Source organism: Podarcis vaucheri, assembly GCF_965113315.1.
Source record: "Podarcis vaucheri genome assembly, chromosome: 1".
Classification (NCBI taxonomy): Eukaryota; Metazoa; Chordata; class Lepidosauria; order Squamata; family Lacertidae; genus Podarcis; species Podarcis vaucheri.
In genome coordinates, this window is record NC_138759.1 from 90,141,481 (window position 1) to 90,202,428 (window position 60,948).

General features: G+C 44.8%; 1 protein-coding gene and 3 long non-coding RNA genes across 6 annotated transcripts in view; 1 reads left to right on the forward strand and 3 right to left on the reverse strand.

Moving 5' to 3' along the window:
- Window positions 1–2,422, reverse strand: part of LOC309541258 — a 12,888-nt gene extending 10,466 nt beyond the window's left edge. The window contains exon 1 of the long non-coding RNA XR_014223678.1: window positions 2,268–2,422. This is a non-coding gene — a long non-coding RNA (uncharacterized lncRNA). The remainder of the gene's footprint in view (window positions 1–2,267) is intronic.
- Window positions 2,423–13,110: 10,688 nt separating this feature from the next.
- Window positions 13,111–22,298, reverse strand: LOC309541284. The gene is made up of 3 exons (XR_014223688.1): window positions 21,872–22,298; window positions 15,170–15,289; window positions 13,111–13,421 (listed from the first exon to the last, which is right to left on the reverse strand). It is a non-coding gene; the product is annotated as an uncharacterized lncRNA (long non-coding RNA).
- On the forward strand, window positions 20,105–60,548 carry IGFBP5 (insulin like growth factor binding protein 5). Its single transcript, XM_082238702.1, has 4 exons — window positions 20,105–21,211; window positions 53,528–53,757; window positions 54,262–54,381; window positions 55,172–60,548. Exons 1-4 carry the CDS (start codon window positions 20,860–20,862, stop codon window positions 55,301–55,303), a joined length of 834 nt encoding a protein of 277 aa, XP_082094828.1. The 5' UTR covers window positions 20,105–20,859; the 3' UTR covers window positions 55,304–60,548.
- Window positions 25,744–30,337, reverse strand: LOC309541239. 3 transcript variants are annotated; one of them, XR_014223672.1, is made up of 3 exons: window positions 30,084–30,337; window positions 28,295–28,486; window positions 25,744–25,941 (listed from the first exon to the last, which is right to left on the reverse strand). It is a non-coding gene; the product is annotated as an uncharacterized lncRNA (long non-coding RNA). The 3 variants fall into 3 exon arrangements; XR_014223673.1 differs by having other exon boundaries at window positions 28,313–28,486; window positions 30,084–30,336; XR_014223674.1 differs by lacking the exon at window positions 30,084–30,337 and adding an exon at window positions 29,511–29,743 and having other exon boundaries at window positions 28,313–28,486.
- Window positions 60,549–60,948: the final 400 nt, after the last annotated feature.

The following is a 60,948-nucleotide window of genomic DNA, read 5'->3' on the forward strand; positions in this document are numbered from 1 at the left end:
TTTATGTATGCAACAACAGCAGCAAGAATATTGATTGCAAAGTATTGGAAGACACAAGATTTACCCACACTGGAAGAATGGCAGATGAAGGTGATGGACCACATGGAACTGGCAGAAATGACTGGCAGAATCCGAGATAAGGGAGAAGAGGTGGTGGAAGAAGACTGGAAGAAATTTAAAGACTATTTGCAGAAATACTGTAAAATTAAAGAATGTTAAAGGGATGTTGGATTGAAAATAAGCGGTATTGGTAAAAAGATTAACAAGAATATGTAAATACGGATTGACAATGGTTGAAAATATACAGTTATAATAGGTTAAGATATTGAGTAAAGATAAATGATAGAGGGTAAGGATTTGCTGAATTAACCATGTGAACTGGAATACAAAAAAGGGGGGTGCGAGGAGGTCAGGAAACAAGTAAATGAAATATAAGATATGAAAATATTGATTTCTTTTTAACTTTTTTTACTCTTTATGTATTTTGTCTTTGTATTTTTGTATCTCTTTTTCTTTTATTATTGTTATTCTTTTTTATTTTTTACTTTTAATTTTGTAACCTTTTATTGTCTGTAAAATTTCAATAAATATCATTTTTTTAAAAAAAGAACTTAATTCGTTTTGGAGGTCTGTTCTTAACCCGAAACTGTTCTTAACCTGAAGCTCTATGTGGCGCTCTATGTGGGGCTACCTTTGAAGGTGACCCGGAAACTACAACTAATCCAGAATGCAGCAGCCAGACTGGTGACTGGGAGCGGCCGCCGAGACCATATAACACCGGTCTTGAAAGACCTACATTGGCTCCCAGTACGTTTCCGAGCACAATTCAAAGTGTTGGTGCTGACCTTTAAAGCCCTAAACGGCCTCGGTCCAGTATACCTGAAGGAGCGTCTCCACCTCCATCGTTCTACCCGGACACTGAGGTCCAGCACCGAGGGCCTTCTGGCGGTTCCCTCACTGCGAGAAGCCAAGTTACAGGGAACCAGGCAGAGGGCCTTCTCAGTAGTGGCGCCCTCCCTGTGGAACGCCCTCCCACCAGATGTCAAAGAGAACAACAACTACCAGACTTTTAGAAGACATCTGAAGGCAGCCCTGTTTAGGGAAGCTTTTAATGTTTGATGTATCACAGTATTTGAATATTCTTTTGGAAGCCGCCCAGAGTGGCTGGGGAAACCCAGCCAAATGGGCGGGGTATAAATAATAAATAAATAAAAATAAAATAAATAAAACATCCCAGGAGCCTAAACAGAGAAGAGCCATGTGTGATGTTGCTTTAGGTATGTTCCTTTGGTTGGTTCAGAAATGCAGTTTTCTGGATGGTGCCTTCTTCCTTACTCCTTTACTGCTCACTTTTGATCCAGGTCTTTCCCATTCTTCCCGTTTGTCATTTCTCCCCATTCACTTTTATATATTCATCCATCCAGAAGTCAACTCTCTAGATTCCTCAACAAGTGCAAAGCACCAGACATGTACATTATTATCTTGCATAAAGCTGCAGATGTTTCACATCTGCCTCCACACTTGTTATCCTGCCAAATTGCCGAGTCTTCATGGCAGGTTTACAGTAAAGAAAGATTGTAGCTGTAAACAGTTTTATGACAGGTTGACGTTACAGGCTTATGGCTTCTTGCCTAAACTCTTGAAGACTCTATGACTCCACAAAGCTGGGCCATTGCTAACCCCATAAGCCCAGTACAGAAGGGGAGGGAGTGACGTTTGAACCTACCATATGACCACACAGGTCCTTCGCTTGCTGCAGACCTGCATGTTTAAGTGACGTTTACCAACAGATTCTGGATTTCCAGTTAACAAAACTCCTTGTGGATGCAGCGCTGACATATTTCCATGATGCATTCTTATGGCCAAAGGGGAACTTCAAATGTGGGACACACTGATTTCAGCTTGTGGGGGGAAAGTTTCCAGAACTGATGGGGTTATACACCTTGAAAGTGTGGAAATTAGACTCTAGTTCCCATTTACAGAGCTATGCAAAATGAAGAGACAGGGTCATTTAACCCTTTAATTACTTCCCCTTTGCCTCCTATAAAAATTATGCAAGACACTCTCTTTTAAAGTTTAAATATCAAATAACTTTTACTCAGTGTGCTTGCACGTGTTAGATTAAACATACAAGACAGAAAGGTGTTACTTATGTTACGAATACATATTACATAGAGTTGTATCCAGTGCTGTTTTTCTAGAAAAAGAGGTGCTGGAATTCACCATGAACGCCTCCCTTGTTCTCTTCTAATGGCAATGGCACTCACCTGAGAGGTGCCAGAACTGAGTTCTGGTGAGTTCCAGATGGAAAAAAAGGCCTGATTATATCTAAGACAAAAACTGTTACAGACCAACCAACTCTGAGGCAGGCAGCAGCACAGTAGAAGAGACATACTGCTCAGCTGCTCTAACACAAAAGACTGTTAATACCTGCTCTGACTGTACCAACGGACATAACTGCCTCTGGCAGGAGGTGTATGACATCATTGTGAGCATTAACCCTTTGATTAGTATTTTGAATGCTTTCATCCCATAAAGGAGGTGTCAGCTTGGACCTATCCAGAGATTTTCTCCAGTGGGAACTCACTAGAACTCAGTTCTGGCTCCTCTCAGATGGGCACCATTGCCATTCTAATAGCACTGGTCCTATCCATAAATTATTCTCCACGTGCAGGGCTAACGTGCAGGACCATACCCTTTTGGCCATGCATGCAATAATGTGACCGACCCTGTCATCCACATTGTGGACATGGATGCTTCCAAATGGGCAACCATACATTTTTACCGTACACATTTCTTTTGCCTAAAGTCTCACTTTCACTGGTTCCTGGAAAGATCATCCTTCCTTATAAAACTTGATGGACAGATGTTTATGCAGCTGGATTGACACAAGTATGCAGTAAGGAATGCTTATCAAGAGAAATTTCAGTCCATGCTGTGATAGCAACACCACTTCAGCAGGTTGACCACAAATATTCAAAAGCTGGCTTTTGTTATACCACTTTCCTTTCACCCTCTTTTTCTATACTTAATTTTGTCCGGTTAGTGGGCAGGGTGGAGGCCAAGATGCATATGAATCAGCTCAAAACTGATCCCTCCCCCAAATATATTTGTCATTATATGAGGAATATAGGCAAAAGGATAAATGGACACTGAATACACTCTGGCCTCAATTCACTGTCTGGAGATTTACTCTCCCTTTAGGATTTCCTCCCCCTCTCCCGCCCCAGGGAGGGGCAACAACCAGGGGAAAGAAAGGCATAACATCTTACAAGGACAGGAAGAAACATCGCAGACAGAATAATTGCCACACACAGGAAGAACAAGGATATCGTTTGAGTTCCGCACTTGTAGTAAAATCATTTAATGTGTCAACATGAATAGAAGTTATTAATATTGCAGTTGTTGTATAAGGGATTATTATTATGACTGGGATGTAATGGAAAATAGTAAGATTTTGGGACACAGAAATTAAGCAAATAATCAAGGCATTACATTTTCTTTGCTTCACTTCCTTTATCCATCAGAAGGAAAGAAGTAACAATGTGTGAGGTGACAAAGCAATTCTGGGCATTGCCCTGGAATATTCACTATTTACAGATGTCTGCACAAACAAGAAGGTTCCAATGACTTGTGACTTTCATAGCATACACCATGCCTTACAGGAGTCCTTCTTATCATGGCTTATCACTTGCTGGATCATCACCTTGTTGTGGTGAGTGGGCTTGCATGTCCCTTGTAAGCAAAGCCGTCCAGAATCTCGCACTCCCAGCAGGGTCACCCAAGGCATTAAGGTCAAAAGGAAGGAGCTAGACAAAGAGTGATCCAAGAAGTCCTCAGTGGCAGAACAAGTGGATGATAACAAGCAGTATGTTACAACGGCTGTGAAGGCGGATGAAGGCTGCAGCAGATAAGAATCTACCAGTTGTAGTGACTACTCATCCCATTGGAACAGAGCCTTACTGCGAAGACTGTGTGTTGGTCAGTGCGCACTGATCTACACATATAAAACAAATTCACGCACAGGCGTCTTCCAAAAACCCAACCCAAACTCAAACCCCAATACAATCTTACTCAGCTATGAGTGATCGCCAAAGAAGATCACAGCTTAGTCCTCATCCCCATAGCCCAAACTCATGTGATTCATCTCTCTCTCTCTGTTTCTTCCCCTCACGTTTGAAATATAATTGTGAGCTCCTTAGAGCAGAAGCCTCATGTTTGCTCATGTGACTATTTTTTTAAAAAAATGTTTTTACAGAACTAATGAAATAAGATATAGTAGAATACAGTTAATGTCATTCAAGTATATGGAACTATATGTATACCTAAGTGTGACACACACACACACACACACACACACACACACTTAATGGTTTTCATTTTCCCAAGTGCAACCAAACTGTTAGGACACTTTGCCTTAGAGGAATCAAAAGTTTGTGAAATTAAGCTTTCTTGATTTCATTGCTTTTATTGCATCATGTGGACTGTACTGTGTCCTTAATGTGGTGAGAGCTGCTTTGTAAATAAATATCATAAATATAATGTTGGGAGAGAGGGAGTTAAGTTTCAAATCACCAAAATGCTGTGAGTTGTTATTTTTAATCCCCAAAGCATTTTAAAATGGCAAGTGTGATTGATTCCACTTCAATCTCAGGTTAACAAATGCATTTCACATTGCCCTTGTTCCAGTCTTACATCCCTCCAGGATAGGCAGGTATTGAGGTTGTGAAGAAAGAATGAGCAATGTTGAGAAGCCAAAGGAGCCCACTGTATGAGCCAGAAGGTTCTTTATTCATTTACCAGTGGCTCAATCAGTAACTCATTGTCAATCCTGGTGTTTCTGCAGTTCTCCTCCTCTCATATCCCATTCTCCTGTAGCTAGACCAGAAACCACCCGGATCCATGCCCATGCCCAGTCCCTTGTATTTTCACTGCATTGCAAAGCAAATAATTGCACAGCAGCTACAGGATTCAAGACTGCACAGCAGCTGCTCAGCGTGTTTCCATGAGACAACGCTGGATTTATACTTCTCTCCCCCCCCCCTCCCTTTTACTGGAATTCTTTGTTGTTTGCTGATGATGATGGCTTTCATTTGCTTTTATTAGCTGCAGGTGTTTTCTGTTCTTCAGCTGCAAGCGCTTTCCCTTTTTCCCTGCCAATTCCAACCCCGGTTTGTGCCTTGGTCACCTTTTGGAATATGATGTGGAGAATGATGGAGATTTTTGCGGCTTCAGCAGATGCACTCAACCTGCCTGGCTTTTGCCTCTCCCAGCCCCTCCCCACCAGTTGAAAACATAAGGAGCACTTCTGCCTGGGCTTGGAGAGCAATCAAGAGAGAACTAATTAATGGTGGGAAAAGGAGGTGGAGATTAGGGATGGGACTCTGCACTATGACTCTGCTTGTTTAGCGCTCGTGGTTCTTGTCCCATCATCTAAGTTTATTAATCTGCTTTAGCAGTATGGGCTTGGTCCACAGCAGGTATGTTGACTGCAAACTTGACCTTGCTGCTGAGCGATCCAAAAATGTCAGGCTTTAGCTCAAAAATATAGTGACTGATTTTGACTCTAATGCAACCCCAGGGCACACTAGAATGGCACAGAGGCAAATGGTGTGTGTTTTTAAATTTTCATTCTATATTGTATATTCTATAATATGATATTGAGTTGCTTTAAGGCTGTTAATATCTCCTCTACAAAATGAATTGTATTGTTTTATTGTCACCCCCACACTATCATCTATCTATCTATCTATCTATCTATCTATCATCTATCTATCTATCATCTATCTATTTAATGTTATTGATTTGTTAACAATCACAAAAGTGAAAACCAAACAAAAAGAAAGAAAACAAAGAATCAAAAATTTAAACCATAAAGCATCACAACCTGGAAGGACAAAGGTACAGTGCAGTTCCAAAGGGATAAGAAAGTATTATATTATATCATAAAAAGATTTCCTTTACAAATAATAAAGATTTATAAAATTTAAAGTATTCTCCACCCGTGAGTTCCATCATTATAGAAAATAAAGATTCTATACAGAATCCTTAAAAGAGCCAGATATCTGCATATACTGATAGCACCAAGTGACCATGTGACTCAATATTTGTATATTATTTTTATTCCCTGCCTCTCCAGTCCCCTTCACCTCAACCAGCCACCTCACCAGCAGATCCTTCCTTTGCCTACTGGGCACAGACATCAGAACAAAGAGCATTCATTCTTCCTCAATTTTGCCTTTTCTTCTTTGATAGGATTACATGGCAAATCAACCCCACCCACTGCCCCTACCCCATCTCTCCTGCTCAGACAATTTGCTTATCTCATTTATTTTCTGCCTTTAACAATGCATGCTGCTGATTGCTGACAGTCACATCAGCAGTGGAGAGATCTGCATTTAAAAAATGTCAGAGTAATGCCAGTGCAAGGCACAGGATAATAAATCATCACCTAAATGTAACGGGCTGAGCACAGACAGTCCTAATACACATTTAATCACATCGTATTGTACAGGAACAGCAGAAACCATCAGTGAGTCAAGAGGAGTTACAAGCTTAAACCTGGAGATTGAGAACAGTGACAAGAATTTGGGGGTGAAAAGTTTATCAAACAAATCTATGTCAAAAATTGCTCACAAGTTCTCACATGTGAGACAAGTGACCAGTTTATGCACAAACATACAAGGTCCATGGAAGCTCAGTCTTATACTCACTTTTAATGAACTTTGTTACCATCCCTAGTGGAGATACATATAAGCACAAAACGAGTTCCCCCTTAGATGGGGTCTCTCTCTCTCTCTCTCTCTCTCTCTCTCTCTGTGTGTGTGTGTGTGCGTGTGTGTGTCTTTTTTAGCGAAGTGCCTTGAAAAGGAGACAGGATTGCAACACAGTGGCAGAGAACTTTGCATCCCAAATTCAATCTCCAGTATCCTGAAGTAGGGCTGGAAAAGGCCCCCTTCTGAAAATATGGAGAGCCACTGCTGATCAGTGTAAACTGGATGCCTCCCCGTCCCCCACCCAAATCTGTCAAGTGAGCAGAGCCACCCACCCATTAGTCATCTGACATCATAATATCGAGTGAGATCGTTTTTTACATACGGGGTTGAAATCAAACTGTGTAGGCAAATGCACAGCCCACAAAACACCTTTCAAAGCACTCCACAATACCCAATAATCCAGATACTTGCTGTTTCTTACAAAGCACTAGCAAGGGACTTAATAAGTTGACCATTCGGGTCCTGCAAAGTCCATTGCAAAGCAGTCTGTAAGATGTGACAATCAGCCGATTGCTGAGTGTTACAAAGCCTTTGGTAGAAAGGTTTGCAAGCACAGATCAGCCGATTGGCAGAGCCTACAAATTCCTTTCTGCTGAGTCAGGTCTTTGCCTGCCCCATACCTGACATCATATATTATGTCTGGTGTAAAGCAGGTGGGCGTGGCTAAGCTGAAATGGCCTCTCTGGCCAAATGGGGAGGCCTGGTGGGCCTAATTGGGCCAATGGGCCAGTAGCTCTTCATTCCTGGTGGAGATGATAATAACCTAATTCAGAGTTGGGGAACCTGTGGTCTGGAAAAGAGACTGAGAAGAGAGATATGACAGGCATCTTCAAAGTTCTGAAGGACTTGGAGGAAGCTTCTCCTGCTCTGGAGGGTAGGGCTTAAACCAAAATTACAAGAAAGGAGATTCTTACTAAACATTGGGAGGAACTCTGAGTAAACCTTAGTTGTCTACCACCCTTTGTGTTTAAGCATGCTTTGATTCCCTTGCACAGTAAAGACAACACTGTGACGTAATATTGGGAATAGGTGTGTTGAACAATAGATCTAGTAAAGATGGTGGCATTGTCTCCAAGAAAAGATGGGTATTCTCTTTCCTCAGTGAAGCATACGGTTACTTTCTCACATTCTACCAACAGAGCACTGGGTCAGAAGAATCCCAGTTTCCTATCTTTTGTTCTGAGAATGAGTTAAAAGAGAAATAAAATAACTCCCACTGGTTTGCTTGTTTTCTTTACTTGCGTGAGTGTCCAAACTCCACAGTGAACAGTGGGTGAAGTGATCCCATGGTGGAAGTAAGCACAAACATCAGTGTGTACACATTGATCGAATATTGGAGGAATCTAATTATGCATGTAGCAATAAAGCTGACACCTCTCAGGAGACACATTAAGTAACCCAAGCACTGTTGCTGTCTTCATCACAGCTTGCTCTGCTGCGTTTGCTTGTAGCCATGCAGAACACAGCTTTGTGGAGACCTAATTGGATTTACCATAGTGCAGGGAGGTTGAAGGAGAACTGGGCTGCAGCTGCAGCAGTTGTGAATCCACTATGCCCCCTAGCTCTCAGCATCACCATTGCACTAAGAAAGTCCTATTCATGCTCCAGTGTTGCAAAGGGAAGGCTTGCAGAAGGTAGATATTTTCAAGTTTGCTTCAAGCATATAATAAGAAGAGGGGGGAACAGTGAAAGGCACTGTCCTTTCTAGAATGCAAGAATGCTTTATGCTCTTTTAAACAGCAAGCAAAATGTGTATGGTCAGGGAAATTGCATGCTGCTTTTTCAACCAGGGTGTAAAGAGGATTATTGGAGACATCTTTGCAATTGTTTAATTGATCCCATATCTAAATTGTAGAACTATCTCTCTCTTTTTTTTCCCCTCTGCAAAGAACAGGCTCATTCCTGATGATAGTTTTAGGAGATGTTTGTACCAATCCTGCAGGTTGGTACCTACATAAGGGCACAATATGTGGGCCCAGAGCTCCAAAGAAGCAGAAGTAGCTCCCCTCACTCAGGATGCATTTTAGAACAAGTGTGCAGATCAAAGGGTTATCCCTGCACACCTGGAGCACCATGCACATATCAGAAAATCTCTTCAGCTTTGCATCACAGCCCATATAAATTGCTCTGTGCTTCTGTGCAATTCAAAGAATGCATTTTAAGACCTTTCTAGACAATCAATAAATGCAAAGGTGTTAACCATCTGTATGTCTAGAGGTCTTTCCCTCTGAGCTATGTTTCTGTTGCATTGACACTCCAGTTTCCCAGGACTGGATGCGTAATATTTGCATACCTGGGAAATGCAGCTCTTCCCTGAGTTACTATCCCATGCTATTGGCAGCAAGACTCTCACCTCCCCACATTCCCATCCCGTTACTCCTCCTAGAACAGGACTAGCTATTCACTCTTAATCAGATGGCTTAGCCTGAAGCATTTTCAGAGATCTGGACACAGCGTTGCAGAGCAGTCGTTGCCAACAGCACACATTCATTTGTGTGTATAAATCCCATTATAATCTCTGGTCAAACCAGTTTTTGTGGCGCTTGAAGCAATAACCAGAAAGTCAAAAGTAGCCCCTAAGAAGCATGGCTGTCTGCCTTGCAATAGACATGTGTACACTGTGGTAAGACATTATTCACATATTGACGCAAGCCTCAAGTTAACCCTTTCAGGTGGGCCATATAAAACAATGCAAAGCTACCTTTCATTTTCAGCCATGCTCCAATCTGCTGTTGTCCCTGTTAGATTCTCATTTAGGAGTTCAACTGGACTAGGCCAGAAGCTGCTTGTTGATCTGGTTCAAATATCTTCACCAATCCCTTGACTTGCAAGAGACATGGGGAAGTGGCTGCAATCAGGGAAATTATATAATTTCCTCACCCTTTCCATGACTCTTGTAAAGTTATAAACAACTGCTAATGCTGGATCACAGCAATCAGTGTAGTGATAAGGAGGAAATTGCTCCCATTGCTTCATATAAATAACTGTCTGCATACACTTCTGATGACCTTCAAAACAATAAATGATTTGTGTTCCTTAGTTTGCAGGTGGCGGGGTCACATTAATTTGATATCCTTTAAATATGACCTGGACCAGATGACCTTTATATTTTGGCTACATCTCTCACAACATGCATTCACTGGTAAGAACAAGAGGGGCCGTCGTGATGCTCTACAGATGTTGCTAGACTCCAACTCCCATCAGCCACTGCCAGCATGGCCACTGGTCAGGGATACTAGCCAACACACTGCCTTCCAGCTGTTGCTCATCTCTGGGTAAAAGGAGGATGCTCTATATATGAAACACCTTAAAACATTCATTAAGCATCCCAAAAGGAAAGAAATTAAATACCATTTTGCTTGCTTTCTTTTTGCCCATTCATCAAGCTTAGCTAACTGATTCCAGTTGGCCAAGCCATTTTCTTATTTATTTTCTCCTATCCTCATCCCCTCTTTCACCAGCACACACTGGCATTCTGCTCTGGCATTTCAGGGTGGAGAAATATAAATCCCCAGGGAACTTTAATCCTTGCCATTCTTTCTAATTGCACGAAAACTTATTCTTTCTTTTTCTTTGAGCTTGTAAAATTTAAGTTTCCTTAGCAAAACCTTTTAAAATATGGATTTATTATTATTTTTTCCCTTTACCAAGCTAACTGGACAGAATCCTTTCCAGATAAAGCCAGTTCTTTATCCGTGAGTCATCCATTGGCCTGTCTGGGTGCCCCACAATGAGTGTGATGTGTCCAGTGGCAGCAGAGTACACAAACCAGGCCAAACAGTCTAGAAGACATATGCTCTAGCCCTTCATCTCAAGTTTGGAAAGCTGACACTTTCATGCATTACAGTCTGGAGTTAGTTGTGGAGCCCAGAGCAGATGAGGTGTACTGAACATCAGCCATTTACCCATAGCTACAGCAATGAACAGACCATCTGTGGTACAGAGTATGCTGAATGTGATATCAAATGCAGAATCTCATACCTTGTCCCAGGAACCTCACGAATCTACCTTTTTATGGTCACAAGAGGAATAAATTGTAGTCAAGAGGAAAATAATGGTGAACGGAGGCCACATTCTCATGTCACTATAGCCTTGTGTTGCTGGCTTATCGCTGTATATCAGGAAAGAGCAGCGTACTGATGGTTGCAGCCTGCTTACTCCAGATTTGTTCCTTCCACAGAGTGAATGGGGGAAGCAAAATGAGAAGCAGCAATTAAACATGGCTTGTTGTGACATCCCAGCCTAGGATCCTGGGTTGTTTCTCCCTAACAAGCCCAGGTCACCATGGTTTGTTGCTGGCTTATGGATCCTGGCTTGTTTGGCAAGCACAAGCCCTCCTTTGGAGATCACAGCAAGCTGAGCTTAATTGTGGCTTTCTAGCTTGTTTCTTCTGCTCAGGAAGGTCAAAGTGGAAACTATGGGACTGTGTACACCAGCACCCTGGACCAGCAGCCTTGGGTTTCATTACTTGTGTATGCAGCCCATATTAGCAGTTTCAACTTTCTATAAACTGGAAACAGTCAATGGGCAATAGGTGCTTCAACAAACAGGATATCTCTCACTTCCTTCCCAGTTCCTAGATAGATAGATAGATAGAGATAGATAGATAGATAGATAAATAGATAGTGAGAGAGTGAGTTCAGAGCTGTATTTAGGTACACAGCATCTGGACTTATGACCTAGGTGGTGGAGCTCAGGCATCTGGGTGGAAGAATGGGCTCGCAGTTAGGATTTCAAAATTGAACCGATTTAAAATGAGACAAATTCTGGATTGGTCTGTAGCCCTCTGCACTGTGCACCCTTTCCACCGCCACGTCAACATTCCCTCTGGTCCCTTGCAGAGAGAGTCCTGCCTCCCTTGCTCATGCTTGTCAAGGTGGCAAGCAAGGTTAAGAATTGTGGAAGCATCTAGGCTGCACTTGAAGCCTGTGGCTAATTTGAACGCAAACTCCATATGCTCTCCCCTGGGAAATTAGATAGAGATAGAGAGGGGCGCAGGGAATATAACAAAAGTAGGAGCCAAGGTTGCCTTTGGATTGTATCCAGAGGTGGCTTTGCCTTAGTGGAAAGTGCTTCTGCTTATACAAGTCAGGGCACACACACACCTCCTTCTTTTTAGCATTCACTGATCCATGAGTCATCCATTAGCCTTTCTGGATACCTGACATAACTGTGATGTGTCAAGTGGCGCCAGAATACACATGTCAAGCTAAACTGCTTGGAAGATATATGCTCTACCCCTACTGCTGCCCTCCATGCCATATCCATGCTATTCTGGAGGGAGACACACACAGCCCAGCCTCAGCAGAGTGACCATGTGTCCTTCCCACTTTATGGAGAACAGTCTTCAGTTTGGAAGGTGGGCTGGTCCAAATCTGGTATAAAGAACTCTCAGAGAGGGAGAGGCAGGACCTTTCAGACCAAATGATGGCAACAATGACAGTGGCATCTCCATGGTTTCTGAGCCATGGGGTGACTCACCCCATCCCTGCTGGCGTTCAGCTGCTTGGGTGGGCTAAGGAGGGGAGGGTCTCATAACACAAAAGTGGGTCATTGTCAGTGTGGCCCTGTGTCCTCCTTTGGAAAGCAGTCCTCCATTTTGAAAGGCTATCTGGTCAAAGTCTGGTTTAAAGATAAAAGTGCAGGGGCCTTGAAGTTCCCCATCCACAAATGGTACTTAGACAGAGGACTGAGCAGGCTTGTGGGTCACCCAGCCACAGTCTTCCCCCACTATGGTGAGAAGTGGGGCATTTCTATTTATAGCATGGTGATGTTGTTGTTTTTTAAAATATATATATATACTGCTTAATACTTTTTTTAAAAAATCTCTGTGGTTTACATAAAAACAATAAAAACACAACATTCAGTACAATTTCCTATATACCTGTCAGGGAACTGACATCGGAGCCAGAGGCGGAGGGAAGGCTCCCAAGTGATGCTGGAGAGGGACCCAGCAGGGAGAGAGGCAGCTCATCAGCTGGGGAAGGAAATCAGTGCAACACCAGGGATAAAGGGGGGCAGATGGGGGAATCGACGAGAGGGCTCCAGGACTCCTCACCGGACACCAGCGGGGAGAGCACGGGTCCTCCGCTACCCACACCCTCCCTGCGCAGAAGACTTCCGCGCAGGAAGAGTAGGAGGAGACTTGGCGTCAAACAGCTTTTATGCTGGAAAAGGTTTAAGAAACGCCCACTGACGGATTCTGCTAGCGACTGAGGCAGCCACGAAGTGAAGGGTTGTCCAGACAGAAAAGGTTTAACAAGGCAACATAGCCAGGAGTGGCGGCAACGTACGCACGAGCAACCCCTATATTCATTACAATACCCAACCAAAAACGACATTAAAAACAAAATCCAACATTATATTGCAAATTAAACTAAAGCAAAAAATAAAAATCCATTAAAATTAAGAGTCAGAGTCCGGGGGGGGAGAGTTTTTCAGAGGTATTTAAATGTCATTACTGCCTCTGCCTCACAAGTTACAACGGTGGAGGCATCCCCAAAGGTGGGTGCTATTGCTGAGAAGGTCTGCTTCTGCACTGTCCTTGGCTGGTCCTGCTGGGACAACCTGTGAGGCCTCCTGGGAAGAGTTTAGATCAGCTTGTTCTGTACTGGGAAACAGCCTGCTGGGCATCTTGGTCTGAAACTGTATACAGATTTAAATATAAACAAAAACATTGATCTTCACTTGGTAGCTAATAGGCAGCCACTGTACCTCTTTAGAGGGAGGTGATGTTTAAGTGACCACCCAAAGCTCAGGAGCAGCTTTTGCAGCAGGGGGGAGGGGGCTAACTGCAAAATATTGGGTGCCCTAAATTGCATCTGATTTGGCTGCTGTCTGCTAAGACCAAGCTGCCATGGCATACAGTGATTATATGAATGTAAGTGCCTATCGTACAACAAGAACAAACAAACAAAAAACCCACCCATCATCTTTTATTTTTGAAAACCTTATGGGCAACGTTTCTATTAAAAGAAATGCTTGAAGCAGCGTGCAATTAAAACAAACTATTAAAAGACAACAGTGCACTAGCATGGTATATATAGTCATATTAGAAGCCAGCTGCAGCAGAACGCCAATTTAAAACATACTGGCTATCCACAACATGGGCATTTCATCTATCTGCCTATGTCATCAAAATATTTCTGTTCTAAATTCTCACTTAAAATGTGATCATATTAGCTAGCAGAAGCCAAACATTCAAATCACAGAAGTAGAATATACCAATCAGAAATATAATAAATGAAAACACAGAAATATAAAGCAGCAAACAACCTCTGAAAGCCATCTATCTGCTGCCTCCTTCAAAGGCAGTTGCAGAAACAAGATAATTGGCACTTTTGCCTAGAGAAAAAGAAGAAGAGAATGTGGCCCCCTTTGCAGAGAGAATCCCATGTATTTATGGAGAATATTTGTTGGCTGCCAAATTAACCAAGACCTCTGAGTGGTTCATGGTACATTATGGTTTATTTATATACCTCTTTTTGGACCAATGGCCACTGAAGAGTGAAAAAGGATGGAGGAGAAATTAGACTAACTTCACATTTATAGGCAAACTCACCTAATTTGTGCTTATCAAAACAATATGCGAACACAGGGACTTTATCTGGTGAATAAAGATTCTTAGTGAAGGCACCAAGTGGGTATCATTGGGAAAGGCATTCCATTATGAGGGGGCCACCACCAAAAAAGTCTTCTCCTTAGTAACCACCTGCTTTACACCTGGAGAAGGGCCTCATCTCATGGTCTATACCGATGGACGGGCAATCTTTCAGGTATCCTACCCCCAAGCCAGTATGGAAAAATCCTTATTATGAGTGGGAGAACCTAGAACAGGTACGACACCTGATGGTGATCTCAGCAGATTAGAGTATTCATATTCAAGCAGACTATCCTGTAGGCATCCTGAAATGCACCCAGAAAGCAAATGGAATTCAGTGATGTTCTTAATCACAGACATATTGTGTTCATTGAGATAAGCCGCAGGTAGCTATCTGGTTGCTATCACACTGGATGAGCTGTAGTTTCTGAACACTTTTCAAAGAGAGTCCCATGGAAAGCCTACTGTCTGTTATGGATGCATGGATGTTGGCAAATGATCATCCTTCTGCAGGTATGGGCTCAACTGGAACACTTACCAAAGTGGATTGTGGATCATGGTGCTTCTGATCATGGGTGGCACCTGAGAATCTAGGAGCAGAGCCAAAAGGAACGCCTAGGCTGCCCACCTGATCTCTAGAGGAAGCGGAGTGCACTTCCACCTAGGACACGCCAAGCACCAACTCCAGAGTAAACTGCAGCAACAACACCTCAATCTTCTATGGAATGCATTTCAGTTTCGTAGCCCTCACCCTGCCTATTACTGATCATTTCCAGAACATCTATTTCCTCACCTTGATTAGATGGAGAGGGTGCTGAGGATCATTGATGAGCTTCCCTCAGTGGTTGGATATAAATCTCAAACAGCATGGGAGGCAAAGTGAAACCATGTGGGCACAGCCACATAGCAATTGCTGTCAGGTGAAGCAAAAAAAATTCAGCATTGCATTCTGAAAAATCGCCTAGGTACTAGAAACAGAACCAACACAAAATGGTGCCTTTGGTTCTAAGCCCAGACAACCATCCCAGAAAGCTGTCCACAGATGCCATGGACAGTGCTGTTGAAAGAGGGAGCATGAAGAGTGTCACATTCCCCATGCCTTTCTGCTGCCTTAGGTCATTCACCGGGTGTCAGGGACTGTGCTGAGGAGGGCTGCACTGAGGAGGAATGGTGGGAGCTTCCCCCTCCCCCTGCTCCTGCTCCTGATCAGGATCCTGAATCTTCGCAGGAGGACAGTATAGATTTGGGCTAGTGGTTTGCAGAGGACATAGTTCAGAAGGCAGAAGCTGGGAAGTACTGGATGGAGAAGAGAAGAAGAACTGGGAGAGAGTTAACAGACTCACTTTCTCTAGAAAGTGTTCATCCACTGAGCCCAACATCAAGAAGAGCAGATAAGGTGGCAACACAGAAAGCACAGTGGTTGTAGATCAGGTTGCAAAATGCGGAAGTGACGTGGGTGACTAGGGAGGAAGTGGGTGGAACCCTTAATTGGGAGCACCTTCATTCCTAGGAAATGGATTCTTTGTTCTCTCACTGTGATCGTTAAAGTTTCTAACCGGTAAGAGGACTCCTTTCCCTTTGTTCTGCATATTTACTGCCAAAGCAGGGTGGAAACCAATTCCCTGAAGCCTGACACTGGGGCAACCAAGACGGTCCTTCAAGCTGGTTGGAACCCAGGCTGAAATGTATCCAGATGCTCAGGGTCATCCAGGAGGTTCTGAATCTGGACCACACCAGAGGCTCCTGTAACTTACCCGAGGAAGAAATTTGGAAACAAAGTGGTAGCTGGATAGTTCCTCTCCGTTGCTCCCCCCTCCCTTTTGGAAATGGCATGAGAGAGAACTTAAGACAATCATTTAGCAGCTGGTACGAAGAGAATACAAGCAATGCCAGAAAAATAAGATCCTTGTTAGGAGTAAATTCTATTACAGCTAACAGAAGCTAATTGGTTGCAAACCAGTTTCTGGTTTCTGCTGTTTTAAAGCAAAACTGCTTCTTTGCTACTGGTGAGAGAAGCAAATTTGACAAAGAGAGCAGATGGGCACTGATGGGCTCGTTTCCATCATTAGTGGTGAGCAGGATCACTTAGCCACAAATTGTACTCAAGTCTATTTCTTCCAGTCCATCTCAATTTCACCTGTGTGATATTCCCAAGTCTGTTCTATCGTGTGTGTGTGTGTGTGTGTGTGTGTGTGTGTGTGTGTGTTTAAAAAAAGCTCTGTATGAGAAGTCAGACTGAAATATATATTTAGAGTTGTACATAAACACACACATATATAGTGGTACCTTGGTTTAAGAACAGCTTGGTTTATGAACAACTTGGATTAAGAAAGCTGCAAACCCAGAAGTAGGTGTTTTGGTCTGTGAACTTTGCCTTGGAATAAGAACATGTTTTGCTTCCTGTTGAGTGTGTTCCATTTGTAAATTGAGTCCCCCGCTGCTATGGGAAAGCACGCCTTGGTTTAAGAATGCTTTGGTTTAAGAACGGACTTCTGGAACAGGTTAAGTTCATAAACCAAGGTACCACTGTATAATTCAAAATAATATGCATTTTAAAACATATTTTATCTCAATGCACACATTTCTGAATGTATTCTATCCTAAGATGCAGCTTTTAGGGCAAGAGTCATGACACAAAATTTGGAGAAGCATGAAATCCAAGGAGTAGTTACATTCCAATCCATTTATTAGAAGTGCAAATTAAGGTCACTTTGTTTTAAAAACATGGGTCAAGTCAATTGCAAAAGCCTAGGACCAAGGCAGGACTGCCAACTTTTAAAACGGCCCCTGCTCCTGTGCCTTTCTCAAGCAGCTTGATTTGCAGACATTAGTAAATGGTCATGTTATGCCATGAAACGTTTCTTTTGCTGGTTTCTGCATTAGAGACACAAGAGCAGACCGGGCTGGTCCTTCCTAGTGCCAGGTAAAGGGAAGGCTTTTTCAAATCTCTACTCATCCAGGAACTCTTTTGCTGGCTTTGAAAAAGTTACAGTCAGCCACATCTGCAAATAATGGAATATGAATAATCTTCCAGGATTTTATGAGGATAAATGAAGCTTCAAGTCCAAACACACTTCCCGAGAAGTAGGCTCTGTTGGTCACATCCACAACATACATCTAAAGCACATGGCTTCCGTCAAAGAATCCAGGAAGCTGCAGTTTGTTAAGAATGCTGGGAACGAGAGCTCTGTGAGGATTGAGCTACAGTTCCCAGGATCCTTTGCGGGAAACAGTGTGATTTAAGTGTGCATTAAGTATGCTTTCAACGTATGGTGTAGATCTGCCCACAAGTGGGGCATACTTCTGAGGAGACAGAACCTGGTGCGCAGCAGAACTACTAGTGGAGCATGTGTAGAGGCACGTATTGCATACTATAAATTAGGGGGTGAAATTAAGGGTTGTAAAATAAGCTCTGTAGGAGATTTGTTAGTGAGAACTAACCCAGCCAATGTCCAGGGTGGAGGGTGCATTTTGCCCCCAATACAGTTCCCATACACAAACATTGCAATGCATCCTTGGAGAAAGTTGTATCTGTTGGATTTCCACCTGTCACACAGTGGCTAAAGACTCACCAGTGGAGAAAAAAGGCTGTGAATCCCATATTTAAGTTAACCATCAACGGGGAGAGTATTCAATGAGCTTCTGCAAATTTCCCAGCATTCAGATTCTTTACTTAAAAGAGTATTTCGTGATGCTGACAGCTCTTGGACATTTGAGAAACAGATCTCTCTAGGGTCTCTCTCTCTCTCTGTCTGTCTGTCTCTGGACTCCAATCATCCCTCTGTTTGGTGTCAAGAAAGAAAATGTAAGACATTAAGTAGCCAGCACTAAAAACATTCAAGCAACGCCAGAAAGGGGTTAATATTTTTTTCAAGAAGCAGGCCCAAGGACTTATCATAGATAAGGGTGCATTCTAGTGGCAAAAGCAATGCAATGCAGGCATTTTCAGCAGTCAGGAGAACTGAAATCCACCTGGAAGAGGAAGAGGAGAGGCCTGGCCGCTCCTTGAGAATCTCCAATGAAAATTGACGGGTTGCTCTCAGTCATAGCCCCCTCTCCCACCCACCCTACCCTTTGTTGGAAGGAAACACCGACTTCTTAGTGGTTACTATATGCAGAAGGGGAAATTTCAGAACGTCAGACTGTGGTTCCATATCTCCTGTGTTTTCTTCAGAAGCCATGTTTGCGTTTGAGCCTACTGGGAAGGGTGGTGGTAGACATGCCCATCCCAGCTACTGGCATCTTGACAGTTTGTGGCCTTTCAGCGCCCATGAAAATAAGAGAAGGTCATTGGTTCTATAACACACAAGAGAAAAAAACCTTTTCTTTCCAGACATGTTTTTTTAAAATGTGTTTCAAGGTAACAGGTCAGAAGAGCACTGGGAAAGGTAGAAGAAATAAGGATGCTTATTTGATGTGGCTCTTTGATGTGGCAAAAGCCCTCTGATGATGCAGCTAACTTTGTTTCTGGTTTCTGTTTAGGTTCCCTGCTTTTGCTGGTTTGTTTGGCTTTGCTCATGCTCTGGGTTTGCTTAAGCAATTGGTATTTGAAAGGTAAGGAGCTTTTGTCAGACACACACACACACACACACACATACACGCTGGCGGAGAGCCTCGCTGAACAAACCAAGCGCTGCAACTCCACGCAGGTTATCGCCCTGCAGCGGTGATGTCATGCAAATGGGCACCTGCCATGTTAAAACCTGCAGGCGCGGTGCACGGTAACGGAATTGTCAGCCTAATCCTGCAAACAGCTCCTGGGGCCTGGAACAATGCCTCTCAACTGCGAAATGTCAGATTATACACAAAAGGAGCCACACTAGGCTGCGATAACCCACATTCTGTATACAAGCCTGATTTTATGAACAGTGGCGTAGCGTGGGGGGGTGCAGGGGGGGCCGGCCGCACCGGGCGCAACATCTGGGGGTTAGGGTTAGGGGGCGCAAATCCATGGGTTAGGGGTGCAAATTACTTGCCTTGCCCCGGGTGCTGACAACCCAAGCTACGCCACTGTTCATGAACATTCTTTGGCATGGAGCAGACCATGGTGATTAAGGTGATGGGAGCTACCACAAGGCAACACTCGTGTAGTGAGTGTTGCCAGCTGAGCAGAAACGATGCCTGGCCGGCTACCATTCAGCAATCACCAGGTAAAGATTTTTGACGGGGTCTGCTAGGCAACAGCAATTCCATACTGAGCTGCTGTTAAGTGCCCAGGAGCAGGGATCAACAAAAATGTTGGCAACTCCACATGTACCCTTGTGCCTATGCAGAGTTACTCAGATCCGAAGCCCCACTGAGGCTTGCTCCCAAATCATGGTGTGCACACATGATTCTAGCCTTGGGCATTTAATAAAACAAAAACATGACACCAATTTAGCCCAGAAACTCTGAGCTTTTTCCACTCTTTCCTGCAGTCTGGAGCATAGAGAACTTTATTCCTTCTTGTCCGGTATAAATGAGGCAATTGGATGCCTTTGGGGTGGCGTGTGTGTGTGTGTGTGTGTGTGTGTGTGTGTGTGTGTGAACAATAATGTGGCTGATCATTGCCAAGGGCTTTGGAAGCCTAGAAGTCAGAAGCTGCACAGCCCACCCCCACACACATTTGGAGTGTGCACTGATCTTGCCCTGGTTCCTGGCACCCATTCAGGCTGAGGTGTCATTGGGATCTCAGATTGCAGCGAGGGGCTGGCAGGCAGCCAGGGGCAGTCTATTTAAAAGACATGCCTGCTCGGCACTATTCAGTCTCTTTAGAAACTTCTCCAGGGGAAAAGTGTTGGGAGATCTACAAAGTGGAATTCTTTTTTTTTTTCTCCTTCTTTTTTCCCCCCTCCTTCGTTCTCTTTCTACTGCCGACTTTGTAGAAATCCTCCAACTTTTACAGAAAACCTCTTTGTTGTTCTTAACCCAATCTAGGAAGAGGAGGATAAGGGGGGAGGAAAAAAATTGCAGCCAGTCCCTTGCTAAATCTCTTCTTGACAAAGCCCAGCTCTACCTGCTTTAATGCTACTTCTCTCCAGGCGTTTTTTCATTTGCTGCAGATAATATCAGGACAGTCGAAAAGAAGCTGATTCCCTTCTCTGCTTCCTCCTCAGCCTCTCTTGCAGACGTTGCTTTTTTGAGTGAAGCCTGTGGATTATTATTATTATTTTGTACCTCTCGGTGTGCAGCTTCACCAAAGCTCTCCTGGCTCTTCTCTCCCCCCCCCCTTGACTCCCCAACCCACCCTCCCCATTTCCAACCTGTTGCATGCGTAATTCTTGCAACTGCAGATTTTGACAGCCAGGTTTTGTTTTTGCATTCCGATCCTGAATCATTTCTGAGGTGGAAAAGCTCTTTTGGAATCTAAGGAAGGAGTCACTTTTTTTCGTTTGTTCTTTTTGAAAAAGATTATTTTCCTATTTTTTTATATAGAAAAAATTTTTTTTGCAAAAGAAATAAAAAGAGGACAATCAATATTGCCTTGGGTGCCTGCCACGCTGCATGCCTGCCTGTGCCTTGAAGATGCTCGTGACCCAAGTTTTGCTCCTCTGCCTCTGCCTGGGGCTGTCCCAAGGGCTGGGCTCCTTTGTGCACTGTGAACTTTGCGATGAAAAAGCCCTTTCCATGTGCCCTCCCAGCCCGGTGGGCTGCGAGTTGGTGAAGGAGCCCGGCTGCGGATGCTGCATGACCTGCGCCCTGGCTGAAGGGCAGTCTTGCGGGGTGTACACCGAGCGCTGTGCCCAGGGCATGCGCTGCCTGCCGCGCCAAGGCGAGGAGAAGCCCTTGCACGCCCTGCTGCATGGCCGAGGGGTCTGCCTCAACGAGAAGAGCTACAGGGAGCAAGCCAAGAACGGTGAGTCCTGCCCCTGGGCCTTGGCTCTTGAGGGGAGGGTCACGGGGCACCCCTTCATTTCGCTCCACTCTCTTGCCTCCGCACATCCCTGTCCGCCACCTGCCATGCTCTCTAAGCGCCCTCTGAACATCTTTCCCTGCTGTCTCCTCAGATGTACCACCTATCCCATCAGGTCACCTTTCCAATCCGATTACGCCCAGGTCACCCCCACCCCGCCCCGCTCACTTGCACCTCCCCTACCTTCCATGACACATTTCTGTGCAGCCTCCACAGTGCTGCCCTATGTTCCTCCCTTGCAGCGCATCTTAACCTTGCTTCACCTGTAAGTGTGTTTTCCTTCTTTACCCAACTCTCACCTGGTCACTCTTCCCCTCCCCAAGCCTGGGCTCCTTATCTCCCATTGCATAACTTTCCCCCCATCCTTATTATTGCATGCCTGGTTTCTCACTCAGATGAATTTTACACCCCACCTGTTGCCTCCTTGACCATCGAGTCACACCTTTTACACTCCCACCTCCTCCTTTGGTCCCTCTACGATCCTGTCACATTTTAGTAGCAGTCTATCTTCTCTGGTTTTTATTTTTAATGCTCTGCATCTATTTGGCAAGAGCACTCAGACAGATACACCCCATTAAGTCCCGTTCAGTTCAGGCTCCATACCTTGTGAGTGCAGCCCAGTCCCATCTCTGTCCAAACTTGAGAGTGGCTTTTTCCTTGTGATGCATCTGAATGTTTTGATGGGACATAGAAAGGAGCAGGTGCAATACAGTAACAAAAAAATGCCGAAGAAAAGAATACTTTTGAACAGGGAACTTTGATATACGTTTTAGGGGGGTGAAGAAGCCAGCATTTCCTAACCCGTATTCCATTTGAGCCATTTCTTCTTTTTTGCACACCTGGATGCAAAAGAGAGCATTCTCTCTCCCAAAACAGCCACTGATTTGCCCCCCTCCTCTTTCCATCTTCTGCAAAAAAAACAAACCCCAAAACACACCAGGCATCTGCTTTCTGCCAGCATTGCCTGTTGCATCCATACAGTGAAGATTTGCAGTTACAACTTCTCCTTCCCAACACCCCATAAATCTTCCTGCTTTTATGACAACTCCACCCCCCCTCCCCACACACAGAGAGAGCCTTTTCCTTTTCCTGCTGCTGCTTGAAAGCATTTGCTGGCTTTGGGTTGTCATCTCATCCAGCGGAGTGAAAATATCCTTAAGAAAACAAAAACAAGTTTCCAAAATGTCAGGTGCTTCATTTGGAAGAGGTGAAAGGCGAAGGCATTTTGCTTGGATCATTCCATAAAGTGGAACTAGTCTGTTAGGCGAGGAGGAGGAGGAGGAGGAGCAGCAGCAGATACGACTTGATTTCCTGTCTTGGAACCCAGTAAACTCTGTAACAATCCACTCACACTGAAACTATGTGGAATATCCCCATTGCACGTCATCTACAGTGTGTGTGTGTGTGTGTGTGTGTGTGTGTGTGTGTGTGTGTGTCTGGTCAGTAATACGAACAATATGGTTCAGTGCAAATACGACTGCCTGCAGAGCAATATACTCTGCTCTTCCTTTGGAGTTGCAACAGTGCCACTTACAGACAGATGAGACCAGCAACAGTTTGACTTTTTCATTTAGTTTGAACGTGCCTGAGCGTTTTTCTCTTTCCATCCCCCTTTCTCTCACGCTTTCGGATCCAGCTGTACAGCAGGTGCTCCAAAATTGTCTGTGAGAGGAATAGCCAACTTCTTAATTCTTGGGGGCCACTCTGCTCTTCAGACAGCAGTCCTGGGGCTCAAAGTATGTAGCTTGATGCACAAATAAACCAGGGGTTGTTGGGCATTGTTATAAAGTCTCAGATAAGCCATCAGCAGCACAAAAACCCAAAGAGTGTTGAATCTAAATGTGGCCTCTCCCTCTCATGCATGCAGCCATTATATAATTATTTTTGTTTCCTGGGGAGGGCTAAAGTCCTTGCCATCCAGCAGCTGATCTCCTGGAGACCAGCAAGGAAGCATGATGATTGGTGGGTTGTGTCCAGTCTACACATTTATAGCAGGCCATTCCTAGTCAATATGAATGGACTACTGTTTTTTAAAACTTTTCTTAAAGTTTCTTGCAAATTTTGTCTCTAAAAATGGGTGGAATCAAAAGGAGAAGAAGAGAAAAAGGGAGAGAGAGGTCTAAAAATGGCAGCTCAACTACTCCCAGTGGATTGGCCATGAACCTATTTATTAGGCTGCTGGAGGCTTGTAGGTTAAAGGGTGACAATTTTTGAGGACTTTGGGGTCAGAAGGTGGACACTGATCAGAAACAGACCTTTGTTAGTTCTCAGTAAAATCAGTGCTGTTTTTCTGGAAAAAGAGGTGCCAGAACTCACTATGAACACCTCCCTTGTTCTCTAATAATGGCAATGGCACCTACCTGAGAGGTGCCAGAACTGAGTTCTGGTGAGCTCTGGCTGGGGGGAAAAGCTCTGAGTAAAATTATCCGGAACTGTTGGCATGACGGGTAAATAGTATTTCTGCCGTTAAGTTAAAAGTTTCAGAGATGGTGGATGCTGTGGATCCTAGGTGTGTGTCGTACTGTGGAAGTGTTGCTCTAGCACTCTGATGGGGCTTCAATGACATTTCCTTGCTGTCCACCTCATTCCTGTTTCCAAGACCTGCCAGTGAATTTCAAGGAGCCTCATTTTGCTCCTTAGTTAAACTTTAATCCAATAATGTAAAAAGCAGCCGTTGAAAATAATACCAAAGTCACCTTTTTCTGGAGATGGGCATGTGCTGGGAACAGATGACTTGCAGGCATAACTTTGTGCCTGCAGGAGCTTCATATATATATATATATATATATATATATATATATATATATATATATGAATTTCTGAGGGCAAGGCATAGGGAAAATAAAAGCTCTTGGCACCAGAACAGTAGAGTGTGAGAACGGAGAAGTATATTTTCATAGGCATGTTTCTAAGCAACTGGTGAAAAGGAAAAATGAAGTTTGACTTGAACTTGAAGGCTTCTGCCAGGTTGGCCAGAAATCCAAGGAGCAATCGCTTAGGAAGCCAGTCCCAGCAATGACCAAAATTGGCCCAGAGCTGGAAACTGAAGAGAGTGGGGGGAAGTCAGGCCTGTATACATTAAATTAAGCACTGATGGGGAGAGATGGTTGATTCTTCCCTGTTCTTAAATGTTCTTCTGCCCTTATTGCTTTTAAAGTAGGGTTTCCTCTCTCTCTCTCTCCCCTGTTTCCTCTTCTAGATGGGCTACAATTGTCTAATAGACATCCTTTTGGAAACAGGGGCTAATCACTATACCTCTGCTTGTCCTTGCCCACTGATAAAATTGCATGACTGGCAAGTCAGGTAGAGTGAAGCAGTGGTCAAGCCCACTGAAAGTGCCTGCTTATTCTAATTGGCACTGCATGCCACTGGATGCTGTTGTTAATACCCACACACCTGGTCCAGGGTAGTGTAGCATCTTGTGCCCAAGGCAACTTGACCACTTACATGCTGAGTGCCCACACTGAACCGCATGCTCAACTTCTGCCAGCCATTAAACAGCAACCCTACCTGAAGAACTATGATGCTTTTATTTAGCTATTTGTTTTTCAGCCAGTCATTTCCCAGCTACCTTACTGATCATTTGGTTACATGCTTATGTTTATGCTTCCATCATCTGTAGCCATCCAGTCATAGCATAATCATAGGGAGCTCCCATTTGCCAGGTCAGGCCGTTGGTCTATCTAGCTCTGTATTGTCTATATATCTACACCAACTGGCTGTGACTCTCTAAGATTTCAGATGGAGGTCTCTCTCAGCCCTACTTGGAGATGTGAACCTTCCTGCATACAAAGCAGATGCTCTGAGCTGTGGCCTTTTCCCCCAAAGTAGGCGCTGGCAGACCGCAGAATGAGGTTGGTGGGGCAGAGTCCTTCCAGAAAATCATGCAGCAGAAAGATCATAGGGCCCGTTCTTCCTGGTACCAAACCAAATTGGAATGCTGGAAGGGGGTGTTCATATAATTGAATACTTACCCATGTTCTGTTTAGTTTCAAAGGCCTTTCCTGCATGCAGAACATTGGCAGATCAGGAAGAAGACTGAGTTATACACCTTCTTCCTGATATGCTAGCCTTTGTGGTTCTTCTTTTAAGGTGGGAGAGCATTCGATCATTTGATTCCGCCACCTGTGTTTTGAATGGTACACTAACCTGCTGGAAGTTCTTGAGAAGGGCATCCAGTCATCTCATTCCCTGCCAGCTTTTTGAAGTAGTATAATTCCCACTGAGCTTCCTTGTGTCATTCCAATGAACACAGTTGCTAACCTCAGACACCAGCCACACCCTCACAGCCCTACCTGAGTAATGAAGGCTTGCAGAGCAATATCCAGCTGCCACAGAAGCATCCCCTGGTGGCCACATGCAGAAACAACAGCGGCATTGTAGAAAATAATGACTAACAGAAAGATGGGTTGTGTGATAACAATTATATCGTTGGTGTGATTTCCTAAGGAACCAAGCAACAGGAACAAAATGGCCAAGGTATTTTCCATTTTTATTTCTCAATTAAAGTCAATGTTTTTGAGAATAGAATGCCAGCAGATATGCTTCTTGGTCACTGAGAAAATATGGTAGTTGCTTGGGGTGAACAGGCTACTGGATATTTGTGTGCCTAGTTCAGAAACCTACAGCCAACCAACATGAATTCATTTTCTCAAAGAGGCCAATGAAATCACCTACAAAGAGAAAATGAGAAGTGTTGTTTATAATTCATGCCAGTATCACACATATATTCCTAGGATCAGTATACCCTTCATATACAGATGAGTGGTCATATTCCTAGCAAATATTTGAATCATAGGATTGTAGAGTTGGAAGGGACCCCAGGGGACATCTAGTCCAACCCCCTGCAATGTAGGAATCTCCACTACAGCATCCTTGACAGATGGCCATCCAACCTCTGCTTAAAAGCTTCCTAGGATGGAAAGTCCACAACCTCCCAAGGGAGACTTTGGCCCTGTGACTGACTTGCAGGGGAATTGATGCAACAGTGAAGAAATGAAATGGCAATCATATTTAATATGGCTGTTCCGGATTTATCCGTTTTTATTTTAGAAATGTGACCACTTTTTTCCACCACTTTTTTCCCTCACCACATCACACAGGCGTTTTTATTTTTCTGAGAGAAGGCAATTAGCAGCCCACTCTTTCCTAGGCATGTTTCTCCACCAGAATACCCACTGCGGGCTCCTTTCGCACATTACATTTCCCTCGCTTTTTTATTAATTGCTATTTAATGCAACACAAAAGTGGCACTCATTCACTTATAATTTTCCAGACAATTTGCACATTACATTTTTCATATGTGCATGCACATCAAAAGAGAAGGGACTGTGGCTCTGGGCCTGAGTACATCCTTGGCATGTAGAAGGTCACGTGGTCAGCTAATTCTCTCCCTGCTCCCTGCATCTTCACCCAAAGAAAGGTGACAGGCAGCACAGGGTTGGAGAGGGGCCTGCCTGTATCCTTGGAGAGGTCACCCTAGCCTCAGAATAGACCATGCAGAGTTAGAGGGATCTGACTCAGTCTTTGCTCAAGACTCCATGCCACATCTTCTGACTTCATGTATTTGGTGCCTGCGATGTGTGAAGCATCCCGGAGATGAATAGGACTCATGATTTGAAAAGCAGGCAAGGGTTTTCAGAGTTCAGGGGGCCCAATTAGTGTTTGCTACCCAGATCCCCAAACCCACTGGAAGGTGACACATTTCCTAGAACCTAAATGAAAGAGAAGTACTTCTTCACACAGTGCATAGTAAAACTATGACATTTGCCCCCACAAGAGTAGTGATGGTCGCCAACTTGGATGGCTTTAAAAGAGGATTAGACAAATCCATGGGACTGGTTTCAACTACTTGATTCCATTAGTGGAAGCAGGATGCTGGACCAGGTGATCTTTTGGCCGGATCCAGCCCAGCATGCCCTCCAACATTTCTCTGATGGAAATAGGGACATCCTAAGGAAAAGCAGGACATTCCAGGATCAAATCAGAAACCAGGATGATTGTAAATCCAAACTGTCCCTGGAAAATAGGGACACTTGGAGGGTCTGGCAGGGATCTCCTAATGTTTTTATGTTGTTCTTCTAATGTTGCTCCAAAGTTCTCTGTTCTTCCCCTCCCTCATGCCCGTTTAAAAAAATCTGTGCTGAAGTAATGAGGAATGAGTTGATAAACTACTGATAGGCTTTCTTATGAAACCATGAGCCAATGACAGCTGTTACTAGGGAGGAGGAGAGTCTCAGAGGCTGGATTTTTTTAAAAAAAAAGTTTTTGCTGTATCAGCTTTCACAAGACAGGAGAGAAGCGTCGACTTGAGCTTAAGTTTCCTGCGGCTAGTAGTAGATTTAATATTTTATCATTCCTTTGACATGCTTTCCCTTGCACTCCCCACTCAAATGAGTTTAACATGGGGCTGGGTATATAACAGACACACAACAGCTGCAGCAGGGTGTCTGGGATATAAAAGGGGGGCAGGTGCACAGCTAGGAATGGAGGAGGGAGGCCCTGGGTGAACTGGGGTTAGGGGGGTGAGGGTTGGGGCAAGGGTCATGGGAGCAGCCAGCTGTGTGTGCCTTTGACAATTGCCAGGATGCACTGTCCATCCCAGGGTGTAACTGGCAACCCTTGGTGAACTGTTCTCTCCCTCTCTTCCTTTCCCTGCATGAAGCCAAGACAACATCAAAAAAAAACCCCTCCAGACGTTAAAGCCAAGGCTAGTAGCAACAGGTCTGTGGCTCGCTCAGAAACTGGAAAAACGCCATTCTTTTTTCTTGCTCTCCCCCCCCCCCCCGATCTACAGGGATAGGGGGAAAGGGTGGGGGGAGAGCAAGATGTTTAAAATATCAGGTCCAAGCAAGAAAGCTGAGTTTCTGTGAACTTTGGGGAAGACGGCAGAGTGCTTCAGAGGGAAAAGGCGGCATGTGGATTTTGAAGTGGGAATGGGTTTCAGGAAGAGAAGCAAGTCAAACTCCAGAGAAACTCAGATTTGCAAAAGGGTGTGTGTGAAAAAGAGGAGTACAGGAAGCTTACTTTCTGAAGTCAGGTTACCTTTTCATCTATCCTGGCTTTATCTCTTCTGGCTGGCTTTGACTGGTGTTGAGCAGAGGACTTTTACATCACCTTCTGTCTGATCCTTTTTCTCTTGTGAAGCCAGGGTTTGGACCTGGGAACTTCCTGATTGTCTCTACCACTGAGCCATGGCCCCCTCCTGAGAGGAAGGATCTGTACAATGGAGGCAGAATTTTATCCACAAAGCTGATCAGTCAAAATTAGCTGATTCATGTGTTGGATTTTACATACATAAAGCTGTATTCTAACACCACACCCCCACAGGAACATCGAGGGACATTGGAGGCAGGATAGGTGCACTGAATGAGCAGAGGTGACAGGCGTGTCACCTTGCTCCCTTCCATATAATATGGGCCAGTATTATCTGACCTGGCCCCATACATGTATAGTGTTTACTGAATTGAAGCTGAGTATCATTTGTCCATGTGCTTTATGTTTGATGCTCCCCTCATCATTTGTATGAAGACGTGTCCCAATTGTCCACATATGATAACATGCTTAAAAGGCAGGGCCATCAAAAAAGGAGACCATAGGCTGGAAGGGACACCAAGCATCATCCAGACTGACCCCACCCCACCCCCGCAAAACCCACAACAATATAGAATCATAGAATTGTAGAGTTGGAAGAGACCATGAGGAGGGTCATCTGGTCCAACCCCTCACATTTGCCCAATGTGGAACCCACGACCCTGAGATTAAGAGCCTCATGCTCTACCGACTGAGCTATCCTTTGGTCTGCATGTGATTTGATCCACTACAGCATTGCAGGATTTTGACACAATTTATGAAAGGCAGTCCTAGCAATTACCATTTACTCTGGCTTCAGTGCACTCCCACTGCTAACTTTTGTATCCATTTGCACTGGTTACCCACAATGCAGAGCTACCCTGTAGTAGGTCGTTTTTTTCTTTGAGAAATAAAGTAGACGCTCGGGTTGCAAACGTGATCCATGCGGGAGGCACGTTCGCAACCCGCAGCGTTCGCAACCTGCAGTGCCGCGTCTGCGCATGCACAGGTTGCGATTCAGCGCTTATGCGCAAAGTGCAATTTAGCGCTTCTGCACATGCATGACCGCCAAAACCCGGAAGTAACCTGTTCCAGTACTTCCGGGTTTTAGCGCGTCCGTAACCCAAAAAACCACAATCTGAAGCATCTGTAACTCGAGGTATGACTGTACCGCTATTTGGAGCATTTTGCCTTGAACCAGCATAAGCCACATTCACTCCAGAGTTAAGCGGAGGTGTGCTCATTTGAGACAGCCATTGCACATGTGCAGATGACAGTTTCATGAACAGGAGGTGCTGGGATAGCAGGGGCAGGGAAACCAAGCAGGTAATGCACATCAGGTGAAGCTATCGTCTCTGTTGTGTACAACAGCATGCAAATGGAACTTAAAATGCAGCAGGGGAGGAATCATAGAATCATAGAATAGAATCATAGAGATGGAATAGACCACAAGGGCCATCGAGTCCAACCCCCTGCCAAGCAGGAAACACCATCAGAGCACTCCTGACATATGGTTGTCAAGCCTCTGCTTAAAGACCTCCAAAGAAGGAGACTCCACCACACTCCTTGGCAGCAAATTCCACTGTCGAACAGCTCTTACTGTCAGGAAGTTCTTCCTAATGTTTAGGTGGAATCTTCTTTCTTGTAGTTCTTGTAAAACAACTCATTGTGTTTTAAACCCCCAAAGTGTACATAGCCTTGGAAAGCATTCCTTGACTGCAGCAATAGGTTGCTTAGTAAGTACATAGGGATGTCGGCATTCCTCTTGACCCTCTCTTTTGTTGCCTTCCGAAGAAGCAGAGCAGCAGAACATGAGCAGCTTTCTTTTCAAGCAGAGCCTGGGGATTTTGGCAGCATCCTCCTGACCATGCTTAGCTTATCCAGAAGTAAGCCCTAATGAGGCCTGCTCTGTACATGTGGCAAAATGGGGTGGCAGAATACTGAAGGGACAGAATGGACGTTACCACTTCAGGCTATAAGGGAAGTATGTCACTTTAGAATGCTCTTGCATTCCATTCCAAGTAAAATTGTGACATAGCCAAGAAAAAGTTACAGTACTTTCTGGAATGCTCCTCACTCTGCTACTTTTCTACTTCCAGTTTTTCAAACCTGTGACACCAACCCTTCTGCAGTCTGGAGCGATACATGGGTGGGGGACCTTTTTTCAGCAATGCATGACTGATGGACAGTGACTTGAACTGTGCTTTCCATAGGCATCACCTGCACAATCAAGTTCTCCATGGGGAACTCAGTTGCGTGGCCAACTCAGCCGCACTTTCACCTGCCCTGCTGCATATGTTATCAGGTGTGGAGCAGGTAATCTTGGCCTCACAGGCCAAATTGGGACTTGTGGTGGGACACATCTGGCAATTCCCCACCCTTGTTGAGTGACGTCAGAATTCTGCCTCCTCCTTGCCACATGAGTAGCAGATCTGGATTCAACAAGACTTAGTTCCTAGTAAGAGGGTTTAGGATTACAGCCCAATCCTGTGCAGGATCAGTTAAAATTAAATACCCACTGATTTCAATAGGGCATGCTACCAAGGATGTGTGCTAAGGCTGTAGCCTTAAACCAGGCTTCCTCAACCTTGACCCTCCAGATGTTTTGAGACTACAATTCCCATCATCCCTGACCACTGGTCCTGCTAGCTAGGGATCATGGGAGTTGTAGGCCAAAAACATCTGGAGGCCCGAGATTGAGGAAGCCTGTCTTAAACATGTTTCCTTCTCTTCAAGTAGAAGCTGCTAAGGAATCACTAAAGAGAGATGCAAACTTCTACCCCCACTTTGTTTGCACCTTCTGTGTTTTTAATACCAGTATGACTTGGACATACTGGTCAATGATGAGGCTCATCTCCAAGCTCAACTTCCATCCTCCTCTGTTCCTTGGCTGTTGATGTTTTAAATAAGGACCATATAAAACTTAAAGAGGTTTATATATGTAGTGCATACATGCCCACAAAGAGGGTCTAACAGTTGTTACATAAGGATTCACAGCATTAATGTTTAGTGTTAACTGAAGACCACCAACACTGAGAAGTTGACCTATATAAGGAATCCTTCCCACTCAGATGGGTGTGTGCATGTATGCTCATCGGAATATCCTAGGAATTAATTGCCTTTCCTTAATTTCATTGTACACAGGTTGTACATTGACAATAAAGGTATTATTATTAGCCCATCCTCTGCATGCAAAATCCACCTGCATAGTCTCTACTAAACTTAATCATTGTAATCCAAGCATCTCTGGCATTTCCACTGTTTGCAAGCCTTTGAATCATCCTAGGCTGTATTTTTCTGCATTATTATTGTTCTGGCTGGGGTTGATCTGATAGTTAGGAATGGCTGCTGGGGGTCCTGGCTTAGTGCAGAACCTAGAAGAATAGTTGGCCATCATCAGAGGTTTCCCAGTCCCATAGTTTCACGATTGCTGCTATCATTTCTGTGATTCCGTCATTCTGCCTGAACAAACTGAGATTCACAACTTCTCTTTGCAGAAGTTGTGATTAGCAAAACTTTTTTTAAAAAAAGAAAGGAAGGAAGGAAGGAAGGAAGGAAGGAAGGAAGGAAGGAAGGAAGGAAGGAAGGGAAAAAAGCAAAAGGCTAAGTGAGGTTCCCTGAAACCCAGCAGTGAACCTGACGACTTTGCTATGGAAGAAGAGTTCACATCGAGAGTTTCAGTGACCAGGTTCCTTGCCAACTATTGAAGCAGCTTCTGTAGCTCTCCCTTTAAAAACAGTCTTATCTACAGCTATTAAAGGTAAAGGTAAAGGTACCCCTGCCCAAACGGGCCAGTCTTGACAGACTCTGGGGTTTGTGCGCCCATCTCACATCTATTGGCCGGGGGCCAGTGCTGTCCGGAGACACTTCCGGGTCACGTGGCCAGCGTGACAACGCTGCTCTGGCGAGCTAGAGCCGCACACGGAACGCCGTTTACCTTCCCGCTGGTAAGCGGTACCTATTTATCTACTTGCCCCCGGGGGTGCTTTCGAACTGCTAGGTTGGCAGGCGCTGGGACCGAGCAGCGGGAGCGCACCCCGCCGCGGGGATTCGAACCGCGACCTTTCGATCGGCAAGCCCTAGGCGCTGAGGCTTTAGCCCACAGCGCCACCCGCGTCTACAGCTATTAGCAGCTGATAATGCTTGACTCCATGCTCTGAAAAGCCTCACTGCTGATTCCTACAGATCAAACCTCCGCCAGTACACTTACTTCTGTAAAACAAGAAAATCCTTAATAAACTATTGAAGAAGAAGAAGAAGAAGAAGAAGAAGAAGAAGAAGAAGAAGAAGAAGAGCAGGCCAGGCTGTTTGGTTTTCTGGATAGTTATTGAAGGTGGCATAAAGAGGCAGAGGTGTCATGTTCAGCCAGCAAAGGCAGACCTAGAAGATGTCTAATGTTCTTCCATTGCAAAAAATATAAAAAGGTGAGGGTCCCCACCTGCCTTAGGGGCCTTCTGGGTTAAATCTAGACCTCTTTGGCCTCATGGTTACCAACACTGGACAACAGATAAGCATACCAGAGCTGTTCTATATGGCCAATGGACTGAATAGCAGGCTCTTAGGGTGGGCAGGCTTGCTGCTCCCCGCCCCCTCACCAATTTCCTTGCTGGCGGCAGCCTTCTTCCAAAATTAATTGCTGATCAAAGTGATATGGCCTTGAAGACAAAAGGAAGAAATTGAGTAATTTCTCATTTTTCCATTTCCTCTCCTAATCTGTCAGAATATCACCTTGTTCACTTGCCAGAGAGAGAGAGAGAGAGAGAGAGAGAGAGAGAGAGAGAGAGAGAGAGTCTGGCAATTACTCTGGTGCTCTGACAGATGATAAAAGGACCCCTACCCCCCTGAGCTGTGTTCCCATGTATTGCCCTTCCACTACATCACTGGGGGCGGCAGGAGGTGGAACTCTGGGAATTTTGAGCCTGGCTTTTGATCTGCATGTGGTTCCTGCTTTTGAGAGGAGGGAGCCAAGTGTCAGCACCACTGACAACACTACTCATCAGCTGTGCAATGAAGCTGGCTCTTTTTCTGACTCCTGAGCATAAGCAAATTGCACTGCAGTTGTACTGGTACTTCTTTGCACAGCACACTGTGTTATGGAATGACAGCACAAATGACCATGGGAAGAAGGGAAATTAAGATTCCATTTCCTTTGCAGGGCACTATATGTATGGGGAAAGAAATAGCTTCCTTCTGCACAATATCCCTGGAAGGAAAGTGGAAATGTGCATTTCACAAATTTATTTTATTGCATTACATTGCATTTCTATCCCACCTTTTCCTCCATGGAACTCAAGGTGGTTTTCCTTTCCCCATGGTATCCTCACCACAACCCTTTGAGGTAGGTTAGGCTAAAAGAGAGTGTCTGGCCCATGGTCACTGACTCTCCCAATGTGGAGAGCAGGGGCAGATCAGCTCTTGGCTTTCAAAGCAACTCTGCCACCACCCCAAAAGAAAGAACATCACCAGCAACCTTGTCTCATATTTTTTTAATTTAGAAAGGGTAATGTTGATGTGATAAAGAAGTGGGAGCAGCTGGGGAGAAGCCAATTTTTAGAGCATGACTTGGATTGTCTGGGTGGGAAGTTAATCAGGAGTTATGGGTAAAATTCATGCAACTGAACTGAGTGGGGAGCAGGTGAATTCAAAAAATTATTGGGGGTAATTTGAAGAAGAAACTGATTGGCTTGCCTTCTGGGAAATGTAAATTTGAGTCGTTTTAAATTTGCACTTCTGCATCTAAATTAGCATATGTAAATTTGTGCGTTTCAACAGCGCCCCCTGTTGTAAAATATTTAAGTACACTAGGTTGCAAGGGAGTCATATTAATTGTTAGGATTAGAAGTGAATAAAAGCCAAGCAGCTCACACAGGCATTAGAAGAACAGAATGCAACAAAATGTTGCGTTATGAAATGCCAGCCAACCTTGCCCGCTTTGAGGGTATTCCATTCTGTTTTCCCCCTTCCCCTCACCCTGTCTGTTTGTATTCCCCCCCCAACAGCACTCAGGACTCCTCACTGTGCTGTTTTGGGGTCCCTCGCAATAATTTCCCCCCTAAAATTGTTTCCCTCCCTTTGCTCTTGCATAAACCTTGGGGTTCCCCTAAGCCAAATGTGGGGAACCTTTGGCCCTCAGGATGCTTGGCCCATTGGCCATGCTTCCTGGCGCTGATGAGAGTTGCAGTTCATCAACAGGGTTCCTAGCTGCTGCCAGACCTAAGCCTTCCCTTTTGTGCCTAATGGTGTTGTTCTGGATACATACCAGATCAGCAATCAGAGAAGACATTCGCTATTGGTATAGGTAGGATCTGCCCACCAACATACTGCAAAAGTTCACTCTCCAAGGCTCCCCAATTTGCATCTAGGTCCTCCAGTGTGTAGATGCAAGCTGTAGGTGTTTGCATGTGCAAATAAGTACCACCCTAGACTTTCCAAAGGATGCAGATGTCGGTGGTTGGCTTGAGAATTTAACCCATTAGGAACTGGACTCCGTTAGACAATCCCTCCCATCTACCCACTGTGTGTTTTATTTTGATTCTTTCTTTTCCTTCAGTTATATATTGCAGCCTAGTGTGGTGTTCCCAAGGGGTCACCCATCCAAGCACTGACTTTAGCAAGATTCAGTGCAAACCATCTCCCCACCCATAATAGCAGCTACAGGGGGGAAGGATTAGACAGGATTAGACAGGATCACAACAGAGTGGGAGGAAAATTAACCCCCTTTCCCCCTTGTGCCATTTTGCTGATTAAAATCCCACCCACCCCCAAGCTGCTGTTTACACTAGGAGGGAGGGACTGCTTCCAGGGGTCACTTGGGCACCAATAAATTTTCCTCTATAGGCTAAAACTAACTTTGGCATCAAGTGTGGGCAGGATTAGACTGCCCTTCTCCAGCACCAGTTAAGGGGCCCTAGAGCACAGTATGTGTGGGGTGTTTTAAAGGAGACTCTAAACATAGATCTCCCACATCATGTCTAGCTTGGTCCTGCATGAGTGTGGTCTTGGTCAGTCCCCCGGATGGGAAGCAATTGTGAGTGAGCTATAAGTACGATCAGTTAAAAATCCATCGAAAAACATGGAAATCCAATGGTGCCTGTTTCCCGGCTGCCGTGTGAACTGTTCAAGATGCAGAACCTTCGTCTGTGAGTGGGAATAATGCTGGCAACATGGCCCTTACAATTTGTGAGGACTCTTTTTGTGAATTCTCCTCCTGGAGGAAGAAGGGAGGCTTCTGCAGAATGTGGCACCTGGTTGTGAACCCTGCCAGGGCAAATTATTCAACAGCACTTTGTGGCTTTGTCGGACCAGTCTATCCAGAGGTGGAGAGAAGGGTGGGGTTAGGGAAGAATTTGGAAAAGGGTGGGTGGGAAACAGGGTCCAGGAAAAACAATTTATTTGTTTGGCAAGCTTCTGAAGATGCTCTGAAGAATCCAGAGTTTTTGTTCCCTTACATTTTTCTAATTGCAAACACAAGCCAAAGGAGTTGATGTTGGGAGGTGCCGCAACTGCTTGTTTCTAATGAGTAATTTCTAGGCTGTGGACCAGTTACATACTTAAAGCAGATTTAGATGCTGTTTTCTCTTATTTATTTGTGCTCAAAAATACTACAATGTGAACACACACACACAAGTTCAATTCACCACTCTCAAGGGACATCACTTGAGCTACTCTTTACTTAAGTTTACACTACTGTAAGCCTCCTCTAGTTCCTGGCAATGGTCTCAGAGCAAAAGTAATATGAAGCACATAATTCTGGGACATGTGCAGACATCCAGTTGAACTGAGCATCTTGGTAACAGCAATTACCATCATTCCTGGCCATTGACTGGGGCTGGTGGGAGTTGAAGTCCAATGTGTAGTGTGTGTGTGTGTGTGTGTGTGTGTGTGTGTGTGTGTGTGTGTGTAGGGCTCACCTACAGAACTGATTAATGCTGCTTGGCTGGAGGGCTCCCAAGGTTGAATGAGCTTAAAACAGGGTCAGAGTTCAAAATTTTTATCAAAGTTACCCAAGGGGAAACATCCATAATAATGTTTTTTTTTCTGTGTGTGCTCACTTGTCCTAACTAACACACATACACCTCGGTAGGCAATTCTTACCATATACACCACAGAAAGGAGCCTTGCTGTTAGAGTGACCAGATGGCTCTGGCAAATCCAACCAATATTTTTAATTAATTGCCCCTGATCCATTGATAGGTTAATTGTGCTGATTAATCAAAGTAATGCTTTTAGACCTGGCAATTTCTGATTGATGGATGGCTTGGAAACCTGTCTGGCTCCCCCTCTGCCACCCCACCCACCTCCCTCCCCCTCCCCCAGCCAATCGAGGCAATTCTTCAGCTTTCGGTTGGGTAAAGGAGAAGGAAATAATGATTCTGCTATTCCTTTGAGACCAGGCCACGCTTTCTAAGGAGCTTACTGTTTCAAGTACCCACCTATCCATCACTCAACCCCCCCCCCACCCCCACCCCTTTCCAGTGTTATGCCTTTCAGGGATCTTGTTGAAATCCCCCCTTTCAGCCAAAACACAAGGACAGAAATACATTGTGTAAACAAACAGAGCAAATAACATTGTGAATGGGTTTCCCTAAGTCACCAGGTGTTTGTCCTCCAAGCAGCTGCCCTGGGGGACCAATCCTGCTGAGCACTGAGAAGCAATGTTAAGAAGCGGGGGGGGGGGGGGCATTGAGGGAGCTCAGAAACCTTGTGTGATTGAGATGTTGTTATGTTGGATCCTGGGCTGCCTTGTTTGATTTGTTTTAGCTGTAGGGTTGTTGATGGAGACAGCCAGTCTGTGTTTGCCACTGAAGGTAGCAAAGCAACCCAGGTGGAGGTTATCAAGGGAGCTGCTAATGTGGGGGGTGGGCACTGGTTTAAAAGAGCCTTTTCTGCTTGCAATGGGAGGTTTCTTATAAAAACAGCTGAAATGGATGTCACGTTTTACATCCTCCCCATTTTCAAATCCAACATATCTATTTCAGAAATAATGTTACAAGAGTACAAGCTTCAACTTTTGGTGCAACAGTGTAATCCCACATGCACACCATATATTTAAAGTGCTAGTATGTGACTTCAAACAGCAACAAATAATTCTGGAAGCTGTAGCCTGCTAAGAGTGCTGAGAGTTGAATAGGAGACCCTGATTCCCTGCAAGGAGTTCCAATTCTCAGGGTGCTTTAACAATCAATCCCTCCTCACAGAGAACTCTGGAAATTGTAACTCTATACAAGGAGTAGGGGTCTCCTCTCAGCACCCTTAACCAACTGCAAACTAGAACTCTTTGGGAGAGAGAAACCATGACTGTCTATTGTGGTGTCATAGTGCTTTGAATGCATGGTGTGAATATGGTCTAAGTCTAGGACAGCCTTCTCCAACCTACTAACCCAACCACAGATATTTTGAACAACAACTTCCATCAGCCCCAGCCAGCATGGGTACTTGTCAAGGATGAAGGGAAGTGCAATTCAAAAACATTTGGAAGGCACTTGGTTGGAGAAGACTGACTGAACAGTTTGTCTCAGAAGTGAGGCCTATAGAGTCCAATGCAGGGCCAGCCTACAAGGTGGGCTGAAGCAGCCACCTCAGGCAGCAGAACCACAACAGGCAGCACCCCACCCCACCCCACCCACTCCATGTCCTCCACTAGTGGAGAAGCAGCAGTAGCAACAACCTCCGACAAGATCTTGCTGCAATCTCATGTGTTCCCTAAGATCTTACAACAGCTCCACAAGGTCTCACTAAACCTTCTGCCTTTGACATTTCTTCACAGGTGCTGTTGTTGGACTCCAACTCCCATCAGCCCCAGCATCACAGTCAATAGTCAAGAATGGTGGGGGCTGGAGTCCCACAACATCTGGAGGGCCACAGGTTCCCCATCCCTGGTGTAGACAGTCCTGAGGTGAAGGGACCAATGGTCTAACTTGATATAGGGCAGCTGCCTATGTTTCTATGTTTCTGGGCAGTGGTGCAGATTGGACCCAAAAGGATGGAGCAAGCAAATGGCCTGTAGTGTCTGTGGCAAGGGAGAGAGGCTCAGTAAGGGCATCTTGCCTGAAGACACACATACACTGCCATTACCAAATAAAAATATGGAGTCAGTATTGTTGAAGTATCATCTGTAGCATGAGACACTGGAGGAAAAGCAATCAATATGCAAGTGAGCAATCCTGTTTCATGGGCTGAGTGCTTGCCCACCTATTTAGCAGATGGTTGGCATCGCTTGGTTTGTCACCATTGACTTGAGAGTGATAGACCCATAACATTCATAACACATGGTGCAACTTTATGGCTGTAAGATTCTGCTGTATCATCTACTGCTGGCAATTAAAATACTACCTTGTACAGCAAGCCAAGAGCAAACTTTGCAGAGGGATGGGAGTTGTGGTGAGGTCAAAAGGGAATCGCAGTTGTTGACACCCTTCACTTGCCAGAGAGTATGTGTTGTTTGCTGAGTGTTTTGTCAGCTAAATTGTACTTCACATTTTTACTTCATTTTGGAATGTGGTGTGTGTGTGGAGTGAGAGCTATGTATTATTGCTTCAGGCATGGAAAAATGTACTTTTTCTGGTGCTGTGAGGAGCGTGTGTGTGTTTGTGTGTGTTTGTGTGTGTGTGTGTGTGTGATCTCCCCAAGCTTTCGACAAAGTATTCAAGGCATCTAACAAGGACAAAATTAAAATAACATGATAGATGTACATATATATGTATGTATGTATATTATGTATATAAAGTACAGCAATAATGCAAATCCATAATGTGGCAGAATTAATCAAATCAAAACAAACAAAACAAAATCCTGAAGAAGCAGTGGTGGAGATAAGCTACATTTCTGCTTGTCACACAGCTGTCAGGAGTCACCGGGGCTCTGCCAAATGAGAGAGAGAGAGAAGTTGGCAACCCTACACTTCACATACTGCATTCTTCACAACACGCCGGAGTGACTCAGCATAAACCAAGCAGATTCTTCAGAGCCTAAGTGGTCCCGTTAGAATGTCAGGAACGCTTTTGGTACTCAATATAGCACAGCACAGGCAGTGAAGTGCATTGTGGGATTTGTTTGGCTGGCTTTGAATTATTATAAAGTGGGTCACCGCTTCCCCAAGCTCACATCCCAGCAGAATCTGTGTCTTTAACAGTTGTATTACGGTCAAAGTTCAACAGGTATATCTTTTTCCCATGTAGGGGAACTACACTTGTTGAATTTCTGCTTTTCAGACAGCTGTTAAAGGCACAAGACTTCTGACTAGAAAATGGGGAGGGGTGAGGTGAACCTGAGTTGTGTCAGTTACTTGATTGGTGCCATAATGTCTTCAAACTTTGCTATGCGATGGGTCTATCACATTGTCCGGTAGTGGCCACTAAAACCTCACAAAACACAGTATGAGGAAGTGGGTCTCATAGGTTTTTATAAAGTCAAGATGAGAAGATCAAAATCATGAGGTAAACCAGGAGAAATAGGCTAACTTGGTGCTCAAATTATAGATGGCTAGTGGGGCTGGCTATGCCCTTTTGGGGTCTTTTTATAATGGCTCCTACAGCTGCTGTTTTCAGGGATCGCAGAAGTAGCATGGTTTGGCTAAAATGGGGAGGGGTGTCAGAGGGTGGGGCTTGTAGATAAACCTACAAGCTTGTAGATAACCTATAAAGAGTTAATAGGTTAAGTCTTTATATAGCTTTACATTATGGAAAAGTGAGGAACCTCTGGCCCTCCAGATGTGGATGGATTAAAACTTCCATCATCTGGTGCTGATGAGCATTGAAAGTCCAGCAATATCTGGCCATTGCAGATAACTGCATTACAGTGCTACTTAGATTTAATAGCACTATCTATTCTGGAAGTGGGAGCAAAGTTTGAGAGTTCCAGATGAACTTTGCTTGGATTCTCTCCAATCCTATCCTGTGTGCAGTTGTTATTACAAGACAGTTTATTATCTTTCAGTGTACATGGAAGCAATGCTTTCCTTGATTGAGATTTGCGGTTCTTGACTTACTTACTTTTTAAAAATCTTCTACGCAAGTATGATTTTGCATTGCTTTACATTTTTAAGGATTTTTTTTAATGGGTTGGAGTTTAAGAAGAGATGACTAGATCTATGGTAGGATAAGCAGCCTACAGGGAAAATAGAATCTTAATCAGTTGGAGGGTTGGCATTCATCAGCGAGGCATCAATCAAAGGATGCTTTTAGGTGTGGGATATTCTGCCCTTGGGTAGTAGGATGACCCAACAGTGTCTCTTCCAGCTCTCTGATTCTAGGAACATTTTGCTTCACAGACATTGTCAAGTGTAGCGTGTGTCTTCCCTCCTTTAGATTCTTCTTTCAGACATTGCTATGCTGAATTTCCACTTGTGTGCATAGCAAATCCTCATGGCAGTGCCTCCTTTTGTAAAGTTTCAGCTCCTTCTCCTCCCCCTCCTATTGCATAAATCCTTCTTAATTCCACTTTGCAGGTCAAGAGGTATTTGCATGACTGGCCTTTTTCGGTCTGATAACCTGGGGATCAATATCTGCTGTTACATAGGGTCTCTGTGGTATGAGGACTGCAGGGGACAGGTCCTGTAAAATCAGCATATCGGAGTGAACACATGCCCAGAAGGGATTTTGTCTTCACTCTTTTGTGCTTCTCCTTCAATCAGGAGACACAGCACTTTCTTAAGATCACATCTCTTGTCTCCCGTGTGCACCTAGAAGGTATAAGCAGAGAGGGGGTGCAGTTTGCTACACAGACACTTGACCTCTAGGAACTGAACTGTGATGAATTCCCATACCCTTTCCCCCTTAGCTGGACACCAAACAGCTGTCCCCCGATAACAGCTTTCACTCACCACTCGCATGGCTGGGAGCCCAAACCAGAGCCTTAGAAGCAAAAGATCCCTATCCAATTACCACCCCTTGGAGCTGATTCTAAACATGCATGTCTTCTCCTCCTCCCCTCACCCAGCCATTTTTAGCTAGCAGAGAGACACTTCTGGTGGGGATCCCATTCCATGGAATACATGCTTCCAAGTCTAGAGAGTTGTTGATAATCTATACTGAAAATCCTAACAGGGAAAGTGGGGTTGTTGTTCTTTTTTCTTTCTGGGTAGCATACATAGGACATTATTGCAGTACCAGGGAAGCACTGAGGCAGCATGGAGATCACAGGGGAGGGCCGTAGTGATGTAATCTCGTCAAGCTGGCCTGGCAGTTCCCAGGAGGAGGAGGGATGCTAAATTCAAGAACAAGAGAGCAAGATAATGACAGGTAGCTGAGCTGTGGAATGCAAGAATGCAATCCTAACACGTCCTTCCCCAACCTGGTGCCCTCCCAACATTGTTGGACTACAACTCCCAGCATTCCTGCACATCAGGCCAAGCTGGCTGAGGCTGATGGGAGTTGGGAGTCCAAAAAACATCTGGAGGTCTCCAGATGCAGTCTTAAGCAATTATTAAATGTCAACACTGAGTCTCCAATAGGACTGCCAACCAACAGCGGGTGGGGAGGAGAAAGCTACCTGGCTAGATTTATTTCCAGACCAGTGAAAGTTAGTTCCAAGGCCAGCCTCCCCTGCCTCCTCCTTCACTCCTTCCCCCTTAGAAGAAGTGGGACACATGTGAACAGACAACTTTTGTGTTATGTTCCACCACCCGCAGGTTGGCTCTGCCGCTAGATTTGCTCAGGGTTCCACCCCCAGGTCTCACCCAGTAGCAGAATTTTTGATTTTAAGAGTTGGCAACCCTAATCTCTGGAGCTTGCCAAGAACACATTAAGCAGTCAGCGAAGGCAGTTGCAACCTTACAATGGCCACACCAGATCTATGGGGGTGTTATTAAACTAATCTAGACCAACCAGCATTTCGGATGGACTGAACAAGACATGGGACATCATGTATATGAACAAGTTGACTTTAGATAATTTGAAGAGAGTATAGGCCTGAGGAAATCCTTTTGTTAGTAACTGGAACACTGGCTTTGCAGAACCTATCAATTAATGATGGAGTCCATTGATGAATGACTATCTTTCTTTATTTCAATATTACAACAGTAAAGGGTTCTTAAAATTAAAGATGAAAACAATCGAACAGTACATTAGATTGGTACATGTTGCTCCTGCTGGGTGGGGCCCAGATCCTGAGAGATACCCAGGAGCAAGTTAAGGCTGAAATTCAAAACCCATTTACTAGGAAGCAAGCCTCCTTGGACACAGTGTGACTTACTTATGGGAAAACATGCATAGGATGGCACTGCAAGTAGTGCTTCTCTGCAAAAGACCAATTGCCTACCAATAGCTATGCTAAAAGTGTTCCTTTGAGCAGAATCAAAGACATCCCAATTGCACATCTTGTAACACTTTGACTGTTGGGCTGACAAATGAAATAGTCTGGTGGAAGGTCCCGTCCGTGTCCCCCCCCATATTCTCTATTTTTTCTGACTTCACCTCTCACTTCTATTTCTAAAACTCCTCTGAGCACCTGTGAGTAATCTCACTTTGTGCCTACAACCTGCCAATATTTCAAGCTCATTAAGAATATTCATTGGTTTTCCTCTTAACCTCCTCTAAGTGAATCAATGTCTTTTATATTATAAACAATAGGTTCATTGATAGTGGGAATTAAAGCGCCCCTTGAGCTGGGGGTGGGGAAGGGGTAGAAAATTGAAGCCTACAACAGCAGTCTTTCCCCCTGCTAAGGGGTTATAGTGAGTTGCACAGTAGAAAATTAAGTGTGAATGTTGTTCCAGGCTCCTTTGACATAATTTCATTTAAAACATAGCATTTTTTTACTAGGTGCAACATGAACTAAACATCCTAGTTGTTATAAGTATTACAGTTGGGCTCCAATAATTTATCCCAAGCCTTACAAGTTCAAGCTTGCAGATGGAAATTTTTGATCCCCCTTTTATATTATTTTATGGTTAGTTTTTTTATCATGCATGACCAAGAATTGCTTTGACCTTTCCCGCAGCTCTGTCAAAACTGCCACAAACAAGAGGATTGTTCTCTTCTCATTGAATTTCATGGTGTGTGTTTTTAAAATGATATTGTTCCTAGTGCATTGCTTGTTTGTGCTTCCTTGCAGTATGTTGTGTGATTCCTCCCAGTGCAGTGTTACCTGTCTCTGCAAGTGTTGTTCATTGGCCTAAGTAATGGAAACAAGACCTTTGGTTTAGCCACTGGTCCATTCAACAGTTTGTTCAGTGCAACAGCTTGTTCAACCTTCTTGAACACAGAGATATCAGAATGAAATTTAGTGTAAGTGTTGAGGACACACTTCTTTGTTTCAGGCTCTGGTACCAGCTCAACTTCCAAACCTGTTTTTCAAAAGCGTGAAGGTAAATAGAAAATACACTGTAATGTGATCGCTGCTTTCGAGACTGAGATAACCAGAATGAAAGTCAGTATACATGTTCAGGACACCATTTTACACATCAAGTTCATACCCAGTTCCACCAATCCTTGCTTCACAAGCTCTTAACAAGCGTTGACAACCAACATGTGAAAATATGACTAGCACCCAAAGCATTTTCCAACCCTTTGGATATGAGCTGCTGCCCTCACTTAGAAGCCAAAAAGTCCCTGGGACTTGACCATAACTCATTCTTTGGCCTCGTGAGCTATGGCTTGGCAGTGAATTCAGCCTTGGCTTGGCAAGCTGGAAACTGACACTGATGCTCTTTTGGAAATTCAGAGGCATTGACATCACCAGCTGACATCATCAGGGTGTGGGTCCCAAGCATGATCCTAAGATGTGATGGTTCTTCATGTTCTAACTGATCCATATTCAGCCTCCCGCTGTCTCTACATGGGCTTTCTCTTCATGCCTCCAACTCAATGGCAACCGGAATCCTTGCTTCACCCCTTACTGCCTTAAGGGCTTCGTCTCACTTTTCAGACTGTCTAGAATAAGGCCTTTTGTTTGAAGGTATTATTATCCAGCTGTAAAGGCTCCCTTTCTTGGAGTCCAAAGGGACTGCAGATTTCAACCACTTATACTGCTTCCCAGTTAATTCAAGGATGAAAGTAAAGGTGGGTTTTTAAAATATATATTAAAAACCAAAAACGATGACGCACCTTCTCAGGCAAAATACTGCATGTAATTTAAATGAATTAACTTGGCATATTTGGTAACAAGGTGAAGGTCCTTACATCACATAGTCACAGTTCTTGCTTGAGCTGGGTAGAGCTTCTAGCTCCATCTCATCCAAGGAGGAAAGATTGCTTTCACCTTAATATTGTCAATTTCAGCATGTTATTCTGCATGGCCCTGTGGGTAACTGTAATAGTCTTTGTGAGTATGGAGAAATATCATCCCTAGCAGGACATTTCAGCAGTTTGCTCAGAAATTATCCCATTAATCACAACTCTCCAGGGAGGCAATCTGAGCTCAAGGGATATCTATGAGCAGGTGATTCTGATGACCCATTTAGGCATAAAGTTTTCTTATGTATCTGCATAGGACGTGGAGTAATAACCCACAGATCAGAAACTCATGAGGAATATCCTGACTATCTAGTTGATAAATACCGTAGTCTACGTTGCGGCACAATTATGTAAACTTAGTCTCTGGACTTAATTGCCTTATGGGGAGCCCTCTTTGATTGATAATGGCCTGGTTCGTGCATCACAGCTTAGCACAAATGTATGCCCTCTGAGAAAGGTGATCATGGCTGCCTTGCTTCTCCCAAGTCATTCTGCTGATGGACTGTGGTTTGGCTTGGCTTGGCTTGGTGTAAAGCAGGGGTGGCCAACTCCCAAGAGACTGCAATCTACTTACAGAATTAAAAACTGGCAGTGATCTACCCCTGTTTTTTTGGGGTTCAGGTCAAAGTTGGTGAGCTTTTTTAGGGAGGAGGAGGAAAGCCCTGTTTTTAAGGGTTTCGGGGAAGAAAGAGGAACAGCCACTCACCAAGAGATCACTGGGGAAACAAATAGCCTCAATGAGCAAACTCCGCCTTCTGTCCTTCTGTTCTACAGAGCGTGCAACAATGGAAAGTGGTGCGAGGGGGACAGATTCTATTTTACCCAGCGATTGACCACGATCTACCAAAACCTCTCAGGGAGCTACCAGTAGATCGCGATCGACCTGTTGGACATCCCTGGTGTAAAGCAACTTGATTTAGTGGGTGGGTGATAGATAGAAATGCAAACTATTTGTCGCCTTGTTTATTCCTTCTTGAGTAACCACTCATTGTCATGTTGAGTGTGTCTCCTCAGACTTTACTTCTTCCTTCTTCTTGTTGCATTAGTATTACATTCCTTTTTGTTAACCTCATGACTCCATGAAAGCCACATATTAACTTCTCAGAATGGCTTTGTTTGCCAGGGATAATAAACCTTAAGTGGTCTTACCAAACTATTTATTCCTGCAGTCAACTGCAATATATATACCAAATTCAATAGGTTTAGCATCTTGTCCACACCCAGGGAGCGTTTTTTGCCCCAGATGCCAAAGAACTTGATCAGGCTTGAGTCACGTATGAGCCTTGTCCAGGCGGGGAGAGGCACCATTTCTGTCCCACCTCAGAGGCATCCCCTCTTCTTTTGCCTGCAGTGCTGAATAATAAAACCCATGTTGCCTTTTTATGCACCCCTCAAAGCCATTGCAGATTTCCTAGGGACTCTTCTTCCATCCAGGCTGGAAAGGCAGGAGGTTGGTGGTACATGGAGATTAACAGCAAAGTACCAAAGGAGAGGGGGACCTCATAGATTGTTTAGAAAACACTAATGTGTGGTTGACGTAGGTGGTGGATCCTGATTGCATCAAGTGAGTGTCGTGCAAAAGCCCAGCTGGAGGGGCAGCTCAGGTTCAGGCAGTTTGAGTGAGCCTCGAGAACCAGCCGGGGAATCAGGTATCAGCGCAATGCGGTATCGGTGACACAGCCCAGGCCGAGTGTGTGTGCTCCACCGGATGCAACCCGCTCCTCTGCATTCTAGCCAAGGGACATACGATCCCTGCATAATCCTACCAAGCTTCTGTGCAGGGAGAGGAAAGGAGAAGAGACCTCTGCCCTTCAGAATTCCAGCTCTCCTTTCCTTCAACTCCAGGCAGCCTTTAATATCTGAGTTTCTCCTCACCACCATCACTGCTACCCTTTTCCTCCTCCCCCCCACCACCCCATTTCCACTATAACTGATAGATGTCTTGTAGATTTTCCTACAGACAGAGACCACCAAGGGTTGCTAAGCCGGCTAAATTTCAACCAGTCGAACCAGTTTGCAGCTAAGCCTGCCACCTGGCTGAGGTTTCTTCTTGCTTTGAAAAGCTGACGCCTGCTCAGCGTATGCACAGAGATCCATGGAAAACTGCAGGATGTCCTTTACTTGTGATCTCTCTTTTCCCCCTCCACTGGCAAGCTGTGTGAGGCAGGGATCCAAAAGAAAGGTTGAAACTGAATTTTGGCATCACCAATGCATGTACAGATGCACACACATATACTCCTAGCAATAGCAACTAAAGTTGCCATTGAATCCAAATCTAATGCTTCGGCATAAGGTGACTATGTGCTACCTTCAAGATCTTGCCTTTAAATACCAGTTGCTGGGGGATGCAAGTGGGAGGTGGCCATTGTGCTCACATCCTCCTTGTGGGCATTCCATGTGTGTCTAGTTGGCTACTGTGAATACGAGGTGCTGGAGACAGATAGGCCTTTGCTCTGATCTAGCAGGGCTTTTCTTACAACTGAAAAAAACCAGCTTGATCAGGTTGGAAACCTCTATTCTTGCAAATCTCTATGCTTCCCCATATTTCTCTTTCTGAAATGCATTTTCTAAAAAGGTATCTACAACCTTTCCCTGTCTTTAGGGTGCTGAAATGCAGAAGAGAACAGAACTCCTGCATCTTTAATAGAATTTCCTGCAATTCTCTTTTCTGCACAACTAGTAAAGGTGCAGGAGCTCTGCCTTCTTTTTGCATCTGGCCACCCCTAGCACCACTGCATGGGGAGATTTAAAATGAACAGGTTGTTGTATGCTAATTGCATTTACTATGTGAAAAACCATGAGTTTGTATCTCTTCCATATCCAGCCTGGATGAGGCAATTGTAATATTGCAGGGTCTAGATAAAGGACTGGGTCTACCCCTGCAGCAGAATGACGTGAAGGGGCATCGGAATGGTAGAATGGAATGGAATTCAGCTGAAGGATCACGTCTGAGTCATCAACACTCAGCACCACAGCAAGTTAGAACTGCTGTCCTTGATGTAATAATTTTCTACTTGTGGGGAGTTTTTACATGGCAGGTGATATATTTGCCACCTGTAATGAGCAGTATACACTGCATTCTTCTGCCCCAGCTTTCTACCATTTCATTCTGAATTTTAAGACCAGCCCAAAGCCACTGTGGGTTTTCCCAGTGATGGCTTTCTTGGTAGCTGCTGTGGGTATGACTTCTCCTGCAGAGCTAGCTAAAATGGTGCTGCCTAGATATTGGTGGGCTCCACTTCCACCAGCCCCATCCAACATGGTGAGTAACCAGGGTTGGAGGGAGCTGCAGTCTAACTACATCTCAGGCACCATATTGGCTACACCTGGTTGTACTGTAGCTACACTCACAAGGCAACCACTGGGCTAAATAATTTCCTCCTTGCACAGCCAGAGATCAAGTTTTTGGATGTGAGGAAAGAAGCATCTGCCTAGCCATTGTTGCAATGAGATGCTGGAGTAGGTGGATTTTTGATCTGCACCAGCAGGGCCAGTCTTGTGTTCTTATGTTTATGGTCACCTGGCTGCATGCTGGACTCTATGACTTGCCACCTGAGCATGGGGAAAGTGAAGGAAGATCTAAGACACACGAGGGGTGAATGAGAGATAGTGTGCTATATAGTTCAGGGCGTTAGTAACCTTCTCCCCACCACACTAGCACCCCCTTTCTGATCTTCTCCCCACCCACTGACCGCCCCTGTGGCTGCTCATATCTCCCCTCTGATTACCAAAAGGAATTAGAACCTGGCCAGCACTTTCCTGCCCTGGCTTGCTGACAAATTCCAGGTTTAAAGAAATACTTTCTGTAATTTATAACTTAACTGTGTGCCCAGATTCTATTTCCCGGGCTGATACGTGCGCTGCTGGTGCCCTCTTCGGGGCAATGGGTAATATTGCAGCCAAGGTGGAGAGATTGCTTCTAGGCACTAGAAAAGGACTTACTTGGTGAAGGAATGTGACCATAGACACACCACAGCTCTGCATAAAGGAGGTGGTGCTTATAGCTGTGGTTCACTATTCCTATGCCACACCCATGGCAAAATAAAAAGCCTAACTTTTGGGCCTCCAAAAGTTGCCCACCATTCCTGACCATCAGCCATGCTGGTTGAGGCTGACGAGAATCATAGTTCAACAATATCTGGAGAGCCACAGATCAGCCACCCTTCCTCTACAGTGGTACCTTGGGTTACAGACGCTTCAGGTTACAGACACTTCAGGTTACAGACTCCGCTAACCCAGAAATAGTACCTTGGGTTAAGAATTTTGCTTCACGATGAGAACAGAAATCACGCGGTGGCGGCAGAAGGAGGCCTCATTAGCTAAAGTGGTACCTCAGGTTAAGAACAGTTTCAGGTTAAGAATGGACCTCCAGAACAAATTAAGTTCTTAACCTGAGGTACCACTGTACAGACATGCAACAAGGAGCCTTAAGTATTTCCCCCCTCAGATGTGACCTGAGGCTTTTTAAAAACACATGTCCATACGTTAAGCAGAAAAGCAGAATAATACACTGAACCAGTACTTTTGATTGGTCTTTTGTCCTCTGGAGATGGGAACTGACAAGAATCTCGGGCCTAGTGCTGATATTGAAGTGAGTGGTGACGTTAAGAGAGGTTCGAAGGAAATCCCTGATCCCTTCAGAAGCTGCTAGCCTCCAACTCCCATCAGCCCCAGTCAGCATGGCCAATAGTCAGGGCTGGAGCAGTAGTCCAGCAACATCTCCCATCCCTGGGTTAAGGGGTAGGGGATTTTGATATGTATCCTTCATAGGACGAAGTGGGGAGGAAGCCAGGCAAAGGTACCTATTTCACCAAAGCAGGATGCACACCTGTTGCCCTGAGTAGTGTTTCTGCAGACCTGATGACAGATCTTTGGATCATGATGCTTCAACAGCATTCCCACCCACTTACTCTGGCTCCAGCTCGCTCCCACCACTGGTGTTTGAAGTCATGTGCACATGACCTTAGCCACAATCCATATCTATCCTTTTTGATGCATTTTTCTTCAAACCAGCTTCCATCTGGTTTGAAAATGAACACAATATTCACTTTGCTCTTAAGCCGCGGTGTGCACATTTTTGGCAGCCATTGCACGTGTGCAGATGACAGCTTCATGAATAGGTGTTTGGGAGGGAGTTGCAGGTGTGGGTTTTAAAAAAACAGTTAATGAGCATTGAGTAAAGACATCCCCATCCCTCTCTCTGCAGCAATGTAGAAATGTGGCTTAAAATGCAGCAGTGGATGAAACGACCTCACTGAGTATTAAGCCTCTAATGTTACATGTCTTGGCCTGAGCTTCATCTCTATGTAACCAAAGCAGTATTGTCTACTGAAGCAGCATGCACATGGTCCATACAGGAGATGGTATGGATTGTATTGAATAGGTGAGCGAAGAAGCAAGAGGTGTGGCTCTCCAGGTGTGGTTGGACCACCACTCCCATCAACTCTGACTGCCGGCCCTGCTGGCTGAGGCTGATAGGAGCTTGGGAGTCCAACAGCACCCAACAGGTTGCCCATCTCTACACAGCACTACCAACCAAAAGCAACATCTTAAATTTGCAGAAGAGTAAGAACCTCTATTTGGTGTGCTAGGAACAAAAATTGGTGTGATTGGTGTGAAGCAACAAAAAAGATTAATAGCCTAATTCTAGGTAATTGTTCAAAAGCTCATTCCCATTGGGTTCAACTGAGCTGCAAGCTGTCAAATCGCGAGCTGGAGAACATGGCTGAACCTCCATGTCCCCATATGCAACAGGAGATGGGAGAGCTGCCTGCACCACCCTCAACCCTGTCACCTCTCATCTCACAAGCAGGACCTGGGGTTCACGGTACAGCAGTGGGGAAAAGGGCAGGTGATGATGTTTGCATGCAGCTGCCTCCTCTGCTCTATCAGGGTGCATTTGTGTTCTCAGGATAGCAACTTGGTACCCCTCCAAGGACTTACAGTGGTACCTCAGGTTAAGTACTTAATTCGTTCCAGAGGTCTGTTCTTAACCTGAAACTATTCTTAACCTGAAGCACCACTTTAGCTAATGGGGCCTCCTGCTGCTGCCGCGCCACCGGAGCACAATTTCTGTTCTCATCCTGAAGCAAAGTTCTTAACCTGAAGCACTGTTTCTGTGTTAGTGGAGTCTGTAACCTGAAGCGTATGTAACCCGAGGTACCACTGTATTCCCTAGTCCTTATGTTTAGGACTGCATGGTAAAGTGTGGAGTACTTTCCAGGAAGCCCTGTCTTTAACCAATGACACTTCACTTCTATATCTAGATAAGGATTTTTAGGATTGGCCTCTTAAATATGGAGAGAGAGATCTGTTCTAGATTAAGTGCCCATAGATGGAGACTAGAGAGAGGGTCTTCTTGGAAGAGGTGAATTAGTGGACTACTTTCTCCAGCAAGCTTGCCAACACAAGCTTAGCACCAAGTGGGTCATCTGTGACAGCTCAGATTCCAGGGTGATTTGAGGTTGTTGAAAGCTTTAAGGAGACTGGGTGCATCCTGGGTGCAGACAAAGCCAAGCTTCTGCCTTTCCTCTCTTCCACTCTGTGGTTCCTTTTAATCGTTTTCCTGTGACCACCCTAATCTCTCAGCTGCCCTGGGTGGCCTGGTAGAAATGGGCAGTGCAGGATTCCATAGTCTCTGTGGGGTTAGGACTTTATTGAAATTTGGAGCTAAAAATAGCCTTCTTTTGCTCTAAGGGCTGTATTAAAGGTCACAAGTGAGCTAAGTATAGGCTGTCACCAAGTCGTTCCTATATATAACTGTGCTGGAGCTCTAAAAGCGACCATCTGTTAATAAGATCATATTGGCTAGGATCAGAGAGTTTGAACACACACAGAGTTTAGGAGGCAGGGTGGATTTTCTCTGGGGAATGCACTGCCACAAGAAGGTGGAAAAGGCCACATGCATAAATTGATGTCTGCAAGGATTAAATAAATAAATGGAGGATAAATGAGTGGCTGCTACCCAGGCCCAAGATACCCTGAAAAGTAACATTCATCACCTTTTGTGATCAGACACTGAGGATTAATAGGGGATGGGGACCAGCATTTTGCCTGCTTGTAAACTTTGTGAGACATCAGATTGGCCACCATCACCTTCAATGTTTCTTGATAGCACTGGTGACTCTTGACCATTGCTCCTTTAATAGCAAACTTGAGTGGGGTGTGCAAATAAGATTGCAGCCAAAATGGGGCCACCAAGACAAGAAAATATTAGCATGTTTGAACACTGACGTTTGAAGGTGTACAAATATTTTTTTAAAAAAATAAAAACTTAAGGGGATGTCTCAAACCCCCCCCCCACACACACACACACACAAAAGTGGGAATTTGCACTTGACCCCTGTACATATATTTCAAAATTCTGGTGAAATTCAGATATATTTGAAATGCTAGCAAACTGCTTGATTGGAAAGGAGAGGGGGAGATTTCCCCCTCCCACTCAGCTGCTTAATGTATGTCTGCATGTGAGGAGGAGACTACAAATGTCAAGACATTTGACCGCCATCAGGCTTAGTGACAGATTTCAGTATAGTCTGCTGCATGCGAACAACAGGACACTTGCTGCCCCTGGCTATGTTTTGGCCCCTCACACAGTCTGCCAGAGTGTTTACTGCTGAGAGCTGAGAAGATCCGCTGTTACTGAGAGGATTCCAACCCACCCCTTGGAGAGTCCTTGCCAGGCAACAAATCTGCTCCATCTCTTCACTCAGGGGACTATACCTTGTAATGTCTCTTTTGACCTTGTATGGAGCACCACATGCTTTTCTTTAATGAGGGCCTCACTCTTCCACATTAAGATCCAGAAGCAGAGCATTGTTGCTGCCCACTGAAAAGCAAATGATGCTTGCTTCTCCCAGGGCATATGCCAGGGAAACTCTTCTTGTGAACAAGCCTGAGTGTGTAGGGAACTTTTTCAACCTGGGGGCCATATTCCTGCACTGGCAACCATCTGAGTGGTGGGCAGCACATGCTAGGGGTGGGCAGGGCCAGAGGCAAGGGGGTGGAATAATAGGTGTGGCTCTTCTCTTGGTACAGTAGGCTATATTCCTGCCATGCAACAGCTGGAGAGTTCTTCGTTTGGATGCATTCAGTTTGGCATTTAATATAACCTTTCCACTAATAACTGTGGCAGTAGCAAGAGTTGGGTATTTATCAAATTTAGCACACTCCACCTCCAAAAAAATAACCCTGGGAACCCAGATTATCCTGTCTTCTGCTGTCTGATTCCTATTCTGGCAACAGGATTGTGGTACAATGCGCTGTAGTTTAGTCACCCTAGAAAAGCAACACTGTGTTCAGCAACCTTGGATTATAGCAGGTTGGGCTGTTATAATATCATTTAAACAGTTTCCTTTTTTAAAAATAACTTTTTTATTCAAAATTAAAACAAAACATATTATCCAGAAACATATCATCCTTATTTCCCCCCCCCTCATTTTTCCTCCCTTTTTGCATCTCATTGCCATATGATCCCACTCTTCACATATTTCTCCACTTTTCACCCACATGCTCCAACTAAAGATAACATTTCATGCACCTGCCAAAGTGGATTCTACCAGCTAGCCCATGAAAACTCTTCTCCTTTCAATGCCCGCCGGGTTCTGGGAGAAGAGGGATCTGGAATGTTTTCTAAAGACACTGAGTCTGTCAACTGTCTCTCCCCTGATGCTTCTTCCTCTTCCTGCTCCTCTCCCATTATTTACCAGCTTTTCACCTCATCTGCCTCTGAGCTATGACCTCCCACAAACTACCGTTGTAAATCTATACTGTCCTCCTCTTCTGTAGAAGGGCCAGGCTGAGGAGGCGCTTCCCACCATTCCCCTTCTGTCCAGTCCCTGACAATATGTGAGGTTTCTCAGAATGTGGGCTTCATGTGTTCCACAAATACAGATGGTGCATTTTATGGATCTTGAGACTGCTGTTACGAAAGCAATGAGCAAAGAAGGACGCTGTGGCTCAAGGAAACGGATGAAAGTCCAAGAAGCAACTCTTTTTCTTGCTTTCTCCCATTCAGAAAGAGAATCCCGAGAGCATGAGGACCCAACCACCTCAGAAATGGCAGAGGAGACCTACCCTTCCAAACCGCACAGGAACAAGGGACACGTGCGCCTCCCTGAGTCCAAGGTAGAGGCCCTGAGGAAGGATCGCAGGAAGAAGCTGACTTCATCCAAGTTCGTTGGTGGGGCAGAAAACACGGCACACCCTCGCGTTGCTGCCCCTGAGCTGAGGCCAGAGTTTGAACTGGTAAGTGTGGTCCTTCCCTGTATCACATGTGCTCTTGCCCTTCATTCTCTCGCTCCATGTCTTGTCTCCTCCCCTCTTCCTACCATCTATGTTCCCACCATAACTGCCATGCTGATGGTTAGAGAGGGATATTGATAAGTGGAAAACATGGAGCTGGCGGGCACAATTCTAGCTGCTAGTTTAAAGCCCACTCTGCATAGTGACTCTTCCCCCCACCCACCTTCATGTGCTCAGCCGCCCACCACATAGTGAAGCTGGTTTCCTCCAAGCAGTGCCAGTTCCAGGTTTTGCCAGGCTAAGATGCTCTGTGTGTGTGCCCATTAACTCACCACTATTACCACTGCCCATGTGCTTGCCTCTTGGCTCAATCTGCACATCCTCACTGAGATAAGCATGCAGAAAACACTACTAATCTTAATGAATTCTGCTTAATCTGACCTTATCTTGGGAGTTCAGTGCTTCATCCTCCTCAGCACCTGATTGCTTTCTCTCCTCTTCTTTCAGGGCCCTTGCCGTAGACAGATGGAGGCATCGCTGCAGGAGCTCAAATCAAGCCAGCGCATGATCCCCCGTGCCGTCCACCTTCCCAACTGTGACAGGAAAGGCTTCTACAAGAGGAAACAGGTAGAAGCTCTGCTTGGAGTCAAGCTCTGCTTTGTGGTCCAGGGGTACAGACAGCAGGGGCTCTTCCCCATCAAACAGCTTCGAGTCAGTTGACCCAGTCTCCTAACAGTTATTTCACCACAAAATCTAGACTGGTGTTCCTCAACCTTGGGCCCTCAAGGTGTTGTTGGGCAACAACTCCCATCATTCAAAGCTCACCTACCCATTAGGGGTGGCAGGAGGTGGTGTTGTGAGCTTTGAATGATGGGAGTTGTAGTCCAACAACGTCTGAGGATCCAAAGTTGAAGAACACTGGTCTGAACCAAGGATGAATTTATGCTCTGTATGAGCCAAGCATTATGTGGCGCAGAAGGTGATTAAATGAATAAAAAAAAATATGATTGCAAGTGACACCATTAGCATCATGTGTAGTTAGGAACCCAAGCAACCCTACAGCAGACCCAGGACAATTGCCCACATTTAATTGTCTTAACCTACATCTTGATCCACCAAAATTTGAAAGTGATGATGCTCATCATCTCCATGCTGGAAAAAGTTTATTTCTTCAGATTAAGCTGCAGTTAAAGGAGCAGCCTAGGCTGGTTTCCACCTCTCCCACTCCTTTACCCAGAAGCAAACTGTGCTTATTTGGGGTTCTAGTCTAGTTAAGGCCTTAACCAGCAGGCCAGCTGGTTAATTCCAAGGTTAACTTCCTCCAAGGTGGGCAGGGGATGTCTTCCTCTCAGGGGAGGCGTGACCATCCCAGACGCCCTCCACTCACTCTCCACCCTTTTCGTCCCCCTCTCTCCAGTGCAAGCCATCTCGGGGCCGAAAACGTGGACTGTGTTGGTGCGTGGATAAGTACGGACTGAAGCTGCCGGGAACGGATTACGTAGCTGGAGACCTCCAGTGTCACAACTTTGACAGTGGCAACACTGAGTGAATTATCCTTCTTTGCCTCTCCCTGCCAGAGCCCTTTCCCCCACCCACCCACCCATTACCCACCCACACCTCACGACGTGCCCAGGAGACTGATTCCTTTCATCTCATTTTAAGAAACTGAGGACCTCGGAATCTACGGTTATTATCATCAACTTCTCTCAATGGCAACGGCAGAGACTAAAGAAGAAAAGGCAACACTTTGAAGCCAAATAAATGGATAAATAGAGAAGGAAGGAAGGAAGGAGGCAGAAGATGAAGATGACAAGGCAGCCACCACCTCCCTTGGGACATGGCTCTAAGATAACTCTGTAGGCCGCCAAGCTTGAAAGTATTGTCATCCAGCCACCCAGACAGCACCAATGTAGGAAGCTCTCAGAAGCACTTGAATTTTGTTTTTGTTTTCTTCCCCTCCCCCCTTTTTTACTATGGTGGGTTTGAAACCTTAAGATTTTGGGAAGTACTTAGTTTAACCAGCAGAATCCTAGGACAAGCAGGCCACTCACTATTTCAATCCACACACACATAATATATATATTCTGTCAAGGTTCTTTTTTCAATGTTGTCAGTTCTCTACTCCTTCCCCCAGGGCTAAGGTTTTATTTGCTCTCTCTCCCTTATTTTATTTTCAAATAAAAATCAAATGGATCAGAGAACATCAGAACCTACAGCAGGGTGAAGTGAAACCATTGGTTAAAAATCAAAATTCTTCAGGTCCTGCTGGGACTGTTTCCCTGGGCAGTTAAGTAAGAGGTTTGACCTGATTATGTGAGATGTCCATCCCTCTCCTGTGTAAATACAGCTGTGGTGCACATGTTTACTCTTTGTTGAACAAGTCCCCTTTCTTCCAAGAAGAGTCCTTTGACCTCCAATCATGTAAGAAGCCCCACAAACCTCTATGCAGTTTCTTGTGTAAGTCAAAGGCATTCAGGTTTGTGTATTTGCAGGATCATGACCCAAGCTGAAGCAATAGCATGTCAGGTATCCTGCAGGCACTTAAAGCATATTTTTCTTGTTGTCAGTTATGTAAACCGACCTGTGGATATCCACACAATGCTGAGCAGTCATTGCCCTGAGCAAGGACAATACGAAGGAGTTAAAACATGATTCATAAAATCATGCACACTAGATTTGTAAATCTACTCCACAGATAAGGAAACTATTTTGCCATCTTTCAATGTCTACGAAGTGACTGAGAGTAGGTTGAGACCTTTTTTTCCTGAAAGAGACTCTGAAATTGCTGCATGGCGGGCAGAAATTCAGTACATATTAATTTGTCCCCATAAGTACATCTTTTGTGCTGGAAAAAAGCTGCACCTGCTTAATTTCTGCCTGTTGTGCTGCTGTCAGTCTCCGCCAGGAAAGAAGAAGCTATGCAAACAAAAACAAAAAACCCTGCAGAATACAATAATTTGACAACTTTCACATCCAAGCTTGGGCATGCCACTAAAGCCATTTTAAAAAATATATATTGTTTAACATTTTTTAAGCTCCTCAGTATGTCTCCATGGACATTGCCATGACAAGGATCTTTCCTATACTCAGGATGGTGAATGAGAATGCAAGAAAATGACAAGGGGGAGAGAGAGAAAGGATTATCCATCCAAAGTCACTAGCATTAGGGGAAAATCACCAAAATAGTAGCCATTCAGAAACATGCAATCCACTTGAGGGTACAAAAGAAATGGAACCTATGGTGATTTCCTGGAGGAGGACACAAAGGAGTCGAGGACATTGGTGTGGTGGGCTGCAAGCATTTCTGGACAACATGCTAATCAGAAGCATGGAGAGAGACAGAGAGAGGACCGGGGTTTTTGCTTGCAGGCAGATGAGAAAGGCCACACTGCCTGCTGAGCATCAGAAAAGAGCGCTGCTGGTAGGAGAACCAGGAGGACACCCATAACATGCTACATGCACTACTAAGCACAGAAGAAAGGGAAATGAGGAATCGTCCTGGCAGAATGGCTACAGCATGAAAGTGACTGTGGTGGGTTTTTCTTCTATCACCCCCTTCACTCCCAGCAGTGTTCAGATCAGCTCCAGAAAAAAGATGAAAGCCAACAAACCATTGGGGTCTTCCCAGAGATGTGAGAACTGGCCAAGAAAATCTGGATCAGGGAATCCACAGACTGGCTCTATGGAGATTTGATTTGTCTTCTATAGAAGAGAGCAGGGTGGGGAGATTTCTCTACATTTCTGTGTGCAAACACCCATTCTTTTGTGCAGAGACAAGGAAATATGGAGATGGAATCACACACACACATCCTTCCAAGGTAAAAAGTCTAATCATCTGGGTGGAATTCCTGCCCCAAAATTCAACATTGCAAACAAAGCCCACTCCATCATTTCAGCTCCATCTTTGATCCAGATTTTCTGGAAAGTGTAAATGACTGCTAGATATTCCAGTTATCCCCTCCCCTGGGCTTTGGCAGCAGTGGTGAGACTTTTACCCTTTCTCCTCCGAATCAAAGCTAAACCTACCACAAGCTCCTGTGTAACAGAAGGCCGAACTGTGCTTTGACTGGAACATTTGTTATCACAATGGGTCCCATTTTCCCCACAACCCTGATTTAGCATGTGGAAAGGTAGAAATGCCTTGTTGTTTACTACCTGCATTTGGGTTGGATTATTTGGCTGTGCCTCTTTCCTAAACTGGATAAGTCCTTGGATGCTCTGCTGACAATGCAACCTGAACAATATACCCCTAGTTAGGTAGCTCTTTCCCAGTTCCCTGGCAACAAGATCATCTATGTCAGTCAAGAGAGCTTGTAGGACAGAAGGAGAATCATGGTCCCTTTCAGAAATTCTGTACTTACCAAGGTGGTATAATTGTGCTTCTGTGTCAACAAGTGTGTGAACTGGGTAAGGGAGCAAATCTGTGGTAATGATGGAAAGGAGGGGCAGTGCCCTTGTTGCTTTGCTATAGGTGACCTGAGATGCTCCCCCCCCCCGCCATGGCCATAATCCTGATCTCCATGAAAGACACCCATGTGCTTTCCCTGATGTCTTCTACGAAGTAGAAGGACAGAAATTGTTTAAGCATTTCTTCTCAGGCTTTCAACGTGGTTCATTTCTTTGGGCTGATAAATCACTTGTATTGGGAATTGGTTGGTAAACGAAAAGTCCTGACCGCATCTGTCCTTCCCCATAGAAGATTGTGTGGACAGCCCCAGTGGTGGGCATTGGTCCCTTAGGTGTTCACACTTGTGATTATGGCCAGTATTCCAAAAGGGGGAGAATTAAGGTAGCACCAAAAATAAAGTGTATATTGAGAACGAACTACCATAATGGCCAAGCCAGTAGATCAGAAATGGGGAACCTGGGGCTATCCAGATGTTGCTGGACTACAACTCCAGTCATCTCTGACTGTTGGCCAGGCTGGCTGAAGCTAATGGGAACTGGAGGCCAGCAGCAACTGGAGGGCTGCATGGTCCCTGTCATTGCAACAGATTATATAAGGCTTTAATCTGGTCCCGACATTTCCAGGGGTAATTCATACAGGAGACTTCTCCATTCTAGCCATTACAGAGAGGGACAAAGTGGTCCTATGAAACCTGGTGATATCTATGCTACAGCAAAGCTCAGCATTGGCTTCTTATCTCTTTGGAAAAAATGAGGTTCAGTATGAACAAAGGCAAGAGGGAATTCTGTCATCTTCCAAAAGTGAGAACTGAACCCATTTTGCTTGCTCCAGGGCACGTATGGTGCACTTTCTCTAGGTCTAAAGAATACATGGGAAAGGTCCATGGTAGAATGACTATGGGCTGCGAAGAGGCTGATGAACTTAATCCCTTTGGATTTAAAAACAAATCTCTATTGTCAAAAGAAGATTTACAAGGAGGAAAGGACAGTTGAGCAGAGTGCACATATAATCTACATAGCATATAAAGGGGCAGGAGATGTGCTGGGCACATAAGAAATTATGGGAAATTTACACTACAAAGTTATGCTGATTTTGTACCAATTTAATTGTCATGGCTTTTGCCAAAGAAGCCTAAGGACTGTTCTTTTCTACAGTCCCTAAGGTTCCCTGAAAGGAGGGAGTGATTCCTAAATCAGTGTAAGTGTGTGGTGTAAATATATATCTTTACAGGGCAATCCGTAACATGTCTACTCAGGAAGAAGTCTCATTGAGATCAGAGGGACCTATTCCCAGGTAAATGGGTAAAGGATTGCAGCCTTAGTTGCATAAGATGAAAGAATGTTGCTAAAATCCTTTTCTCTCCCCAATTGGTAGAGTCAGTCTCTTGGCACTCCTGGACTGGTTTCAACCAAAACCATCTTTTATCCATCCTTCCTTCCTTCCTTCCTTCCTTCCTTCCTTCCTTCCTTCCTTCTTGATATGTATTTTTTTATTATTTCCTGAAACTTGAAAACCTTTCCCTATATAGAAAATAAGATCCCTTCTTACTCCGTAAACAGGGCATGGAGATAGCCACTTCATCTCCCACTTCTCTTGGACACACACACACAGTCACTGAGTACAGATATTGCAAGCAGGTGAGGGGGTTTGGAGTACATAATATTCCCACCTAACTGCCAACTCATATTGTAAAAGGATTTTCTCATAAGCTCAAAGGATGCCTTTGAGGACAGTTCCATTACCTGGTTGCAAACTTTGCTGGCTACTGCAGTAGCAGAAACCATTCCAAGTGCATTGGCCACAGCTGATTTTCCAGGAGAGAGCACATCTTTCATCCTTGCTGCTTAAGTATGGAGAACCCAAAGCTGATGTAGACTTTCACCATTAGAAGATCAACCATGGATTTCTTAAAGCAGCACTCAAAATCTCAGCTGAAAGGCAGGGAAACAGCTGCCCCAGTCTCAATCCTACAAAGCCAGTGCTTTTCTTTTTGGTTAAAAAAAATGAGGTGCTAGTACCCATACATAGATAAAAGTCCATGGGCAGCCCCCCCAAAAAAGGTGTCAGTACTCTGCACTAGTGAATACTGTCACAAAAAGTTCACAGTGTTCTCCGGGAGGAAGGGTTTTTAAAAATAACACAACCCCTTTTCCTGACAGGCCCTGCAGAGCAGACTAGGGAATCTTCCCAAACCTGAGTGTCACTTCCATCAAAGGGAGAGCTCCCCAAGAGCCATGCTCCCATCAAAAGTGCTAAACTTGCCACCCTGGACCTTAAAAGTGGGTTGACATTTTTATGTGCCCTCAAGAGACCTCGAGCTAACCACTGACATGACCTTTGCAGAGTTTGTATGATCACCTTTGCATGATCACCTCCTAAGAGCAGAGGGGAAATTGTGTTTGCAAACAGGCTGGTGACAACATTTGGGAAGACCAAAGTCTGTAGAACATGGCTAGAAATAGGACTGAGAACTTGGGCTACTTTATTCATCATATTCATTCATTCATACCTAACAACAAACCTTCACGATCCTATAACTGTCAAAGGCAGAGGAACCCCTTTCCAACCTGTAGATGCCAAGGCATAAAAGACTATGGGGAAACAAAACCTGTTAGAACTGATGCCGGATTTAGAAGAAAAGTCCTGAATCTCATTACTCTAATAAAAGGTAAAGGTAAAGGTACCCCTGCCCAAATGGGCCAGTCTTGACAGACTCTGGGGTTTGTGCGCCCATCTCACATCTATTGGCCGGGGGCCAGCGCTGTCCGCAGACACTTCCGGGTCAC

Bases quoted from the DNA above. Each gene is read 5' to 3' on its own strand.
- IGFBP5 (XM_082238702.1), top strand. From the start codon at position 20,860: ATGCCTGCCTGTGCCTTGAAGATGCTCGTGACCCAAGTTTTGCTCCTC. The intron at 21,212-53,527 runs GTGAGTCCTGCC...TCTCCCATTCAG, and splicing joins CAGGGAGCAAGCCAAGAACG to AAAGAGAATCCCGAGAGCAT. The intron at 54,382-55,171 runs GTAGAAGCTCTG...CCCTCTCTCCAG, and splicing joins GCTTCTACAAGAGGAAACAG to TGCAAGCCATCTCGGGGCCG.